The sequence below is a fragment of the Chondrus crispus genome, genomic scaffold (genome assembly GCF_000350225.1).
Source record: "Chondrus crispus Stackhouse genomic scaffold, scaffold_238, whole genome shotgun sequence".
Taxonomy (NCBI): Eukaryota; Rhodophyta; class Florideophyceae; order Gigartinales; family Gigartinaceae; genus Chondrus; species Chondrus crispus.
Window position 1 is genome coordinate 1 of NW_005179114.1, and position 68973 is coordinate 68973.

The 68973-nt window shown below is 49.6% G+C and overlaps 13 protein-coding genes; 7 read left to right on the forward strand and 6 right to left on the reverse strand.

The window, feature by feature from the left end:
• The first annotated feature begins 350 nt into the window (after nucleotides 1–350).
• On the forward strand, nucleotides 351–2585 carry CHC_T00004573001 (hypothetical protein). Its single transcript, XM_005715909.1, has one exon. The coding sequence runs from the start codon at nucleotides 351–353 to the stop codon at nucleotides 2583–2585; it is 2235 nt and encodes a 744-aa protein (XP_005715966.1).
• Nucleotides 2586–4655: 2070 nt separating this feature from the next.
• On the forward strand, nucleotides 4656–5906 carry CHC_T00004574001 (hypothetical protein). XM_005715910.1 is given in 2 exon segments: nucleotides 4656–5615; nucleotides 5616–5906. 1 exon segment carries the CDS (start codon nucleotides 4656–4658, stop codon nucleotides 5613–5615), a length of 960 nt encoding a protein of 319 aa, XP_005715967.1. The 3' UTR covers nucleotides 5616–5906.
• Nucleotides 5907–6039: 133 nt separating this feature from the next.
• Nucleotides 6040–6815, forward strand: CHC_T00004575001 (hypothetical protein). XM_005715911.1 is given in 4 exon segments: nucleotides 6040–6114; nucleotides 6215–6526; nucleotides 6646–6654; nucleotides 6655–6815. The coding sequence occupies 3 exon segments, from the start codon at nucleotides 6040–6042 to the stop codon at nucleotides 6652–6654; spliced, it is 396 nt and encodes a 131-aa protein (XP_005715968.1). The 3' UTR covers nucleotides 6655–6815.
• Nucleotides 6816–8238: 1423 nt separating this feature from the next.
• Nucleotides 8239–8502, reverse strand: CHC_T00004576001 (hypothetical protein). The gene has a single exon (XM_005715912.1). The coding sequence runs from the start codon at nucleotides 8500–8502 to the stop codon at nucleotides 8239–8241; it is 264 nt and encodes an 87-aa protein (XP_005715969.1).
• A 14-nt stretch (nucleotides 8503–8516) lies between these two features.
• On the forward strand, nucleotides 8517–11076 carry CHC_T00004577001 (hypothetical protein). XM_005715913.1 is given in 2 exon segments: nucleotides 8517–11054; nucleotides 11055–11076. The coding sequence occupies 1 exon segment, from the start codon at nucleotides 8517–8519 to the stop codon at nucleotides 11052–11054; it is 2538 nt and encodes an 845-aa protein (XP_005715970.1). The 3' UTR covers nucleotides 11055–11076.
• A 9943-nt stretch (nucleotides 11077–21019) lies between these two features.
• Nucleotides 21020–21388, reverse strand: CHC_T00004578001 (hypothetical protein). The gene has a single exon (XM_005715914.1). It carries the CDS (start codon nucleotides 21386–21388, stop codon nucleotides 21020–21022), a length of 369 nt encoding a protein of 122 aa, XP_005715971.1.
• An 89-nt stretch (nucleotides 21389–21477) lies between these two features.
• Nucleotides 21478–22717, reverse strand: CHC_T00004579001 (hypothetical protein). XM_005715915.1 is given in 2 exon segments: nucleotides 21478–21646; nucleotides 21647–22717. 1 exon segment carries the CDS (start codon nucleotides 22715–22717, stop codon nucleotides 21647–21649), a length of 1071 nt encoding a protein of 356 aa, XP_005715972.1. The 3' UTR covers nucleotides 21478–21646.
• Nucleotides 22718–24867: 2150 nt separating this feature from the next.
• CHC_T00004580001 (hypothetical protein) lies at nucleotides 24868–25828 on the forward strand. XM_005715916.1 is given in 2 exon segments: nucleotides 24868–25467; nucleotides 25468–25828. The coding sequence occupies 1 exon segment, from the start codon at nucleotides 24868–24870 to the stop codon at nucleotides 25465–25467; it is 600 nt and encodes a 199-aa protein (XP_005715973.1). The 3' UTR covers nucleotides 25468–25828.
• An 881-nt stretch (nucleotides 25829–26709) lies between these two features.
• Nucleotides 26710–29198, forward strand: CHC_T00004581001 (hypothetical protein). XM_005715917.1 is given in 2 exon segments: nucleotides 26710–29070; nucleotides 29071–29198. 1 exon segment carries the CDS (start codon nucleotides 26710–26712, stop codon nucleotides 29068–29070), a length of 2361 nt encoding a protein of 786 aa, XP_005715974.1. The 3' UTR covers nucleotides 29071–29198.
• A 313-nt stretch (nucleotides 29199–29511) lies between these two features.
• Nucleotides 29512–30820, forward strand: CHC_T00008858001 (probable 4-nitrophenyl phosphatase). XM_005715918.1 is given in 3 exon segments: nucleotides 29512–29742; nucleotides 29743–30786; nucleotides 30787–30820. The coding sequence occupies 1 exon segment, from the start codon at nucleotides 29743–29745 to the stop codon at nucleotides 30784–30786; it is 1044 nt and encodes a 347-aa protein (XP_005715975.1). The 5' UTR covers nucleotides 29512–29742; the 3' UTR covers nucleotides 30787–30820.
• Nucleotide 30821: 1 nt separating this feature from the next.
• On the reverse strand, nucleotides 30822–33297 carry CHC_T00004582001 (hypothetical protein). The gene is made up of 3 exons (XM_005715919.1): nucleotides 33253–33297; nucleotides 30962–33056; nucleotides 30822–30889 (listed from the first exon to the last, which is right to left on the reverse strand). Exons 1-3 carry the CDS (start codon nucleotides 33295–33297, stop codon nucleotides 30822–30824), a joined length of 2208 nt encoding a protein of 735 aa, XP_005715976.1.
• Nucleotides 33298–34321: 1024 nt separating this feature from the next.
• CHC_T00004583001 (hypothetical protein) lies at nucleotides 34322–36463 on the reverse strand. XM_005715920.1 is given in 2 exon segments: nucleotides 34322–34861; nucleotides 34862–36463. The coding sequence occupies 1 exon segment, from the start codon at nucleotides 36461–36463 to the stop codon at nucleotides 34862–34864; it is 1602 nt and encodes a 533-aa protein (XP_005715977.1). The 3' UTR covers nucleotides 34322–34861.
• A 4745-nt stretch (nucleotides 36464–41208) lies between these two features.
• Nucleotides 41209–41442, reverse strand: CHC_T00004584001 (hypothetical protein). Its single transcript, XM_005715921.1, has one exon. It carries the CDS (start codon nucleotides 41440–41442, stop codon nucleotides 41209–41211), a length of 234 nt encoding a protein of 77 aa, XP_005715978.1.
• Between the last annotated feature and the right edge of the window lie 27531 nt (nucleotides 41443–68973).

Here is a 68973-nt window from a genome sequence, read left to right on the forward strand (position 1 = left end):
CCACCGCGAGGAACACACGTCCACCCGCGTCCTTGTCCATCCCTGCCACCTCTTTTTCCACCCCGACCCCCACTCCGCCGAACTTGCCCGCGCCTACCCCGGCCCTGTCGCACCCCGCCCAGACCCACTCGTCCCCGCCTTCCACCCTGCCGCTAACCTCAACCCCCATTCCGCCGCCGCCGGTAAGTGGCCCACCGCTTGCGAATGCCCCCGCGTTTCAAAACTCCCCCGCATTCATCCCCGCGCCCCCGAGCCCGGGACTTACTGTCACCGCCCCGAACGCTCCCGCTGTCGATGACCGACACCCTACCGCCAGCCTGGAGCAAGCAACCATGGAAATAGACCAGTCTATGCTCAACACATCCCAATCAATCTCACGGCAGAACGACATACCCGCAATCAATCCCGCCGCCATCGTGCAGGCTCCAGGCAACGGCACCGCCACTCATGAAAACGCTTCTGTTGACGCCGCCAAACCCACTGCGGGAGGAATCTCACCCGCCTCAGTCCCGCGCCCATCAAATCCAAAAAAGCGTCCGCACCGAAGCATATCCCACGCCGAGAAGCGCCGCCTGTGTGAGCTTCAGGATCAGCACCCGGAGGCGAGGCACAACTGCATTGCCAAGCTGTTCCTTGACGAGTCTGGTCACCGCGTTGAGCGCAGCACGGTCACGCGAGTGCTGCAGCGCAAGGATTTTTGGCTCAAAGCCGGTACCACGGACTCCAACCGAAAGCGCCTCACCTCGCCACGCTTTCCCATCATCGAGGAGGCCATGTACGAGCTCATTCGCAACCGCGCGCTCAGCCAATCGCTCCGGTCAAAGCTTCATGACCGGAACCTCATGCAGATCTCGCGCGAGATTGCAAGCGCAATGTCCGACAAGCACGGCAGTCTGGATAAGAATTCCCCCAACTATTCGCCAAACCTCGCCCAATTTCGCGGCAGCCTTAGCTGGATTCAGTCTTTCAAGAAGCGCCATGCCCTCTTTCCCGAAGACGACGAGTCCACGGACGGGTTCCAACTCCGTCCACCCGCATCTCCACTAATGGTCTACGACATCTGGCAGACAGAACTCAACATGAGCATCACCCAACGTGAACTCGGAGACTATACCAGACTGGAAGATGTGTACATGCTGGAAGCCACCGTGCTTGCCACAACCGCCATGCCTGAACACGTGAAAGAAGCGAGTGTTAATACACCGGCGGTAGCTTCCCAAGACGCAGATGCACCCAGTAATGATGACTTCGGTCTCATGAATGCCTCATACAACGATCGTGATTCTGGTTCTGGCGGCATCGACTCTAGCGTGCCGAATTTCATTGACTTTCCACTTTCCTCACCAGGCTCGTCATGGAACGCCCAGCGTTCGAATAGCAGTAGCGGCCATGAGCCCCACAGCGGCTTTTCGCAATCACAGCCACAAGATTCATTGACCTGCGCCTCCCCCAATGTCGACCGAGGTTCTCGAGACCAAGCATCGACCGCTCGCAATGCGGTTGATGAAGATGACATCGTAGTTGCGTTGTTGTGCTCCAACGCCATCGGGCAGCGTCCAGCCCCATGGCTAGTCGGAAGACGGCCTTTAAAGACAGTTGGGAAACGCGAAGGCGAGGTATGGCATGATTCCACGATCAGGTACTTTCACAACGCCAAGGGATGGCTCACTGCCCGCATCATAAAAAAGTGGCTCGTGGAGTTTGATGCCTCTGTGGACCGACCTGTTGCAGTGTTGACTAGTTTACTCACTCGATGCGACATTGACCTTCTGAAGCTGAAGAAGGTCTCTGTGATGCCGTTGCCTTCCACATCCTGGCACGGAAGGCATCGCAGCGCACCAATGTGGAGAAGCAAATCAAGTCCTCTCTACCACGGCATTGAGGAAACGTTTCGTACAAAGTACCGCTGCATGGTCATGAACAAGGCCATACAGACTGTTTGCCGCGGGACTCACGTGAAGCCCATACCCCTCAAGGCGACTGCTGGGATGATTTGGGAGGCTTGGGGGAATGTTCCTGTACCCGTCATCAGACGGGCTTGGAGGGACCTTTCTTACATGCCGGCGCGGCTGCACAGATCATGCGGCCAGCCCAGAATGAAGCCGGGAACTGTGAATGCACAAATTCATGAGCTGACAAAGTTGCTGCGGACGTACAAGGGTGCGCTAGCACAGACCTTTGGGGGCGTGCGCCACAGCGTTCGCCCTGCCGACATTGAATACGCGATCAACAACCCTGAAAAGTATGTATGGCTAGCAGCGGAATCGTCTGTATTTCATCCGAAGGGCACTGTGGCAGACTTTGTTCGAAGTGTATGTTCAGCACAGAAGAGCAAGGACTATGGCATGGAGGACGTCAGCGTCCCTGGAAAATTCCCCACACCGCCTATTACGTCTTACGAGGAAGCCTTGTTGCTGACGAATAAGCTGGCGGAATTCATGAAGAATGATGAGGAGTTGAACAAAGAACAGAGTCTGTATCTCGTGAGCGCGTTGCAGCTTGAATTCAAGAGGCTCTACGATCATAGACAAGATACGGAGCAGACTAATGCGTGGCCAACAGCTAATGTACGGAGTAGCGTTTAGGGACTATAGATAGACCCCGTGAAAGGGAACATGGCGAGCTGCGCATTTACCTCCAAGTTTAACTTTCTGATACACGCGGCCACTCAGCACTGCGGTTCATAGATTTCGTCAAGTCGCACGTGCAGTTGACAGGGGCGACGCCAAAAGTTGCACCACATCAGTCGTGGAGCAACTGTGTACGAGAAATAAACACGCTTATTTTTTGGCTGGCTGTGGCTTTTGCTTTGCAAGAACTCGCGGCACCTTGAAGAGTCGGCACTAATAGTGTCGTAACCCAGGTCTAATGCCGTATAAATGCGGCGCCGCGAAGGTGAACCCCCTTATGTCCAGGAGGTAACATGTTTATAGATTGCAAATCAAAACGGCCCTAGCGCTTGCGGCCTCGAGCTTAGCAGTATCGAGAGCGGCAGTGTGAAGCTCATCATCCATGAAACCGCAGTGCAATGTCTGCCAAAATTCCCGGATGACATGTGCCTCTCATTTTCTACTCCGCTCCATGGCTCGTACCGTATATCTAAAAACTCTCCAGCACCGATAGAAGCCAAAATATAGATACCATGGAATAGTATGCCGAACGTCTCTGGCGGGCCCATCTGGACAAGTCGGCCGAATAAATGAGCGCTACCCTTGCGGATGTCCTCCTGGACTGTGGTCGACCTGGACTGTGGTCGAATTCTTCATTTAGAAATGATGACGCGATCCGTAGCATTTGCCCAGGATCTCCTAGCGCTATATCACCTGAATGACCGGAAGAATTCCGTTGTGATCTCCTGAAGAACGGACTTCTGACCGCAAATCTTTGTGAGCAACCATCGTCAGGTCCGCAACGAACTCTAAACGTTTTACGCTCGAAAACAGTTTCAAGGGACCAGGCCCATGCCTCTTCAACAGAAGCGTTGCGTTATGCGATTTGAGCGCTTCGGGGTACGACGTCTTCATGTCGTGGCGCTCGTACCTCTCATTCCCCCCCCCCCCCCCCCCCCCCCCCCCCCCCCAATGACTTTGAGGTCTGCCTGCAAGCGGCGATACAGTGCGGGAGGCTGGCATGCGCGGAAGAATTCGCAAATTCTTCTACACCTATGTTGATATCGCGCGTGGTTGGCCGGTCGCTAATGACAGTTGGGCTGGTTTGGATTCACTTAACGCAACTCCAGTGATATGTTCATGGAAGCGCCACGCTTGCAGCGACCCCTGGAGATGTTGCCATACAGCTTGCCAGAGGAGAACAGAGTAGACACCAAGAAGGGCGGAAGCGGGCTGTTCGAATGGTGGGTGCGAGCATATCTAGCCATAAACGCAATCAACGCCGTAAAGATATGAGGCACAGCTTGGGCAGGAGCGAGAATGTGGCGTGCTTGAGTTTGACGTCAATGGGAACGAAGTTTGCAAAGTGGCCTGCAGGACGTTTTTATTTCCGGTCAGAGACCGGAGCCATTCGCTGTTATATAAAATCTCGGCGGGATCCGAACGATGAAGTCTGAGAGAAGCAGCATGCGCCACGCGGACCCATTTGCTTCAGAAGAGACACTGCTATCAATAGCTTCGTCCCGTAGCTGCAGGCAGCAAGAATTGTTCTGTCCGAAACCGGGCAGCAGGCTTCAATACTTGTACAGTAGTGTGCGTTCGTGAAACGTCTGAAGGTGCTTCTGGAATTCACTAGATGGCTCCTTTTTGTTGGATGCTTGTGAAAACATGATTTGGAACCTGCCAATGGGAACGAAGTTTGCAAAGTGGCCTGCAGGACGTTTTTATCCCTTTTTATTTCTGAATAAATCATACACATGGTGCATGCACCCCACCCAACATCGGTGCTACGGTAGGGAGAGCGGACAGCCTCGCCGCCTTTCCTTGTGTTCGGCTCGGCTCTTTGTTCTTCTCCACTATCGTTCAGCTTTTCCGTGTAGTCTCTCAGCTGCCCCGTCTGGATCCTCGGCTCTCACTCCCTCCACCATTACTGCATGCCTTGGCATGCGGGGCCGGGGAATTCTTTCAGATGAGAAACGAGTCCCACCGCAGCAAGTGATACAACTCAACTGTTGTCCAACGACGTAAGAAACGCCGACACTCGCCATGGCGTATCGCCTACCGACTGATCGCCGTGAGGCGGCGATGACAGCGCACAATACATCCTACCTCGACGATTTTCTAGATCAAATCGAGCCACTTCCAGCAAACACGAAGAGCCTATTCCACGAGATGCGCCAACTTGATGACCGCATCGATACAACAGTTGGCGAGGCCGACATGACTTTGAAAGAGGCCATTTCTCGGGCAACGACAAAAGGTGTGGCGCTGGAGAATGTGAAGCGCACCTTCCACGAATTCGTACATCTCCAAACATCGGCCGCCGAGTTTGCAGACAAAAAAGTGCGCATCGCGAAAGAAGCTCGAGATAATGTACTTGAGTCGCTCAATGACATCAACGAGAAGCTCGTGGATTTTGAATCCCAGCTGCGACGGGAAGGGCGATGGCCGGGTATGGAAAAGGGCAGTGAGATCAAGAGGGAGGAGAAGCGATTGAGCAAGGCCGCTTCAAATATGCCTGAGAGACCCCCCAGCAGAGTACCAAGCAGAGCGCCCAGCAGGTCGCCGCCACCGGATCCTGGGAGGGTCAGGGAGAAGTCAAGACGGCGAGAGGTTGTGGTCAGCGCCACAACTCCGCGAGCAGCCGCGCTCGCCGCAAGGGTCAAAGAAGAAGCAGAGAAGGCGGAACAGCTTGAGAAGGAGCGCGCGGATGTCGACGTTAAACCTCCGGCAAAAATGAAAGGCAATGAGAGTATTGATAAGGATGGAGACGTAGTTATGGCGGGACTGCAGCACGCAGGTGAAGAGAACGTGGAAGTGTATTGCACGTGCAGGAAGGTTTCATACGGGGATATGGTTGCGTGCGACGGGAAGAATTGTCTGATTGAGTGGTTTCATTATGAGTGTGTTGGGATTACGGTTGAGCCGAAAGGCACTTGGTATTGCCCGGATTGCGTCGCTTCTATGAAGAAGAAGGGTCCGGGCGGGAGACGAAAAGCTTCGTAAGACGGATAAAGTAAAGGCTCACTTCTTTATTTGTATAGCTGTAATGGAAAAGCTCATCACTGCGTTTAGTTGTGCACTTTCGGGATGGTATGGGCAGTCTGCGTGGCACAGTTGTATTAGACGCTGCGCTTCGAAATGCCGGACAAGTGTCTATGGCACACCATAGCATCACTATTGACATGCGCTTGGAAACGGCTTTGCACTCTGTAGCCACGTTGTGAAGGCGTTTAGTGATAAAAAGCGGATGCAATCTTGGACATGTATCCACACGGGTGTTTTTGTCCCTTTCAACATCACAAGTGCGGGCGAGTATGGTCTTGACTTCTGGGAGCTGCAGGTCATTTGCTGGATCAGCAGGTCCTGGACACGTGCTGCACATACCAGTGCAGTGGCAGTGCGTGCCTACTACTTGTAGGCACATAGAATGCGGTTTGCATGCCCTTTCGTTATTGGCTCTAAAGAGGCGAGGGTTTCACTTGAATCTGAGATTTTTCCGTACGTGATCACGTTGGGGTTTTTGTAGGCAACAGTCTATTTCTTTATAACTCAGGGTTGGCGTGCCCAGCGTGCAGCAGTATCTTTAGTTCATCCGGCTACAGCAGCGATTCTTAACTATCATCTTACACACCACCACCACCCGCTGCCAACAGCTCCACTACTTTGAGAAAGGCGAACCAATGGCTTTCCTACCCGTCCCCCAGCTACTGCCTGGATTGACGCGCCAGACTCGATCCCGAGCCATGATGTGCGCGACATCGCCAGATAAGGAAGCTTCAAAGGACGAGTCCTCAGAGGTACAACCCACCAAAAGTGACAATACCTCTGCGCCAGCGGCAGCTGGCAAAGACTATTCACCAGAAGAAATCGCGAAGATGAAAAGGATCCGAATGTTGAGGTTCACTAATCGAAGAGTAGGTATTGCACCGCATGTGGGGTTCCTTTATCAGCGTTGAAAAGAGCCTCGTTAGACTAGAACAGTCACTAACCTTCTTTGCGCAATGTTTGCGAATCAAATCGGCGAGTGATGCAGTACTCCTAGGGCGTCTAAGATCCCGGAGCAGGTTTCGACGCGTTTGTGCTCATTCCATATTGCAGACCAAGAACTGCGGAGTAGATGCAAATGACCCGTCAAAGCTGAAACCCGCTATAGAAACGAGTAAACGTTCTCCACAGTGCTTACATGTCGATTTGCTGTGCTTATATGTTAACCACCTCCTTCGTGGAACGTACCGATGTTTTAGACTGATCATGAATCCCTACGAGCGCATCCCTAGTTTGTCCATGCCGAAATTTCGTCTTTCGATTTACACATTTACGTTGCCAACCCCGTGTTGACCTGTCGCAGAAAATTGTACTGGGGAAAACGGTCATCTTCCAACTTGAAAGGGGTTTTCATCTGTAGTTTGTTTGCAGAGAAAAAATCAACTGAAACCTGTGCAGGTTCCACAACAAGCCCCGAGAATATAGCTTTACGCACAAGGCGCACCTGCCAGATGGTTTTGCGCGCTCGGGTCTTACCAAAAGGGCAAAGGCAACTGAACTGTACAAGGCTATATCAGATCACATTAGCCTCAGCTATGAAGTGCAGGAAGTGCAATAAATAGCGCATGGATCGCACCATCAGGCTGAAGCTCTTATTAATATCAGGAAAGCAGAAGCCGAACATAGCCTCCCCTTAATGTGGGTCGGAGTTTCCAATGACGATGCACTAGACTGTGCGGTCTTTTGCGCATGGTTATAATTGTGCGGTAACGAGATGGGCGGTGTTGATATTCGGAGACCCGAGGTTAAAGTTGATAGGACCTCCGCACTGTTTTGCAGTTCGCTAGCTTTAAGAGACGCAGAAGGCGGCCTAGAAGAGATCCTATGGCGGATATTTGAAGTCATCTGTTGAGTCGCAATAGTCGTCGCGAGGAAGAAGATACCAAGAAGCACAGTGTACCCTAGAAGATGATGGTTAGACGAAATGCGTCCAACTGCAGACCTCCCAGAAGAGCTAAATGGTGGATTGACCGGCAATGTTTGAAGTTGATGACAAGAACTTCCCCAGAGGCGTGGCTGAATAGTACTCTTCGTCGGTACTAGATGTTTCGCTTCCCGTGTGTGGTGTGTTGGAGACAAATAGCCTCAGATGGGGGTTATTGTCCGACTGTCTATTATGGAGTTACGTTTGTTGGGTCAGAATGGAAACTGTAACCCCAGCACCAGTACTGAATTGCGTTTACGATTGCCCACATCTCAATGGGCGCGACCGTCCTTCGGGTTGGTTTTCAGGAAGGCCTAGCGAAGGTGCAGTTTTATGCATAGATGAAAACTTCTTTCTTTGACATCCTTAAACCAAATATATATATTAAAATGTCAATGCGCAATTCATAACCCATTGACTCCGTGGGCTTTCAATGAGTTCAATGAATCCGTTGCATCGATGGTACGCAAGATGTCAATACTACTGTACAGTACAGTGTATTACAATTACCTTCGAGTACAGTAATGGTGTCCCAACTTGGCCTTTGAAATTAAATTAGCACTTTAATTTATGTATATTTGCGACAACAAGGGCTGGACCCATATGGTATGAGGCAAAAAGAAGGTCCCTTGGCTTGACGCCAGCTGTCGGGTTGCGCTACAGTACCCTTGTACCGTACTTATTGTGCGTTATGGGAGACTTATCATATTCCGCATTGAGACTACTTATCCCCTCGCACAAAGGGCAGCTCCCTGAGGCAGGCTCAGACTGCGCAAGTCTCCATACACGGCATGCCTCGTTTGAACTTGCTTGCGCTGAGCCGCATCGCCCCACCAAGGCAGAGCGACTGTCTTCCAGAAGATCGTGACCTGCACCTTGATACTCTCCAGAAGCACACGCCTCTTTAGTTTGGAGTTGCATCAAAGTTTTCGGGTATGGCTACTTCTGCCCCTGAAAGGCGACGGCGACCGCGAAGCGGAAGCTTAAGATTGTCCGCAGAGGAATACGAATCTATCCCAGAGTCGGAGGAACCGTTAAGCAGTGGAATAAGGCTACCGAGGGCAAATCCGCAACCTGATGGTTCATCTTTCGCATTGAAGAATGCCCCACCTCCATTGCCTCCGAAACCGTCGTTTGCCCGAGGATCCGCCATCCATAACCCAGCTGCCCCCCCTCCTTTACCACCAAAACCAGAAAACGTTCGTGGAGAGAAAATTGTCGACCTCCCACAGCGAACTCGCCCAGCGACTAATTTCTCACTGCACAGACATAGTGGTACTGATTTCGATGAGATCTCCCAGGGTGCAGCTCTTTTGCCCCCATCGAGGCCTGTACCGGCTGTGCCGAGCTCCGATAGGAAGCCAAGTTATGGTGAAGAAGGTTCATGGCTGCCGAGTAACATGGATGAACGTAGCCAGTTTGACCCCCCGTTTCCACCAGAGCCCACCATTGTGTCAGAGGGAGATTTAATGAGGAGCTCAGGAGGACCTGTGGACACCAGCACACAATCTTTCATAGAGCACATTCCCAATTTGACCTTGCCCCTTCCTCTTCCACCGTACAGTGCTCAACGTTATAGAACATCCTCAATGTTCCCTCCGATACCGAGGTCTGACCAACACGAAGGTAACTTGACGGAGGGGTTTCTTTCGTTGTCCATTAGCAGTGCAGAAGACTCGCAAGTTGGCGCAGTGGTTCTCAGCCAACAGCGCCTGAAAGGCATTGCTCCATTACCAATTCAGAATAGGGCGCCTGTAAAATGGCGGTTTTATCCAAGAAATGAATCTGGAGGGGAGGCTTGGAGTGTGCTGCATGAGTACTTAACGAACACAGCGTTAAAAGCACATGGAAGGAACCGTGCGCTGCAATTACTAACCGGATACGTTGTAAGTGCTTGTCTGGAGGGGTTTGAAGCTGGTTATGGACTTCTTTCGCAAATCGTGAGGCGAATGCGAGGAGCGGAAAGAAGTGAACGAGATGGTTCGATTTTTACGATTTTGATTAACATCGCAGCGCACACAAGCTTTGTTCACAAAAGTTCGTGGGCGTCAGTGGAAGGGGTTGCTCAAAAAGTATTTTCTGAAGTTGTCGAACATATGCATGGTCGGCAAGACGATTATGTCATGTGGGATAGGGCGTTACGCTGCTTCTTGGTGTTGCTGAGAGCGAGTAACCGCAGACCGAGCGAACGAATTTCGTCCCGCTGTCTTTCTGCGCTTGCGCTTCACGTTGGTGACCTCACTCACACAGACGTGGACCACGTCCTTGTCAATGAAGGAATCTACCAGAGACTCTACAGTCTTCCTGATGATAGTTTGGGCACAAGCGTTGACTACGGGTGCATGGAGGAAATCGGGGGACTGGACACGGTGCTAACAATTTATACGGATACTGCGTCCTCATCAGTTCGCCAGGGCCTTTTCCGAGTCATTTATGACGTTGCTGTCAGAATCTGTCTGGAAAATACATCTCAAGCAGATGTTGACATTCTACGGGATCACATCGTCACTTTTCGGGCATTACTTGAGGTTTGCGAGATGAGCGAATGCTTTGTCCACACCTTTCGGGTTGGGCCCTGGCCTGATTTTGTCATGGACACGATAAGATTGTTGCTCTTTGACCCGCTCGGATGGAAATCTATGGACTCTCTGACAGGTCGCATCAATGAAGACTCTTCCGCAAATGATAGGACCGTTTTGCGGGAGAAGGCAGAAAGTAGCTCTATTAGTGGAACCCGTCTCAGTGGCACAATCGGAAGAGCCTACCAGTCTTCTGTTTCCAGATATGTCGTTTCCATTCGAACAATGGTAAGACTGTTAGACAAGCCTTTTTGTCTGAAAGTCATCCAACAGCTTGAGAAAATGGCAATTGAGCACGCCGCCCGCCTATCGAAACGAGAAACGACTCATTTCGCAAGGGAGTGGAGAATTCTATGCGAAATCGAGTCGCAGCTCCAAAGGTTTATATTTTCCAGAGAAGAAGAATCAGAATGGTCTCTGACTGAAACCCTGACCAAATTCTACGTAGCGACAGTGGACATGACCTCAGGAAGATGTAACCTCGGAAGCGTCTTGAGACTGTCTGAGATGATAATCGATTTTTTCGCGGTTAAAGTACCATTCTCGAAGCGTACAAGTGTGCTCGCAAATGTAGCAGTGGACTCCGGACCAAAAATGTTTTTGAAAGGCCAATTTCTAGTTTCGAAGGAGCTATTGGAGAAGGCAAATCCGTCAATATTTACCTTGTTGCTACTTGCAACGAAGACGAAGCGACCTTCGCAAAGATTATCTGAATGTCGCCAATGCTTAATCGAGTTCCTTGGGTCGAACCAAAAAAGAGTGGAACTGCTTCAACCGTTTGTTCAAGAGGAAGATGCTGCGGTCGCATACCGGGCAGGAGAGCTCGTTAGCAAATTTCCACATTTTAGTGAGATGACCCCGGATGATGCGGCAAAGTCCATCGGGCAAAACTAACTGGTAAACTATTGTTAACTATCGTACGCTACTATTGTGTGTTTGTGATGCGCAAATCCATCAATTTTGATTGACTAGGGGTTGTTTGTGTATACACAAACCGCCGATTTGTTCGTCGTTCGGCTCCCGATGTAATTGTTTGTGCACAGACACAAACGCACAAATGCACCTACACGTGTACCTCTGCCATCAACTGTTGACAGTTGATGGCAGAGGTTGACAGTTGATGGCAGAGGCACACGTGTATGGGAGAGCTCGCACGGATGACATCATCCGTGCGAGCTCTCCCATCCCCAGCCTGTTTATCCGCTGGTCTCGTCTTCTTCTCCCTTCTGCAGTAAGACGGTGACGGAACATGATGTTTCGTTGCCGCTTCGCCCGTTGCAGCAACAAAAGAAGCAGCAGATATCATCTGAGGGGTGAATGGGATGGAAGTGCGAAGGTGGAATGCCGATCTGGGCGCTGGGCTTTTCCGTACTGCTGAGGGTGCATACGCATTGCGAATGCATCATACATATTTTATGTCATTTTCATTTCCGTGCCAGATCACAAAATACGACGCACATACTAAGGGAATTTGTGTGTACAAAATTTATGTGCGTTTGTGTTTTTCGGAGTCGCCCACTGTTTATCGGACAGATAGTCCCCATATACCAACTGTTCTATTGCTCACAAATGTGAGCAAAAGAGAGAAAATAAAATATAGCGAAATAAGTATTGCTCACGTTTTTAGCAATACACCCCTTTTCACGGCCATCTTTGACCGTCGTTCTTAACTGACCTGATTGGCTGAAGCTCAATTTCTATACTTCAGTCTCTTCCCTGACTCGAAACCTGCTTCCTATGACTTCAAAATCCAAACTCGACAATTGGAAGCCCATTTTAGACCGTTCGAACGTTGAGGGTTCCATCGTACTAAATAAAGTCCCTACAGCAGCGCTTCTACCAGCGGTTCTCGATACATAAAACGTCCCAGTACCGTCTGTACCTGATACAGATCATCTGTGCCGTCCGTGCATACCCATGACTTCTCCACCGCTACCTTCCACTCGCCTACCTCCCCACCAACGTGGAACCGAACATCCACCACCGCCTGCCACCCGCCTACCCCCCGAATTCGCACACACAAATCTAAGAACGCCTGCTGATCTCCCCCCAACCCCCCAAAGTGCATCCCCTAACCCGCCACCGCCGGCTAATATCTCCACAGCGACTGCTCCTGCCAACAATCCCACAGGGCAGACATCTGTAACGAACACAAGAGAAGATGGGGTGCGGCGAGGACGAGGGAGAGGTCGTCCTTGCAGTCGAGGTAGAAATGGTCGTGATCGGAGGCGCAGTCGCACAAGGACAACGGCCGGTCGTGGAAGGGGAAGGGTCGCACAGGGAAGCTCCTCTTCTGTGCAGCTGTAGGAGGGCAGACGGGCCAGACGACGTGTAGTCTTAGCAGACCCTTCAGAAGGGTGGCGTCTGCAGCCAAGAACAACTCTGGCTGTACAAATGGAGAGAGATTTTTATTAAAGGAGCAGTTTGAGAGAGCGCAAGGCGCTTTTGTTACTCAGCTATTGGAAGAGCAAATGTGGAGCTCCAGGTACGAATTCTCAAGCCATCGCGGGCGGGCTTTATGATACTGCTTGTGGATAATCTGTTAAACATGTGCATGCAGTGGTCCAATGAGCACATTTATTTGCATAATGAGCAAGAAGAGCTTTTCAAGTTACATGAAATGTACCAGTATGTATCTGTTTTTCTTCTGTCGCAGTGCACAGGGCTAAACCTCTCTACCACAGTCAGCATGTTATCATCTATAGGTTGTCGTACACCGGATTTAAATCGTATGCGTGCAATAGGATCCCGGTTGCTTGCTTACCCTTCTACCAATAGAGGTGACATGAGCAGCTCTGCGTGGGGAGGACAAAGAGATCAGACTACTTTCCTAAGCGCTTTTGAACAGGGAGAATTTGAGATTTCTGCACGGATATTCTTCTGCCCTTCGTTTACTTTGGCTACACTGGACGATGATTTATACGGTACAAGAGCCGTGGACAATCAAGTTAAAACTTTGAGTGCAAGAAAAGCCGACCGCGAAGGTCATACAGCGGACGTCATGGCTGATGCATTGTTTAGGATAACATTGGGTATTCGATTTCGTCGTAGAGGGGATGGGCAGCATGAAAACGTGCAAAAACTTCTTACACACATTCTTGACGGAAGAACCGGTCAAAGCTTGTGTGGGTTTACGATAACCGCAGACCGCAGGTACGGAAGTATAAAACTCATTGAGGAGTTAAACAAGCAAGGTGTTTCAGCCTTGTTTGTTATGCCAGAGCACCTATTCAGGTGTCATCCTTTTGTCGGATTTCATACGTAAGAAGTGGTAGAGCTGATGAGTGTGAAGAGGGACAATTAGAAGACTCAGACATGGCTGGAGAGAGAGATAGCAGTGCTTTTGAAGGCGTTATCCTGGACAGACCTGAGGCATTTGTTATAAATAATGATGCCTCTTGCGGTCCCGATGTCCTATCAGCTGTGAAGACGTTACGGGCTGAGGACGGCGAGACGCGGTCGGGGCGTCAAGTTGTTGCCATTGCCGTGAGGGAACGCCCAACAAAAAAGTTTTGCAAAGTAATCCGCTTCCTGTACAGTGTACCTCGAGGTACACTGTACAAGAAGCGGATTACTTTGCAAAACTTTTTTGAGGATCCTCACATAAGTAGCACTGTGGACACATGGATAGCCGTCCCAAAGTCCGAGATTACTTCAAATTTGCTATTCAATAACAGGAGTGAGGATGGGGAGGTGGTAGCTTCTGCAATATCATCGGATGAGAAAAAGGCCTTTATGGAGAGTTTCCTATTGCAACACTGAAATGTGAAGACAATAGGTCAGCGGTGTGCAGATTGGTTTTTGCTGCGCCAATTTAGAGTCACCGGCACTAGCGCTGGGCAGCTGCTTCTTTTGGACTCTTCTACTACTGAAATGCTCGGTATAAATGCAGCTGAGGATATTGAAGCAGTACTTGAAGATGACAGCATGAACCCAGCAGAAATACTAAACAAGATGATTGCCTCGTGGTTTAGCAGTGCAAGGTCCAGCGAGGCAATGAAGAGAGGAACGGCTAACGAAGGTTGTGTGCTGTCCGCATTACGAGGAAAAGGTTTTTTTAAGGCAGTATTCGAATGTGGCATGCTATCCATTAAGGACTTGGATTGGTTGGCATGCAGTCCTGACGGAATTTCACTAATAGATCCACTTGCTATTGCTTTTGACGCTGAGGAGGCAGCCAGTGGTGCTGAAACTCAAGAAAATCTATGTATGGCCTCTGTCGAAATCAAAACCAGCGTGGCGCATGACGCGGTTGACAGGGCTCTGGCAATTCAGACCATAGACGTGCAAAAATTGAGATTGGGAGATCCAAGTTTACTTAAGTACATACCTAAGAATCACATCGGTCAGGTATTACAGCAAATGATAGTGTTGAATGTTGCCTACTGTGTTAATATTTCTGCATCAGAGCACGCTGTGCTATACATAGCAGTTATACACGTTAGTGCCACACAGCGCAATCAATTACGAATTACCCTGCAAGACATCTGTGGTACAACCGTATGGACGCTAAACCGTAAACGGAAAAGGACAGGTTGTACCTAAAAATGAGGGAGCCTGGGGGACCGCTACATTGGAGTGTCAGGTAGAATAGTCCGGAACGGTAGGAAGCACTGGACAAGGGAGGTACACCGCACTGGACACGCGCAGTGGTACTGGGGTGTAGAGCAGTACGACCGGTGGCGAGCTGGAAACCTAAGGGACTTACTTAACCGTATGGTAAAAGGACTAGGGTAGGAAGTAAGGGGAGGCGTGCTTGCCTCGGTTTACCTCCAGCCCGGTGCCCTCTTATCTTATACCCCCTAGTAGGGCGGTGGTACCGGACGGACTACAGTAGCTGTACATACTGTATCCAGCTTACTGTAGCTTACGGCAACTAAAAATGACTACTGTACTAACCCACCGATCGGTTGCGCACCACGTGTACACCTGCACTAGCTGGTGCCACTAACTACACGTGGACTCCCACGTGGCCACATCTACACGTGCTCGCCACGTATGTACCGTATCGGTTAACATCTTACTACTGTACTCGGCTGAGCCCCTGGTACCCGCCTAGTACAGTAGCGTCACTTGGCAATTGTACCACAACATCGCCGGATCAGTTGTTTCTTGGGCTTACCATGAGGATCAGAGAATGCCTTCATTTGCTGATTCAGCTGCCAAGAAACAAATCATACTCAGACTGAAGTTTTGGAATCTTATCAACAATTGTGTTAAGTGCAACCACCCGTTCCCACCTCTTAAGCTATTTAAGCATGGAGCTCAAAGCTTCTACTCTAAGACCAAGGGTGGTGTTGATGACAGTGCTCAGTTTAGGGCTGTACTACTTTCTTCAACCTCTTCATTCAAGTGGGAACGGAAGATAGTACTGCGAACTATAAAAACAGTGGCTATAAATGCATTTCACGGATGGTGAATGTCTGAGAAAGGAAATCGGCTGGAAAGCAAGCAGAAATTTGATACACTAGACCACTATCACGAAGCACTGAATTCTGTGGAGTTTCTTGCTGATTTTGTGTACGTTGCTTCTAGAGATTTGCTGGTTCATGCTGAAAATTTGGCCAAAGAAGATGCAAGTAATAAGGAAACTGAAGCAGAAGAAGCATCACTTCAGGCACGTCAAATTAAAGCTTTGGTTAACAAGGCCTCCGTTAGGCGTAAGAAACGTATTCTATTTTTTAATGGACCAAACTATGTTCGCCTTAGAACCCAGGTCCGGGATCACTTCATTTTAACATGTTCTACACCGAATGATTGTACTTTATGTGGCAATGACTCAGGCCCACTGGCTACCTGGAGGGGACACAGAACAAGAAAGAAGTGCTCAAAATGTAGCGTTCATTTGTGTGTTACTGTGCATGCCGGGTTACGAAAAAGTTCCTGGGATGTCAGGCATTCCACAAAAGTTCTGGCTAAGCGGCACACTCCAGCTCCTTTGCGAAATGCTGCACAAGTGGATTTAGACACATCACAAAACGTTCCACTGGCCATGGAACAACATGATGACGAACCGGAAGCTTTGACATCAAACTCGGGAAGTGCCACAAGAGCCCGACGACTCGGAATACCAACCAGAAGCCGCGATAATCTGACACACAATCCTCGTCCACTGCGGCGATCACGCCGTTCGCACACGTAGGCATAATAAGCAGGTCTTATTGACATAATATTATACTGACAGGGCGAGAAGATAACTGCATTTCTATTGCTCACATTTGTGAGCAATAGGCATATTTTGGGTCTTTTTGCATGAGTCAAATAGTCCATTTTGAGGTGGTTCCGTTGCAGTACCACTGGGATAATTTGCTTAAAACTTTGGGGACACATAGGTTCTTGTCTTGTCAAGCTCCAGACGGATTATGGAGAAGGGAAAATAAATATTGGGGCTAGCAGAGCAATTTAAACATTTTTGACACATATGTGAGCAATAGAATTTAACAGTAGGGATATATGGACAAAAGTTGTTTATTCTTTCTAGACAACGCAACGTGCAATTTCACTTTTGTTTTTTGCAACCAGAGGGCAATCACCACTGGTAAAAATCTTGCTCGTCGATTGTAGCTAGCGCAAATCAACTTGTTGAAGTACGTAGAGGTGTTCAAATGAAAAGGTCAGGTTACAGTAAGTACTTTTCTTTAAGCCAATTTTATATCAGTGACATAGAAACATTGCGTAAGAGTCCTTCCTATTCTGTTAGAACTTTAGAAAAAATTTAAAACGAGTGAACCACCCAAGAAAATAGAAACCGAGGACATCAAAGTTGAAAAGAAATAAATTTCGCATATGTTTATGTTATGATAACGCTTGATAGGATATACTGTATATAGTATAGTATATAGTATATACTAGGGTCTTTTAATTAAGCGATATTTGGGTGTTTGGGTCTTATAAAATCTATAACATGTACAGTTCGATGGTACTGTCTAACTTCGACCTACCGGCTACAGGTCTTATAGTATCCATACAGCAGTGGTATAACCGCTTGAGACGGGACGCCGCAGTTATAAATTATGCTTGTAGCACATGACAGATGCGCAAGTCGACCCCGCCCTTTCTGAGTAACCCATCTTGCCATTTCGTGATGGCGGTTTCCCCGCCAATATTTTCTTGGTACTTAACACCGCTCGTTTTTACAGATCCTCAAGATGCTAAACGAGTCCCCTGCATCCTTCAAAGCCCCCCACCCACCTCCAAACCCCCCGTTGTGAAACTTGTTCTCACCATCCTCACGTTTTAAACGCAATGGCCCCATCTGCAGCTCGTGTTTCTACCCCTCGGCTCAAACTTTCCGTACCAGAGAAAACCAAGCTCTTTCAAATAATTCTCGCAAAACAGGTTTACGAAAAGGGCGGTGCTTCTCTATCCGATTCCAGTGGGACGGTTCGCGAAGATATGAAAGCCTGGATTGAAAAGGATCTAACGGCACATTATCAAACCCGGGCTGATCGCGAGCGTAGGTCTATGAAGTTCAGCCTTCTCTCTGATGATCGAATCAAAGACACCTTCCAAAAAAACGTTCAGAAACACGTGGAGAAAATCAAGTTTGCCGATGTGACTACGCCGGAAGACGGAAATGGGCTTCGTCTTCTTAATGAAGAAGACGCTGCGCTGCAGTTAGAATGGCTCGGGATGGACATAGAGTGGGGTGCTACGTTGGGCGAAGAGATGATCGAATGCAACAAAGCCGCTATCAATCTGGACAGGGCAACTCAGGCCATGTATATGTCCAGTCAGCAAACAGCGGCGGAAGCGCATAACTCTGTCCGGGAAAGGCGAGCTAAGCGAAAGGAAAAATCGGATGGGGGCCGTGCTTTGTATGCCCAGCGCATGAAGGTCAGAAAAATAAAAATTAAGAAGAAGGAAGCTCTCACAGAGGCCCGCGACCGATTACAGGATGAGGTTTCCATTAACATGTCGCAGTCCTCTCGTGGCATGGTGGGTGCAGTACAGTCACTGGTTTTGCTTTTTGCTGCGAGCATTGGACAGCCCGCTCCCGTTTTTGAATCACTTCCGGTTGTAAATTTAGCACTCCCTACGCCAGATGAAATTGAAGTGGTCCTATCCGATGAGGATGATAACGTTGACGGAAATGACCCCACTGCTGATGGGGGAGACGCTGACCACGATGATGGGTCAGTTGATATGGTGGAGGCTCAGGATCAGGTTGACCAATCCCCCGCGAGTATGGTGTAAAATTTTCAAAAATTATATTCTCTTAATTGGAAACAACCAATCGCTTTTATGAACACTTCGGGAATGGTGGTGCTCTAAACCACCAAGCCCATGGCCATGAAGTTCAGAAAATGTTCTTCATCAAACAAAAACGCGTAGACATTGCCCGCATTTTAATGGTAGACCTTCTTTTAACCAGCTATATACCTCCCAGCAAACCGTTTTCGTACGCCTCTACCCTTTCTGAGCGCCTGTCAAGAGGAACAAGGGTTCCCTCCAAACGCCAATTCCAGTTCAAAATCATTGCGCATGACTGATAGCAGATGGGGTTAAGTTCATAGAACACTGGCCACTGCCCTAAAAAAATTCTCCACTTATTCGAAATGGCCCCCACACCCCACTCGTTTGAGATACGTTGATGACGAATGTCCCTGTTCATGATGGATCGATATAGAAAATTGTTGTTTTCTCCGCCACGACTTGGAGTGACGAGAGGGCCTTCACCGATGAACCCCGTGTCACCCATGATCGTCTCGTCTTAACCAAAATAGTCACTCCTGTTACGAATTGGCGTGCTGTTGCCGAATAAAGAGCGATCATGCTCGGACTCCTTCTCACTGAAATCTAAATGAATATAAATTCCGAGGGGATCGACCCAAATTAGAGTACTGTAACAATGCGTGCGATGATGCCCATCATACGCAATGTCCTGTATCTGATTGTCCGCGGGTCGATTGCGTCTCTGCTTAGTGCCATCAACCAGAGCGAAACATTTATCGAAGCCATACAGCATTATCCCGAGCACTTTCTGCTCTTCGGAATCCGGCCACTCCACTCGTGCTTCAGGTACTTTCTTCAAACTTTTAAAGATTGCCATAGATACATGCTGTATGTATAGAGCCACTGTCCCATGTGAGATTCCAAACAAAGATCCCAATGTTCGCGTGCCAAGCGATCCTTCATTCCCTGCCCGAAGAAAGCGAAACCAGAAAAACAACGTCTCGTCTGGTTTCATCATACGCTTTCGTGGAACCCGCAATGCGTTTTCTTCCTCAGTTAGCTCCATTCTGGCGTTCATTGGAGCTTTTATTTCGGACGCAGCAACGCAAAGGATACGCTCAAATTCATGTATTTGTACCCCGGTGGCCTTTTGGAAATCCACAGCATTCTGACGTGTGTACATGTAGAAAGAGGAGGCATAAAAGGCGTGAGTGAGGCGCCGTCTGATGTAGGCTTTTTTGATGCCTGACTTCGCATTGCCCCGCCCTGGACCAGTGGCCGTCTGTGCGAGGGTTAGAACATCGTCTTGGTCGAAACGGTTCTTTTTGTGCCGCATAGATATGCGATGCTGTGCGAAAGCTGTCGCATGAAACACGTTGACGCAGGCAATTATGGCCTGCACAATGAGGTAGGGCAGATTCGCTGCTGGTGGAGGAGGAGGCGGCATGGTTGGTATGGAGGATGGGAGGGAGAGAGGCAAGCCGGGAGTTAAGACAGGATGCGGTTTGGCTGTGCTTTCGATGGGAACAGATGCACGTAGATGTTAAAGATGGCTCCGGGCTGGGGGAAGGATTTCACGTTTATTTTCTACTTAAAGACCTCGCTTCCCGCGAAATCGTAAGGTATAAGCGGAGACGGGGCGTTGCTTATAGAAACTGTACAGTCCTAGCAGGGGGGGTGGTATGGTACACCATAACCCACAGCATAGTCTGTTAATTAAACAACCCTACTATACTATATACAGTATATACTATATACTATATACTCCAAGCCCCCCGTCTATTGCTCTCAGGTACAAAGTTGTACGCTCATCAGTTTGTAGTACAAACTTTGTACTACCCTTCTCACAGGCTCAGGGCCATTCCATTCATCGTGATTGGCAATCACGCAATCCCGCAATCACGTCAATAAATGGTGGCTGCTCCCTTGTGGTTGGTTGTTTATATTACGTTTCCTAAAAATTGGTCATGCTCATTAAAGAAATAAACAATCGACTTAAAATTAATCTTGTGCTCCAACTTGCAGAAAGACGTTAAATTAATGTCGTGATCGCGTGATTGCGTGATTGCATGATTGCCAATCACGATGAATGGAATGGCCCTCAATCTGTGACAAGGCTCAAATTGTGACACCAAAATTATAATGCCGCGCCGCATAGTTTCGCGCATATGATTTTGCTAAACTATTTCGCAACGAATTAAATATATTCGTTTGATGAAACATACAGTGGTACCTTCTATATATCGCACCCCAGTGTGACAACGCTTCAAAGTGCGATATATCCGATAGTGCGATGTAGCAAATACTCTCGAAAAAGATACTGATTAGTTATGTTGAGGCAATGAGGTGGAACTGGGCAGAACTCCTCAGCCGCCGTCGCCATAAGCCAAAGTTGGAGGTACCCTTGGGTACTGTGCGGGTCGCTTGTACAGTACGGCCTCTACTAGGGGCTCCTAGAGCGACACGTGTGTAATGTCATACACGTGGCTGATTTCGTGTCAAGCCCGAAACAGTGCGATATATCCGGTAATGCGCTATTCAAAAGTGCGATATAGAGCTACCCCCCCCTGTATTCACATGCTCTTACAAACGGTCAGTTTTCTGCTCATGCTTTTGCAGAGGTTTCCGTCGCTCCCAATAATGATTATGTGTTGCGCAACATTCTGAGAAAGAATATATGCCTGTCAAAGAACCCCACACCTAAGAAATCTAATAGAAAATTCCTCGCAACAGGAAACGCAGCGACGGTTGGCAATTTGCAGTCCGTTCGTGTTCGTTTGGAGGGGCGGAATCCTCCAAAAGCGCCCGTACCCAACGTTTATCACATTCAGGAGTTTAATGTAGAGAATGATACTGCAAACAAAAAAAATATTGACTCTCAGAAACGTCTGAAAGCGCAGTCTGCGGTGTCGCCTCTCGAAGACATAGTTTGCGACGACTTGCCAATTTCGCAATGGCCAAGAGCCCGAAAACAGCGGATGCAGGTTGAGGAAGGCGAGTTGTTGAGGACCCGCAAGCACACGGCAGCGTCGGCTTTGTTGGTTCTCTCCCATTACAGATGAAGCGTGCAAGACATGAAATTTCTCGTCATCCCACTTTGACCCTGGCACACTTTGGAGACCAATTCTCCCGTCCAAATAAAGGCAATTTTCTTCGAATACGCACTGCATTCGCATATTTATCATAACTTCTTATGCGTCCCACATTGAGCCAGTGAGAAGGGTACTGTACAAACTGATGAGAGTAAATTGTCTTCAAGGATTGCGCCTAGTCAGAATATTCCAATACATTCGTTCATAAGATATTGCGCACTATACAAGGTCAATCTTGCGTCTTGTGTACCAAACTAGGTCAGCGATATCCACCTCAGGACGAGAAATGTTAGGCATGGAATGCCCTTCGTTTGAGGTCCATGCCACCGGACGCGGAACTACCGTGTACGGTCTTTCCGCGCTTCGTCGTTCAATGCGATTTGGAAACCCATACCGTCCCTCGACATGACCAGAGCCAATAAGCGCAACCATTCTCGTGCCTGGGCGGTCTTTGAGCGACATCGCGACAGATTGGCTCATCCATTCTTCCCAAAGCACTTGAGCCTCGTAGTATCGATCAAGAAGAGCCTGATCTGGGTTTGCACCGATGTGGGAGCTATCAACGCCTATTAGTTGCATGAAATGACGGTAATGTTCCTTGTTTCCAACATCCATGTTATCAGGTAAGAACTGCTTCAAGCCTTCTGGTAGGCCTTCCAAGCCGTAATTGCTCACCTGCTTCACAAATTGAACTGGGAGGTTGAGCCCTACCATCGGAATCTGATTGTCTCTGCAATACTCAAAAATTGGCGTGTACAGCTTCGGGTCGAAGCCCCAAGTCTCTGCCCATCTTGTTTTCTGCAGGAGCTCACCCGTTGATATTTTCCCCTCTATAAAGGCGTCTAGATACATGTTGTGCATTCTATAGAATTGCTCGAACCCAACCGTGAGCGGCATGGCATCCGGAAGGCGAGCGGCACCATCGATGACTGCAAGCTGGGCCGCATGCGTACAGACGTTGTCGTGAATTTCGCCTGCTACGATGCAGCGATTGAAAGATAGTCCAACGTCTCGTCTTAGAAGCGCTGCCAGGGCCGAAGCGGGAACGAAAGACCCACTGCGCGAATCATACAATCGATCCCACGGGCTTCGCGGGCGAGTCTCTGCTGCCAAGGCCCGCTCGGAGGCGGTTGCTAGAGAGGCTAGTGGGGCGACTGCAAAGGCCTGAAGCAGTTCCCGTCGCGTCGGAGATACTGGTCCGTCGGCAGCACACACAGTGTTGTTTCGTCGGTGAAAGGGTCTCCGCTTTCTCAACGGCCGAAGAGCTGGAGAGACAAATCCGACTGCCATGGTTTCTTCAATTGCTCACAGTTCAGCAGATGCTAGCCCTGCCGGTACGATGTGGGGCAAACGAATATTGGTGTTGGGTCGAAAGCGGTGGGGCGGTTGAGCGATGGTGGCGGGTTTTGTAGAAAGAGTGACTTGCATTGCGAAGGATTTGTACCAATGCCCGTTCCCCGGCGTTTTCAGCCAGTGATTTGGTGTACCTTTTTGCAAATATCCAATCAGCCCTTTCCACATGTGACAAATGGATCCATATTGCTCCTAAACCGACGCCATTTGTGCCACCTTCAATGAAAATAACGTTTTAGGCCCCTGGAAGCTTTGATGTTACCCTTGGGTACTGTGCGTGAAGACTCCCTCGTACCAAAATATCTCCGACTTTTCCGCCACCCTCACACGTGGCGTGCCCTACTTCCCTACGAGGTTGAAACGGCGTTTTGCTGCCTCTTTTCGTGCGGGGACAAGAAGGGAGGCGGGTGACTGGAGCACGACAACGGCCGGCTTCGATGCATCCGAGTGAAAAACACTGAGTCAACGTTGGCGACCGAAACCCAGTCAATGCATTCCGTGATGCGAAAATACTGAAAAGGCCACGTGGTTTTCAACGTGAGTTCGCAGTTGTCTCAATCCATCGGCACTACATTTGGAACCGCCAACTCCCGTCTCTCCCAGCGTCTTAGCTACGCCATATGGCCCAGAATTTGCATCTGCGGCCCTCGCCCGTGTGCCTCATCACGGCTCGGCCCTATCATGCCCCACCCAAGTGTGAGTCCTTGACGCCCGTCCTGTGATTTAGCATCGGCCCCCTTGAAAGCTAGATACATAAACACACAATGTCGCAATCGTTGAGAGGACAAACAGTTCCACCCCTTTGTGATCCAGGTTGGGTCCTACTCGCGCCCGGGGCAGGCGCGCCTTGAGTTTCTGTTCATAACCAAGTCAAAAGCCCCACGCGAGCACCTGCTACCGGAAGCTATTCTAGGGAGACTGCAGTTGATGCCACATGTGGCCGTCACACTACCGTGTTCGTACTAAAGAGCCAAAACAGATTCTGCCCTGCTCGGTATCTGCAGATTGCGCGACTGTGTAGACATCGAAGACCATGACTCCTGTGCATACGGTTTGTAGTCCCTTGACATGACGTGCCGCATCCTTGCACATTCGTAATGATTGTCGTCACAGTAGCTAATATTAATATAATAACAATAATAATAACCAGTCAATCTTATTATGGAGGAACCTTTCTCGAATGACGCACGCAGTCGCATTCTTGAGTGTCCAATTCGTGCTTTTGCCTGTGTCGCAGTCCTGGCCGTTCCCTAAACTTCACTCTGCCCCCCCTTCCGTTCCTCCGCCCAGAAAACCTTCGTTCCTTTACTTCGCTTTAAGGATTCATTCGGAAGAAAAAAGCTGTATCAAGTTGTTTAGAGCGCTGTTTAGAGCGCATATAAGTTTTGGGACATACCGATTAAGTCTGTGACGTGGATATCGTTTATTTTGATTATTTAGACGAAGTTTTTGTGAAGTCTCAATTCGCGTTACTGCATGCTTCTATTCAGTGCAAGAATATGCGCTAGTTTTTGGTCCGCATTTTTGTAGCAGTGCTCAAAGTGTTCCAGAGCCCGGGTTGCACTGTACAGTGCTGTAGTCGAGCACAGCCCAACACTGGGCCGGTCTTAACAGAGCACGTTCTTGCCTGATTATCCATCATCGTTCCTGTGCATGTATCTGCCTGCGACAAAGCTTACTGCATGGTTACGTCTGCGACGTACTCCGGTTGACATATGCGTTCCCGGTTTCTGATGTAAAGAGTTCGCCGTAACTGAAAACCATTATTCGTCGCATTCCTTTACTCACCCTGCACTATGATGGATCCATGTAGCGCTCGCATCGCTTTTCAGTCTTCGCTCTCGGCGATTCCTTCAAGATCTCTTGGTCAACAATCCACCTCATCAACTTCTACAAGAAGTCTCAAGGTCACCCTCTTTTCTGCTCGTCGAGCTCTTAAAGGAGCTCCGGTCAATTCGGCGTTTAGAAGACGAGAAGCAACGAATGTGCGTCCGGTTTGTTGCGCCACAATCTCCGGGCATGTCAAATCCGCAGAGGAATTCGATGCGCGTATAGCGGGGTCTTCCCTTGCATTATGCTTCGTGGGAATGTCAAACTGCGGCAAATCGCATTGGTCATTACAACTGGGACGAAACCGCGATTTTCACATTGTCTCTGTGGATGAAGAGATCGAGCGCGCAATCAAGCCGGAACTGACAGCATTAGGCCACTCTGGGATTGAGGGTCTGGCGGAATGGATGGGATTCCCTTCGGATAACCGCTTCGAAGCCAACCAAGCCCGCTACCTTGGATACGAAGAAAGCATTACGTCTGCGGCAAGTCCTGTGACTGGGAGGAACACGGTCCTTGACACGACGGGGAGCGTCATCTATTTGAGCGAAGCAACCTTGGACCGCATTCGAAACGATTACCTTATCGTACACCTTGAGGCTAGTGATGACATGCTGGAAGTCATGACCAACAGCTACTTCGAAACGCCAAAGCCAGTGGTATGGGGTGACGCTTACAGACCGGTTGGGGGTGAAACCCCAAACGAGTCGCTGCGGAGGTGCTATCCGAATTTGCTTAGAGAGAGACGGAAGAAGTACGCTTCTATCAGTGATGTGACTATTCCTGCTTCAGTTTCTTTGTCGCGCGACCTGGGGCTGGACAAATTTCTAGAGCTAGTCAAGAGTAAAATCGCTTGACGGAATCTGGACGTTGCACTGCACATCAATTCTGCTCCTTTGTGAAGACATAAAAACCGTCCATCAAGGAGCGATGTGGATGCTGATCGCCCTTCTCATATCTTGGCGTTTCGGGTAAAGTTTTGCAAAGAGACTTTCACGCCCCATCCAACTGTAAGCACTCTTCATCTACATGAAAATCGTTTCCGCACATGTGCGACCGTGGGTCGGTGAAAGACTTGTTTCGGTTGGGAAAATCGTTTTGAACATGATGGACAAAAGGAAGTCTAACGTTGAGTGCCCGGACGAAAGTATAGTTCAGGACGGACGTCTTAAATTTGAAGCTAGAACTCAGAAAGTAAACTGAAAGAGGGAAAAGAAAGGCGTAGGAATGGAGGCGAAAAGGCTAGCCTGCGAAGGACTGAGTCGATGAATCTACTTCATTCTTGTGCCACTCGGCCGCGACATGTACAGCTCCACATCGGCATTTTGTCGTATCATACAGCAGAATCCCTAAAACTTCAAGATCAACAAATGTGGCTGCCGACATGTAGGCCTGATGCTACCCTTTCAAACTAGCTGGGGTGTCAACAGGTATTATCACCTGTTGATGTCAACAGGTGATAATAACTGGGGTGTCAACACCCCAGTTAGTTTGTTGATGTCAACAACCGACTGCAGTACGACCACCTGTTGACAACCCTTGCTCACCATAATTCGTATTGGAACGTTATTACTAAAAATTAATCACATAAATTAATCTTGTGAGGTTTTTTAATCAAGTAGATGGCGCCGGCGTAACGTCAGCGCAGTGTAGCAATGAGGGCAACTGCGCTTGCCTTGAGAATATTCCGACGACACAAAGTGTCCCATTTCACGCCGGCGGCTCCTCACCGGGCTTGTTCCGGAGCACTCGGTAACGCTTGTAATAAAGACGCTTGCATGCTTCTCTAATTCCTTGACATATTACGAATTCATATGCCATGACAGGCAGGCGCGGCCTTTCTTTGAAGGAGCGAAAAGCTGTATCAGCTTTGACAGATGCATTGCGCACGGGAAGGTTTGTTTTATCTGCGCAGCATTTTCAAGTGTCGTTGCCCCGTCTCTTCATCCAATAATGACCACCTGACCATATTGTATCGTCCTCATGTTGACAGCTTGCGCCGCACAGACTTGCACGGGGCTACAGAGTTGCTATCAAGGACACTCCCAGATGCTTCCCGCCTCAATCAACATGCACTTCGTTTCCTTGCCAAGAACGCAATGAAACAAGCTTGCAAGGCAGTACCGCCGTCACCTGAGGAGGGCTTGAATGGTAGTGACGATTTACGGGAAGGGGGACCTAGGCCAGCCGAACTTGGACAGACCCCCAAGTCAGGTTTCCAAGCTGCCAATTCAAACGACTTGCTTCCGTCTGTTCGTCCGAGAACCCCGCAGAATCCTGCTTCAGCCGTGCGGAAGCGTCGTCGCTTGGCGAGAATGGCAAGCGGAGACGGTATAGACGCCCCAGCCCAATCGTTTCTGGTACCTAGGCCAGCTGAGCGTCTGGATGACGTCGGCGGGATCTCAAGTATTCTTGAGAATATCTGCGAGCTGATAGAGTGGCCCCTGATTCATAGCAATGTATATGAACATTTGGGTGTCGACCCACCGAGAGGGATTCTTCTTCATGGACCGCCAGGATGTGGGAAGACACTGTTGGCACACGCCATTGCTGGTGACTTTGGAGTGTCCTTTCTTAAGGTTTCAGGCCCGGAAATTGTCTCCGGCATGTCTGGAGAGAGTGAGCGCAAGCTGCGCAATATCTTTTCCGAGGCTGTTCGTCTTTCTCCAAGCATCATTTTTGTTGACGAAGTCGACGCCATTGCGTCGCGAAGGGAAGGAGCAAGTAAGGAAATGGAGAGGAGAATCGTCTCACAGCTGCTCACATGTATAGACAACCTGGCCACGCGCTCAGCAATGCGCAAACCTGCGGGGCCTGAAAACAGAGAACCTGATTCCCGCAGCACTGACGGTAACGACCGGGATCAACGCCTTGATGCGACAGAACATACAGAAGATGTGTCTGCAGACGACGCCATTGATTCATCTTCTGAGAAGTGTCCACCAGTGATTGTTATTGCTGCTACAAACCGACCTGAATCTCTTGAGCCTGCGCTTCGAAGGGCTGGGCGTTTTGATAGAGAAATCGAACTTGGGGCACCAGATGAGGAAGCACGGGTAGCGATTTTGTCCAAACTATGCCGGCACTTGAAGCTTGGCGCCGATTTCGACGCTGCACTTTTAGCAAAGAAAAGTGCAGGATACGTTGGTGCGGATTTGCATCTCTTAGCGAAGGAGGCAGGCCTAGCATGCATCAGGCGAATTGCGCAGAAGCGTCGCTTGGGACACGAACATCGAGATGTATCAATAGGCGAAGACAAAAAAGGGATGCTGGAAACTGCTTTTAGCAACGGGAATCTCGTTGATGAAGAAGAAGAGATGCTCCTCCAGCAAAGGAACGAGACTGTGGATGAACAAATGAACGACGTCTCTTCTCGAACTAGTGAGGAACCTTGCACCAGAAATGCAGCCGCTGCGGCGGCAATTCTGGAAAGAGTACAGCGTCAGGAGCAGGAGCTTTTTGGGAAGCGCAAATTCACCTCGAGTGATCTTGAAGGGTGCGCAATAGAAATGTGTGATTTCGCGAAGGCTCTGAACACAATTCAACCCTCAGCTCTGCGTGAAGGGTTTGCCACTCGACCAGATGTATCTTGGGACAACGTGGGCTCTCTCGAAGCGGTTAGGGAAGAAATGATGATGGCCGTTGTTGAGCCAATCCGACGACCTGAAATGTTCACAAGTCTGGGTCTGAACGCACCTTCTGGAGTACTTCTGTACGGACCTCCAGGTTGTGGAAAAACGCTCTTGGCACGTGCAGTGGCGGCAGAGAGCGGAGCGAACTTCATCTCTGTCAAGGGGCCCGAGTTGCTGAGCAAATACGTGGGGGACAGTGAACTTGCAGTACGCAAGGTGTTTGCTAGAGCTCGATCAAGTTCCCCTTGCGTTATATTTTTCGATGAGTTGGACGCACTCGCACCGCGGCGCGGTGGTAAAGGAGGGGAGTCAGGGGCATCTGAACGGGTTGTTAACATGCTACTTACGGAGATGGACGGCTTCTCAGAACGGAAGCAAGTGTTTCTGGTTGCGGCTACAAATCGCCCGGACATTATCGACCCGGCTATGCTGCGGCCTGGACGTCTAGACAAGCTAGTATACGTGCCCTTGCCAGACCAGAGGGGACGGGCAAGTATACTGAAAACTTTAATAAGAAATGTGAAGATAGCGGAGGACGTAGACACGGAGGCAGTTTCTGCCAGCCCGAAATGTGAAGGGTTCTCCGGCGCTGATTTGCAGTCCGTAATTCGAACGGCAGGGGAACGAGCATTGCGGGAACGTTTGAAAGATGAAGAGATTGATGGGATAGGAACGGGACTGTTCATAAGAAGGAAACATTTCGACCAAGCCCTAGAGCTTGTGCTTCCTTCAGTTTCACCGAGGGATGCTAAGTTGTACCGAAATATGGAAAACTGGCTCCGGAAAACGAGAGGGCATCTATCGAAAGAAGGGGACCAACAACCATGAATTGCAAAGTTCAGGAGATGTTATTATCGTGTAGGTCGAGAAAGAAGCACTGCATTGCGCATTTCAGCGATTCATGGTCGAAGGACGGCGTAAACCTCTTGCCTACGTGAAGAGCAGCTCTAACAAAAGAGGTCTATTTCGTACAAAGCAGTTCATCTATGGCATGCAGTCTCAACATAACAGGTCATGCGAAGAGCTCCAAGAGGAGATCAAGGGAGCGCATTGCATCTCCGACTATGAATTCTGATCATTGCTGTGACAATTTTTTGATGGTATTTCTGCAAGTAATATTGGAAATCAGAGGGGGAAGAGGCGCTCGGTGGCAGAGCTGCCGCCAATAAAATCAACTGAACGCTCCAAATTTGCAGCTGTCCAGTACGGAACCGGCATTGAAGTAGTTGGCATTTTTCAATTGGGCATGAGGGCAACTCATTGGGAGCAATGTGGACCAGAAACGAGCAACGCCTGCTATCCACTCAATGCATTGCTTTTCCGTTCGAAGAAAAATCCCGCTGCATTCTAACTTCTTTCATTTTTCTCCATTGGTTAAAGACCCCGTGGCCCATCGACGTCCGCCGGCTCAAGTTTTCGCTCTCAGGCTTTCAAGTCTCAGGCTTTCAAGCTGCCATTCCAGACTGCAAGTTCCAAACAGCACACCCCGTCCTACTCACCATGGCCTTCGTCCCTCTCATCACCCCTTCCCGCTCCTTCGTCCCCGCCCGCATCCCGCAGCTCTCCCCGCGTCTGCCACAGGCTGTTCCCGTTGTTTCCCGGGGGCGCATGTCTCCTTCACTTCCCAAGATGACGGCAGTGGCGCAGCCGTCTACCGCCGCATCCAAACTCACAGATGCCGCTGAACTCATTAGCCGAACAAACGTCTTTATTTTTGATTGCGATGGTGTTATCTGGCGTGGAGACTCCCTCATAGACGGCATCCCGCAAACTATTGAGTATCTGAGGTCCATTGGCAAGCGCGTCTTCTTCGTTACGAACAACTCCACCAAGAGCCGAGCTGGATACTTGAAGAAGTTTACCAAGCTCGGTCTTGATGCTCAAGCAGAGGAGATTTTCTCCTCCAGCTTTGCCGCAGCGGCGTACTTGGAGCAAACCAACTTCAAAGAAACAGGCAAAAAAGTGTATATTATCGGAGAGATTGGCATTCCGCAGGAGCTCGATCTCATTGACGTGCCTTACATTGGCGGTCCAGATGACTCGGCAAAGCAGCCCAACATGGATCCCGGTGGGCGATTGGAGCATGATCCTGATGTTGGTGCTGTTATTGTAGGGTTTGACCGCTTCATCAACTACTATAAGATTCAATATGCTCAGCTCTGCATCAACGAGAACCCAGGCTGCAAATTCATCGCCACAAATCTCGATGCTGTCACGCATCTCACTGATGCTCAGGAGTGGGCTGGCAATGGTGCCATGGTCGGCGCAATTAGGGGCTGTACTGGCCAGGAACCCATCCTCGTCGGGAAGCCTTCTCCGCTCATGATTGACTACATTGTTAGCAAATACGATATCGAAAGGTCTGAAATATGCATGGTCGGGGATAGGCTTGACACCGATATCCTGTTTGGAAAGGATAATGGCCTTTCCAGTGTGCTGGCCCTCTCAGGTGTTACCACGGAAGCCAGGCTAAAGGATCCGACCAACGACATCCAACCTGATAGCTACGTAGACAGCATTGCCGATTTTCTCCCTAGGCAATAAATTTACGGTAAGCTATACTGTATTTAAACCAGTACTTACGATATTGAACAGTGCAGACGGTTGTTCTTGCTGTGAGTAGCGCCAAAGAAAATCTTCCCCACAGCTGCCCGGTATCACCGTACCACTAGTTGATAGAAAAGCAATCAATTATCACTTCCTTAAAGTCAAGGCCCACTTTCCGATGTTGATACTGGTGCATATTTCACTGGTTGAGGCCTCCTTCGCATATAAACCCAGACCGCAATCCCTCCAACAACAGCAAGGAACAAGAGTGTCCCCATGATGGACCCAGCTGTTTGTAAAAATCCTGAATGATGCTTCACGGAGGGAGCAAGACAATGCTTAAGGAATCCAAATTCCACGTTCTTGTACTTGAGAGTGGGAAGCGTCACCAAAACTAGAGACTCTCCGACTTTCTTGCAGGCAAAACGAAGTTTCAAAGACTTTGTTTGGCGTCTCGGTACGACACCCCCACTTGCGGAGAGATATGAACTCGAGCCTGTAAAGGGAACATCCACATGAGTAGAGACGACGTCCGGATTTGACATTGTCGTGGCGATAGTCTGTATGTGAATATCGGAAATGTCATCACTATTTGTGATATAAAACCGCACAGAACTCATGCTGCCTTCAATTTCCTCGACCTTCCCGTACGATTCTTCAACAGACGTAGTCTCCGTGACGTTGTATTTTGCGCTGAGTTCTCCGTCTTGCATGACCTCAAAAGAGTTTGAGCCTGACGTTCCAATCAGAAGAGCCTCGGAAGTAGTTCCTCCACACGTCTTTCTCCACGAAGCAGTAACGTTATCCCACGGCGGAATCCCCAGTGTGAATGTAATCTTTGCCTTGGCACTTGTCTCAATACATTCATAGTGCGCGGAAAATCTTGTCGGGCCATCGCTGTTCAACGTCCCCGCCTTGATCGTATCGCGCAACGAAACACTTATCAGGGAGGAATCTGATTCAATGTAGGGGTCTAGAAAATCTAATTGCCACGCTGGAGGTGTCAATTCAGCAGACAAAGCGGTGCTTAGCTGAAGCGGACCCACCTCTAAAGTGTTCTGCTCTTCAGTGCCGTATGTACCGTCCGCATTGAACAATGTAACCTTGTCATCGCTTCCCAAAAATCCAAGGTCCAGATGCATGTTTTTCCCGTGTCCGCAAACTTTGATCCATGTAAAATCCACACTATGCTCTTTCGTGACCTGGATGTGGAGGGAAACGAAAGACTTTTCCACTCCGCCAGGCTTGCACATATACTTCACCGTGAAACTGCCAATACCGCTAGACGGTTCGTTACGCTCATCCTGTACTACAGGACTCACGCCCATCTCTGTATCAACCGCAATGACTGGTTTGGATATCGTATAATCACTTTCGTCGAGCTCATATGTATACTGAAATGAGATGCGATCCGCGTACGGGCCGTCATTGTACCAGGCTCCGTCATCAACATCTCCAGGAAGATTAGAAACATCCGATGACATGGGGTTACTCTCAAAAGCGCCAATGAGGCTACCATTTTGGAAGATGGGAACCATTTTGAAGCCTGCATCGTCGTCATCAATCTCAACCATTTGGTTAAGAGTGAACGCGTGAAAGGCCTCGGTTAAATTGCCTGCAGGAATCGTATGGCCAGCATCAACATCAGCGTCTGACTCCGTGCTCTCACCATCCTTTGTGGTCGGCTGATCCTCTTTTGAGTCTTCCGTGGTTCCGTCACCAGTCTCTGTGTCCGTGGAAGCATCTTCGCCGCCTCTGGTATCAGCTGTGTCAGCTTCTTCGCTACCACTCGTTGAAGAACCCTCTACCAGCGGTCCCGAGTCTGTGGTTGCATTTTCCTCCGAGGCCCCCGAAGAGTCCGAGTCAGCCGAAGCCGAGTCTGCAGCGTTCGAATCCGCACCATCTACTGGATTCTCACTGCCACCCTCGGCCTGTTCGCTATCGTCCGTGGCATCGTCGTCCTTCTCGTCGCCGGTGGTGTCCTTAGATTCCGGAGCGGGCTCTGGATCGCCAAGAGGCATGCCGAGCGGAGCGGGGTCCTCGTCGCCCTGTCTTTCCACCCTGCTTATGAGGGAGGCACCCTCGAAGCCGGGAACAACCGAGTCAGATCTGCTTTGAGAAAGCTCATGCAATGGAACAAAAGCAGGATGAGCAACTGCGATCAAAAGGGTGACGAGGACGAAGAAAGAAAGAGGCGTCATACTGGAAGGGAGAGGGGTGCGCTGAGATAGGCGAGCGACAGGCGGGGGGGGAGCTCGCAGCCAGGCCTGATCTCGGGATCGTCAAGGAGACCCCACGAGAGAGCAACGTGCGCACAAGGCGGGGCCAAGAATTACGTAGTCTGACCGGATAGTAGGGTTGACAAACGGCTAAGCCGATGTATGGTAAAAAAAGTCGATGTTGGCAGTCGTGCAATTCGTGGCTTGATCCATTTCGTTGTCTACCTCAAAAGCTGCGCAATACAGACCTCCTACATGTTCTGCCCGCCTTTCGAAACAGCCACACCATGTTGAAAACTATTGAATTCAAATTATTTTGGCTTCGATTTACCTTCCCATGCAGCAGCAGCTGCTGACACTCAACTGGTCCTCTCTACTCCATCCCTCGCGAGACCCAACGGTCCACATTACATCATGCATACTGTAGTGTTATTTTCCATTTGCAAAACAATGAGGCTACGTTGAAGATCCACAGTACCCTTACCCAAGGGTACTTTACAAGCATAGTGTGAAAGGCATATTCTGACAGGGTATCGATAGTGCTTTCAGCCTGAACTGAGCAACTCGACCTCGAAAGCCCTGGCAACAAAACAAACACATGTGTGAAAAGAATTAAGCTTTGTCATCACGCCTGCAGAATGGATTGGCTTTGCTTTGCCCTAACCATTTCGCAGTCCCGTAATGGAACAGAATCTACGAACGCCTGTTCAAATGCACGTGTTTGTCCGAGATTTAACGACAGCGATGGCGCAAAACACTGGAAAGAAACACAGAAAAAATATTAAAAGATAGGTCTACTAGTAATTTACTTGTGGGTCTAAAACTGAACCATTTCAACCCCGTTTGCCACACCGGATGCATACTGGTTTAAACTGAGACGACTCAATCCGATTTTGCCAATGCTCAATTAGTCCTGTCTCCTCGCGCTGTATTTAGACTTTTGTGCTGGCCTCTCTCCTTTATCAGGTAAAAGTAGTGCCTACCTGCGCATACATACATGCGTGCGTTCTGCTTCCGAAAGCCCCAAAACGCGCTACGTCTCTTTGCGCAATGGCTGATGCTAAAGGCGAAACCCTGCAGTTTAATAGGCCGCGTCCGCCACAGACAGTAGGAATAACTTTTAAATATATGTATCGAAGTGCTACCCGCAGCCGTGCCAGAAGCACCTTCGAGAATGAGAAGCTGCTTTCACAAGGTGCGTTAGTACAGTCGCTGGACATCCGTTCAATCGCACGCAGCAAGAGAGGAAGCTTATGAATTGGATATACTCCGAAATGCATATGAATGGCATGTACATCGAAAATATGTATATGAATAGGTTATACGCTGCATAAGCAGCCGTCTTGCTTGCATAAATATATTTCGCGACTTCAGAGTCATTTGTACAAGTCGCGGGTGGGTTTCCCGCACTTCAAAACTACAACCGTGCAAATGTATCTCCTTGCGTCCTTGGCCCGTCAGTTAGCGTTAGTATTTCGTTCCTTCCAAAACCCCATGGGTCTTTTCCTTGCATTCTCCACCCCTGACGCAAGGTGAAACTCGAAACAATGTAATTGTTTCGAGTTTCACCTTCGTCCTTACTCACCATGTATATGAACAGATGCATAAGCAGCCGTCTTGCTTGCATAAATATTTCGCGACTTCAGAGTCACTATGTACAAGTCGTGCGTGGGTTTCCCGCACTTCAAAACTGCAAACGTGCAAATGAATCTCCTTGTGTCCTTGGCCCGTCAGTTAGCGTTAGTATTTCGTTCCTTCCAAACCCCCCATGGGTATTTTCCCTGCATTATCTCCAGCATTGACGCAAAGTGAAACTCGAAACAATTAAATTGTTTCGAGTTTCACCTCCGTCGTTATTCACTATTCAGCTTGAATACGTATACATCCAAAAGAGTGTATGTGACAAACAAGCCATAAACTCCGAAGAGAATGTAGCCAAGGAGAGGTCGCAGCTTCCACCGCAGAACTACTAGAACGACCAATAGTAGAACGATGATAGCGAAGAGAATCAAAATTGGGACCACAACTGTGGTGATTGGATCAGTGGGGATCGTAATAGTCTTTTTGGCGAGCCCGCCGATAAACCAAGGAAAACCGAGACCGAGAAGGATGTCGAAAACGTTGCTGCCAATGGCGTTGCTCACTGCCATGTCTCCAGATCCGCCGCGAGCAACTGAAATCGAAGCTAGGGCATCAGGTACACTCGTTCCCGCCGCTAGCACGGTTAGGCCCATCGCTGAGGCAGGAATGCCAATGAGACAACCAGAAAAACGCGCTGCCTCAACCATGACATAACTGATAACACTAATCCAAATAATTGACAGAATAAATGTTGCCCACCAGTATTTTGCCTTTTTCTCCACTGAGCAGTCCACGATTGTGATGGAGAACAGTAGCCTCCAGAAGAAAGTCAGTGGGAAGAAAATCCAACCCACAACGCTGCTTGGCAAATCGACACCAAGAATAGCGCGGGAGGAGCTCTTTTCCTCAGTGGCTGTGTCTTCGAGATCCTGCGAAGAAGAATGAGAAGCCATCCGGATTGTGGCAATGACACCGAACTGTGCTGCGCGGAATTTGCTACGAGGAGTGAGGTCACTGTATCTCGTTTTCGTGGGTGTAGGGTCTGGGACAACAGACGGCGTCCAGACTTGTTCCGAATCTCCGGGCGAATTATCGCCTTTCTCAAGGTCTGGTTCCTGTGCACTTTTCCCAAATTTGAGGTTCTTTGCCCATTTCATGTACGGCTTGTTACCAAACGCCATAAACAAGACATACAAAACGTAACCAAAGACGAGAATCAAACCTTCATACCACTTAATCTCACCCCTTGACGAACCGAGAACAAAAGTTAAAAGCAAGACAATACTCATCATATAAAACGCAGAGTCGCGAGCAAGCGGCCGCCAGTCAAGGCTTAGCACTGAACCAGCGAGAGCCGCGCTGAGGCCAATAATGACGAGAACATTGAAAACGGCACTTCCAACAATAGTGCCGATACCAACTTCGTCTTCAGTAACGAAGACACTGAGCATGGAAGCAAAGAATTCCGGTGTACTAGACCCCGCTGCCATAAAAGTAGCCCCTGCGACATCCTCGCTAAGGTCAAGACGTTCGCAAATCCGCTCGAGAGCAGCCACAAAGTAGTCATCCGTGACGATAGCAAGGCCTACGAATGCTACGATGATTCCAGGGATGAGGAAAAATAAGGCATATTCACTGCCAAAGACGCCTTTGTCAGGGTCGCACAAATCGCCGTACGAATTACTGTTGCGTGCGGCGACAATACCAAGTAGCGAGTTTTCAGTTGAAAGGGAGTCATTCGGGGAATCCGTACCTGAAAACCAGACGGCGCAAAAACCAAGACCGATAAGAAAGCAAAGGGATGCATAAGGGACGGAGTCCTGCCTCCGAGGCTTGCCAAATGTGCCCCTTCTTCTCAGTATTGCGGAACGCATGATAAGATGCGATGAAAGAGTAGAGCACGGAAATGCGCAGAAATACGGTCGGATGTTGCAGCTGACGTTTATAAACGTCAGCTAAAACACTCGCCAAGGCTTTATACTATTCCGAACTCGGCGAGTTCGGAATCTTCAATCGGGGGCCTGTTCACAACGTAACGGCTGCTGACGGGAGATGTATCATACCCCCATGACTTGGAATTTTGACACGCACGCTAAATTTAAGCACACCACTCAAAAAAAAACGGCTTTATTACACGCTAGACGGATTTATAACTGACATAAATCACAATGTTACTCAAAAGGGCTGGCTTATTAAGCCAACAATTTTACACGAACCCACTGTAGTTACAATTACAATGGCTGACAGTCCCGGTAGCAGCCACGCAGGCTCCAGTTCAAAAGGCCCAGCGTGTCACTGAAAGTCGCGAGGCCGCGGCCGGGGTACGAGAGGTCAAACTCTCGGGAGGGACGTCTGGCCGGAGTGGGAGTGGGCGTCTGGAAATGGAGGCGAAAAGGGGAATGAGGCGGAGCGAGCAGACGCGGAAAAGGGAAAGACGAAAGTAGCCTTTTCACTTTTACTGATGTCCCTCTTGACCGGGCGTCTGGCTACAGGACGGCGGGACGGCGCTAAATACAGAGCGGGGAGTGGGCGGCGTCGGCGGGCTTGCAATCGTCCGCCGGCGCAAGTGTGACACGTGTGCCGTCGTGTGTACAGTAGTGCACGAATATTGACACAGCAGGTTCTACACGTCGAGGGAGACTTGAAATACTGTTGCCCTGCAACAAGCGCGGTTTCCGCCAACATGCATCCCCCCTGTGAAGTTGTCAAGTTTTCCGTTACCCCCGTCCCTCCCTTTATCTTTCTATCCCCCTTCTGCCCCAAAGGGGCAGTACCCTCCGACGTCCCTACGGGTGCAGGTGTACACGTATACACATGTACACGTACGCGTAATGACACCCCCCCCTCGCGTTCTGTTGCCGATTGTTCTTAGTGGAAAAAAATGAATCAACTTACTCCTATCTTTGCAGCGCTGGGTGACCCGACGCGTTTCGCGCACAGTGGTAGCAAATAACTTACTTCATCGAGTGAACTGTTTGCACCGTAGCACGTAGCGCTCACATGCGCTGCTTATAACATATCAACAAGTCTGTAAGATGAGCCATAGACACCGACGCCTGACACGACGCATCAACCATTTTGTGCGTCGACAGCTAAAATCTCTAAAACATTTTCAGATGTTTTATGTGCGTCGACACGACCCCGAATCCTGTGCGTCTCAGCAGCGTAGAAGAAAATAGCTACCAAGGGTAGCGCACCAACCACATCTCAGTTCTTGTTGAGTTTGTTACCGTGTTCGATGTTTCTAGTGTCTACTGTAGACGACCGGCAATTTGCCTCATGTGAGGTCACCCTTGACCTCATATGAGGTCAAATGCTCTACAGTAAATTTTAAACAAAATTTAAGATTTTCGCAAGTATACAACAAAAGGAGCACAATTTTTACGAAGTAGAACTTTGAACGACTATAAAGACAACTATAAACGACTAGTTAGTAACTGACAAGCCATCTCAGTGGTCTGCAAGGATCGCTGAGTCTTAGAGGCCGGGGTTCAACTCCTCGCTGAGCACTTTAGTGGTCGAAAAATCCCTTCGGGGATCTCGATGGTTCTTGTTCGTGACCTGCAGCCCAGGACGCTTTATAGCGCCCACTCGAACATGAGATTGAATACGGTGACATCTCATAAAGGGGCATTCCGACACGGCTGCAGGTCTTCCAAGCAAGTCTTTAGACGCAGGATAGAACCATAGGGGGCACAAGGAGTTTTTTATCTCTTTTTGCTCTATTTTATTCAAATGCTGACCCATTTAGTCAGTTTTAATGGCCGAGAACGCTTTAAGCACTAGTAGTACTTACCTTTGTAAGTAAGATCGTGACGTTCGTCGACATGTTTCTTAAAACAGTCACGCCCAGTCTGGTGATGACAAAGGTATACTTCTTTGTCAAATATACCTTGCAGGCTGAGCAAATAAACTTTGACTTTTTTGTACCTTTGCAAATATTGCATCTGGATTGATAAAGAGCACAGGTATCCTCGCCGGATGCGCTTTTCCGCTTGTGAGTGGTTGGAGTTAGGTGAGTACCAATTCCACTACCAAACCTAACATCTTCATCTTCAACAGCACTGTCTGATTCTCGCTGACGTCACGATATACGATCATACTTGTTATCAATCAACTGGTCAGCAAGCTCACAATAAAACTGATTTGGAGACATCTTAGAACCATCTCCTTTTGCACCTGCATACAGTTTCCATGCATCCACAATGCAAATGGCCAATAAAGAAGTGTTGACACGCATAGACCACTCCTTGACTTCGAACTTCTTTTCCAAGCCGAGATCATCCTGACGAGATCTGTTGTGGCGGTCAATCTGAGAGCAAGTTTCATAATACTGCTCGCAGACTGAGGGCATACTGATAGACAATTCCTCTTTTCTTGTCACGCCATGACGTGTACGCCATCTCTCGCGGTAGATTGGAGTTCCTTCGTTGGATGTTCCGACAGAACTAATAAAGTATCTGCGGTCTCGGTCCACCCACATCACTGCCATGAGATGAGGCCCGGCCACTGGCTTCGAAACTAGTGTGACGTGCTCTCCCTTTTCAGCAATCTCCAGATGAGATAGATATTTCATCGGATATTTCTTGGTAGATGTCTTCACCACACCTGTGAATCTAAGACCTTTCTCATAAAGTGATTCAGCCGTGTGGACAGAAGCAAAGTACGAATCCGCGCAGACAACACGATTGGTGTGAAACCATGGCTGTAACAACCTCAAAGTCACTGCCGTTCCGTGTAAGTGGTCACTTTCAAAATCTTTTAAAGAAGTCTCCTCAGCTGAGACGACGTTCTCAATTCTTATTATGATTCCACTTTTTCCACATGCAGCAGTCTTCAACTCACAGCCATTCTCGGGTTTTCGGTCCATGGCCACATAATGAGGAAGACCGGTTTCAATCCAATCTCCTCCAAGTCCATACCAGCGTGACATACTCTCATCAACGCAGATGTTCTGTGATGGAATCACATGTGATGCTCTGTGATCATTGATTGCGACCATGAAGTCCCTGATCATACCCCATCTGTCATGTGAATCAGCTGGAAAGCTGAACGTGACATTCTGACGAAGCTCTTCGAATCTTCTGCGGGAGATGATGTTTCCGAATTGAGGTTGCGGGAGATATTTGCTGGTTTCCTGTGAGCTCCAAAGAGACCTTCTGGTGCTGATTCAATCCGAGTCATAAGGATTAGCACCCCGAAAAACTTCAAAATTTCACCTCTTGTAGTCAAGCGAAGTCCCCTTGATTCCATTGCATCGTTGGTGTAGGAAACCATTAATGCCAAGTGCTCCTGTGGGAACATCCACATGAAGTAGTCCATGGGATGCATTTGAGATGGACTGTGACCACGGGATATAATCTCATCAATCGGTCCAATCACCTTCCATCTTCTCGGCGGTATCATATCATTAAAATGCATCGTGACTTCCTCACGCTTCCAGGCCCGGCCGTGGACATTCATGAGGCCATCTTGGGAATCCATTTCGTCACTCTCGGAGATTCTCGTACTCGGGCTGAATGCTCCTTCCAGTGGCGTCACGCGGTCCTCTGTAGGCTCCGGTTGCGCATAATGTTCAGTTTCTTGATAGATATGATCTTCAGGACCGTCATCGATCAGGTCCATCACTTCACCAGCCTTGATGTTAGCTATGCGAAGCGTGACTTCCTTGACGCCATCTGATAATTCCCATTTAGCCCTGACTGAAGTGACACTGCGACCCTTCACTTTGTCAGTTTTCATGCTAATGACAGTTCCCGTGACCAACTTGATCTTCCAGGAGGCTCCATACATGCGCCGACATTTACTCTGAGCTGTGAGCAGTCTTGCACGAGTGTGGACGCGGTTACCTGCAATAATTCGAGGATCATTGACGCTCACCATTTTGAAGAAATTTTGGGAAGAGGAAGACGAAAGTGTTGATTAGGGAAGACTGAGATACGGAATTGAATGTTTTCTGGTTTGCCAACGTTTAGTACTCTAGTCGTAAGCTTTTCACTACAGTAGCGATAAATTTCTACAATTATTCGAATTGCAAAAGCCCGCCTAAAAACTGGCCTCATATGAGGCCATTTGTCACCTAGACACTAGTGTCTATCCGACCAAGCGTTATCATAACATAAAGTCAGCGAATTTTATTTCTTTTCAACTTTGATGTCTACGGTTTCTATTTTTCTTTAGTAGGTTGACACGTTTTAAAATTTTCTGAAGTTGGAACCCGAATAGAAAGCCCTCATGCTCTGTCAAGGCCATCTTTCTATGCTACGGTACCACAGTCCATACCGCTCAATAGTGCAGTACCGTGACACGCGGTGGAATACTGCACTATTGGTGTATTGAACTATTCAAGGGAGGATCTCGCAAATCACTTCATAAAGTGGTTTTACCTGAACGCTTTGCTTTTCTGAGATGCATACACGTGTCGATAGTCATGAAAAGCGGTTTTGATCTGCACTATTGCCTGTTTGCACTACTCACAACTGCACCATTGGTACTCTCTGTAACATAAAATTAGCTTAGAGAATAATGCCTACTGTATGCCAACGTTTTCTTTTTGTGGTTCCATACAGAGACAAGTAGGTCACCCACCTACGATAAGACGTAGCCAATAGGGCACAACTCACTTGCACAATAAAGTCACCGCCGGCCGCCCGACCCCCAGGGGATCGGGGGCATCGGTGTTCCTGGAATCACAGGTTATGGGCCTCATTCGCAACCACTGAACACGATCCGTCAACCACCATCCCCCATCCACGGCAGACGTTAACAGCCGATCACCAAGTGCAAACAGACGAGCCGGACTGCAATACCCTCCGACCCGATCACCCCAACAGCAGAAACGAAACCCCAACATGAGTAACAGCACGCACACACCGGGCAACCTGCCCCAACTAACCCCATCAGTTTTTCCTATTGGTACGACGCGCTAGAAATACACGCACGAACAATAGACGCACACCCACAACTCACCAACACGATCCTATCAACAACAGACCCAACAATCCAAACAACGCAACAAAAGAAAGAAGACCAACTCAGAAAGGCGATCATGCAAAGCCTCAGCCCAGAAGTAGTCAAACTCCTGCCCCCTCACGTACTAAGATACAACCCGCATACTATATGCACGATCATCAAACAAACGGTCGACACGTGCTCAATCGAAAACCATGAGCTGCTGGACGCCGAAGCCAGAAACCTCAAGTACACAACGGGACAAGAAATCGCAGACTACATCACGAAACACCGTGAAATACGACACAGAATGCAAGTGTCCGGCTACCCCAACATCGAGGCAGAACGAACAACGGTCAGATACATGGTCCAAGGGCTCGCCCAGCACCCCGAAATGCACGCACTAGCAATATTGATGACCTGCAACCCACCCACCACAATCAGGGAATTTACCAACCACCTCCAACAGGTCCAGCTGATCCAAGATCAAGCTCCCAAAATGCAGTACCCATCCATGGAACGCCCAACTGCCACACGTGACAAACCCACGCAGAGCAACAGAACCACACGCACCACCAGACCGAGAGCCAAACCGCGCCACTACGAAAAACCGAAAGGACACACCGGAGTATGGTGTCACCAGCACGGTAGTATCACGCACAGCACCGAAAACTGCTTTGCGCGAAGAAATCAGAACATACAGCGAACCGCACGAGCGAACCAAGCGACAGCGAGCACTGACAACGAGCCCAACGAAAGAGAAGTAGACGAGCTGCGAGAACGTCTCCACTTCCTGGAAGGCGTGATCGAAGAACAACAAAAGTCACACGACGACGACGGTAAGACCACATTTATATTAGACTCCGGAGCTCAGCCCACGCATACCGCCACACCCCACGCGAACATGCACCTGAGCACGGGAACACTAACCCAAACCGCAAACGGACAACGCGAAAAAATCACGCACACGGACACAATCAACATACAGACGAAGAATAACAACCTACGACTACCCGCCGTACACACGCCAAAAATCAAAGAAAACCTCCTGTCAGTACATGACCTCACCGCACATGGGGACGTCACATTCACGCGAACGCATGCGCACCTCCACCACCGCACACAACTACCGCCCAGTCTGCTCACAGCAACGTACAAGCAAGGCCAATACCGGACACAAACCACGACCAAGCCAACGGCAAAAGGAGCACGTACTTACACACACAGAAAAACCTCGATAAACAAACCGACAACACACACCAGACCCACCACTGTCCCAAGCCAACAGCAACGCACGAAAACGACCAGAAACGACAACCCTTTCTCAGCAAAAACCAAACGAACCCCCAACCTCCGAACGGCCATCGGACCCAAACAAACAAAGGCGAAACAGAGCGAGACACAACAACGCCTCCACAAATGGCACCTCAAGCTCGGACACGCCCACCCCAAAACACTGGCAATCATGTCCAAAAACGGACTACTCCCAGCCCTCCCACGCGGGATCACGGACACCAGTGCCCGAATCACCTGCAGCGGGTGCATACACGGGAAGACGACAACCAGACCACACCGCCGAACAACCCACACGGCAGGAAAAGGGGAAAGCCTGTCATCGGACGTATGCGGACTAATTAAACCAACGTCCACACACAACGCCAACTACTTCCTCACCCTGATCGACACAACCACCCGATATATATGGGTGTACTGCCTGAACAATCGTGCGCAGGTGCCAAACACAATAATCAATGCGATAGAACACACCGCAGCACAAAACGACCAATACCCACGTCTCCTGGTCACAGACAATGCAAAAGATTATCTCGCAAAAGCAGTACAGGAACAACTGCAGATGAGGGGCATAAAATTCAGACCAACAACACCCTACACACCGCAGGAGAACGCGCTGGCGGAACGAATTAACCGCACACTTATGGAGAAAGTACGAGCCACACTTTCACACAGCCGACTGCCACACGTGCACTGGCAAGATGCACTACAAGACGCCGTCTTCAAGTACAATCTCACCTACCACCACGGGTTGAAAGGAATACCCTACACTGCATGGCACGACACCCCACCGCAGATCCAAAAAATCTTCACCTTCGGACCAGTCGGATACACGCTGATCCTGAAACCAAACGCACCCAAACTGCAGAACAAAGCAACGCCGGTACGCTACATGTTCGGAATCGACGACACGCACATCTGCGTCCAAAACATTGTCACAAGAAGATACTCCAAAATGCGAGCATCACACTTCCGGCCATACCACCGGCACAGCGACCCCTGCAACACAGTCAACGAGGCCTTTCACGTCAAACGCACCACACGCCGCAAAACACAAGCGAAACAAGCACCCACCAAGAAACCACGCACACGGAAACGTCAAGCCAAACCGGTGCCAACAAAAATTGACGAAACAACGCGGCCACCCAAGACCCTCAAGCAGGCGATAAAATACCCGGACGCGCAAAAATGGAGCACAACGCCGAGCTCGACCAACTCGACGCCATGCACGCCATAGACTGGACATCCCAAACGGCAAGCCCCAAACGGAAAGAAATAATCACCACCACCATGACATATCGATACAAACATGGACAGGACAAAAAATCCGTGACGCGCAAGGCCAGGTGCTCGATCCGCGGCGATAGGATGACCCCCCACGTGCACTATGACCAGGATAAAACAGCCACTTACATGGCAGACCGCACAACAATCAGAACACTGTTCGCACTTGCAGCATCCATGAACATGGCAATTGAACATTTCGACATTACAGGCGCGTATCTACATGAAAAATACCAACACAAAAAAAAAGTATACGTCTGGCAACCCCAACGCTTCGATGGCACATACAAGCATCAAGCAACACACGGAGAACTGAGAGGCAATTTGTATGGCACCCCGGCAGCTGCAAACATTTACAGCACCAACCTACACAGCCATCTCAAAAAATATGGTTATGAACAAATGAGATCCGACACATCTCTGTTCATCAAAAGGCAAGGCAAACACATCATACTGATCGGCATCAGTATGGATGACTTCCTGCCCATAGCATCGGACCCAGCCCTCATCGATGACCTGTACCGCACACTCAAGCGGAAAGACAAGGTCAAACGCATGGGGAAACCAAAAAAGTACCTCAACTGGACAATCCGATACACAAAAGAGGGAATCCATATTTCTCAACCCACACACATCGACAGTGTGGTATCCCTCCTCTCCCAAGGGCAGTGCAACAAAAAGAGCACACCGTATCTGGATGGCATCACCATGGACCCACCAACAGACAGCGAAGCAAGGCGCGAAGACATTGAGGACATCTTTTCAAAAGCGGTCGGGGAAATACGCTACATAGCCGACAGTACGCGCCCCGACATTGCCTTCGCAGCCACCGCACTCGCCCGAGCCCTCAAGAAACCAACAAAACGACACTGGAATCTTGCACAACGGCTCACCCAATACCTGCACACCACTGGCAATGAGGGCATCATGATGTCCTCCAACAACAGCAAGCAAGTGCAGGTCAAGGCTTACTCGGACGCCGATTATGCCAACGACCAGAGCACCCGCAAATCAATAACGAGCATGCTCACAATGGTCAACAACGCACCCGTGCAGTGGCTGGCACGGCAGCAACCGGTAGTCTCGAAGAGCACCTGTGAGGCGGAGTACATAGCCGCAGCGAAGGCCACCACCCTCACAATATGGCTCCAAAACCTCATCAGGGAAACGCCACTACCGACCACAAGACCAACCCTGCACGTCGACAACACCGCCGCCGTGCAGATGGCAAAAAGCATGGGAGCGACACGACGACGCAAGTGCATCGACGAGCGCTACCATTACCTGCACGACACTGTGCAAAAAGGCGAAATGAAGATCGAACGCATACCCACTACGGAACAGTACGCAGACATCTTTACGAAGCCGCTCAAGGCGACCCTGTACACAAGGCACAAAAACCACATACAGATCCGCCCGAAAGCAACAAGTGCAAGCCAGCCCTCGCGTCGGGGGGAGTGTGGTTCCATACAGAACCCACAAACGACGCTCGGCCAGCCTGCACAAAAACACGCAACCAAATGGTTCCATATAGAGACAAGTAAGTCACCCACCTACGATAAGACGTAGCCAATAGGGCACAACTCACTTGCACAATAAAGTCACCGCCGGCCGCCCGACCCCCAGGGGATCGGGGGCATCGGTGTTCCTGGAATCACACTTTTGAAAACCTTTACGTGCACCAATGAGTTGGTTTTCGTTGGAACCGATAAGCAAGCGATTTACCTGTAGTGAGGGCCTTCTGGCTGCAAAAAAGGGAAATCGCGCATTGCATTGCCTATAAAAAACAAAATAACTGTTGTCTTCATATGAGGACTGATGGTCCGATAGACACTACACCGAATAGGGTAATTAGTGTTGGTGCTGAAATAGTGAAGCATCTGAATTAGTGCAGGCTACAGTATTCTGACTGCGTCAAATTCCACCCAAAAAACAAATAGTGTTCGCTTCACTATAAAGGAACAGACTGCAATTGATGTAACCTTTATTTTTCATTAAAATCTAAGAGAAAATGTAGCAAGGCTCTTAAACTGTAGAACGTATACTATGCTGCACCCACAACCAATCCCTCCACTGGGGTGCCTTCGAAGTGCTCAGTATGACGCTTGATTATTTCCTGTAAATGAGGAAACAGTTGCTCGACCCTCCATTGGGCATTCAGGTCCAGTTAAAGACCACAACAAATCATGGTCTTGCGAGCGTACCCAACGCCATTCTCGTCGCGCATTTGGTTAACGTCACGCACTACCCTCGCTGCCAACTGTAGGAAGTACCTTTTTCCTGGATTGGGCAACTGCCAGCGCCTTTCCCTTGCAACCACGCAGGGCTGTGCAATAACTCTGCCTTCTTGGCATCCCATAGAGAGACCCACCTGTCCTTGAGCTTCTGTATCACAAAACTGTCACACGGCTGACAAAGATCCGTAGAATTTGCAGGTAAAAATCTCAGAGAGCACTTCAAAGCCTCCAAAGCTAAATTCTGCTCTACCGTTTCCCCATGTCCCGCACAATTATCTAAAAAAATAGTCCTTGTCCTGCCAAACGGATCTGGCGATATCGCCCTGGGTTCTTGTAGCCACTGTAAGAACACATCCCTATCCATCCATCCTTTGGGCTGTGTCCTGTAACAAGCCCCCGGTACATCATCAACAATGCCTCGGATAGGATAACTGCGATTAGCATTCTGAAATATCAAAAAGGCTGGCATGATTTGAGCATTTCGTCCACCGGTAAGTCTCACTAGCATAGTCATGCCCTGTCCCCCAGACGTAACATCTGCATACTTCACTTCTTGAGCTCCACAAAGGCCGAATGTTTTACCGTCGTCGAGGTTGATAATAAAGTGCGTCTCATCGATATTGTCCACCAAATCCTCATCGAGCAGACCACTCTCAAATTCACGCTTCACACACCCCAGATGAAAAGCGACCTGCTTCTCGATAAACACTTGCGTTGCCGGGCTGATCATAAGCTTGCCACATTGTCTCCTCGACACAATATTATGACGTTCCATGAATCGCTGCACCCACCCTGAATTAACAAGCGTAGAAAGTTGCACGCCCCCTCCGTTGACATTCGGCAGCTTGCCTTCCGACTGAAGGACACGGATCAGATCTCGGGCCACCACGCCTATCAACCGAGACGAAAACTTCATTCCCACATTCGACAGTCTCTCAAACTCAACCCGCAGAGCATCTTGGAGAGCAATATTCCACGACTCCATTTTTCGCCCACGTCCTTTCCTGACCTTGCACAAGACTTTTCTTCTACCCGCATTAATTAATGCGCTCTCCACAGAACCACCCCGCTGTCTCCTTGTTGCTCGATGAGACAGATACGCATATTCCTCCTCATGCAGTATGACTTCCTTGTCTTTCCACCAGCGCATGGCGTTGATGATGTTGGCTTTCTCCGACGCTGAGAAAAGCGCCGGGAAGTGTCGTACTGTACGTGCCATCAATGCTTTGATTGGCGTACCATCGGTGAGCTGTTGGTCGATCCACTTGACGACATTCTTCCTGTCTCTCTTCGTTACCACCTGTTGCAATGCGCGTTTGCGGTTGGACGGTGGTGCGGACTCTTGTGCTTGCGTGGGCGCCAAGGGAGAAGGGACAGTATCTGTGGGGGTAGCATCCGATGGGCGGAGGTCTGGTGTCGGAGCAACGTTCTGGGCGTTTGATACAGCTTGCTGCAAGAAAGCGACAATTGGGGAAGAACTCGGGATCGGCATATTGCAGGATGTTGTCTCGGGTTCTCGATGGGACAGACACAAAGAGTGGTAATGCTATAGTGATTCTTATACGTTTTGGAGGCAAGGTTGCTAACTTTTATCACCTCAGCTTACGAATAAAGAACAGCTATTAAGCCGTTCAGTTGCTACAGTGAACACGTAGATGAGGTAACGGCTTCATGATGGTCAGCTCACTATGTTTTTGTTCGTGAAAGAGGGTGCTAAGGACCTTGTTTGACGTACACAGCTTCCGGAAGAACGTTCGTGTGACGATTCAGGCTGCCAGTACAATATAGTCGTTGAGACGATAAAAGTCTCAACTATGCCTGTGAGGACTGATTCTTACCCACAATGCCCTGCTTGCTGTGAATTTCAAATTGTGCAAAACGTAACAGCGTTTAAAAGCCCGTATTTTCGAACTTTCGAAAATATGAAGACAATGACATGTCATTTATGCTTCACTATTTAGCACGTTTTGAAATAGTGTAGACTTCATTATTTTCGTACAACTTGTAAATAGTGTAGTATTTCAAATGGTGTAGGCTGCATCAATAATGATGTGTTCCTCGAAAAACCCCGTACGGAAATACTGTAGACTAGACTAATTACCCTATTCGGTGTAGCTAGGCTTCGAAAGCCTAATGTGGAGTTTCCTCAGATATGGTACCAGTCACCATAGGCATACGACTGGCGCGCAAGAAGGAAGTATGGAAGCATTAGGGTAACTACGTACAGTAACTCAAATATCGCAGTTGCGTGAAGGCACTTAGAGTTTGGGGAATATCGGTATAAAAGTAAACTAAGAGCATCTCCACCGCGCAGGCAAATTGTGGCCATTTCTAAAATATGGCGACTCAGGCTTGAGTTTGGTCTCCACCGCGCAAATCTGCACACAAATCTGTTTCACAAATCGTATGATAAGTAGGATTTGTGTCTTGACGGCACACATATTTTTTGATTTTGTGGCGCGTCACGTCACAAATCCCATTTTTTGGCAACACTCTTCTGCTTGAACGGGCTGATTTTTTGTTACTTTTAGACACCGAAACAGCAGGAACGCGGGAAGCCACGGGTACACCTGACCCGCCCAAAACGTCTGAGCATGCCAAATGCGCAGTGGACGGTCTATGCTCGCACTGCACATGCCCGCATCCACCCGCACGCAGACATTGTGCACGCGTTAACACTCATTTATTATGGGAGTCCGCGGGCGTGGATGGGGGCTAACTGAACTCGACCATCTAGCAAAGGCGTGGGTCGACGCGGCCGGGTACGCTTCGGGCAGCGAGGACAAGTCTGGGTGGAAGAGGTCAGCGTCGACGAACGGGACCTCGGCTTTGTGTTCTGCTGGTCGGGGTGGGGGGCGGCCCGGAAGTCGGGGCGCGGGAAGTCTGGGCGCGGATCGGGGGCGGGTGCGACGCAGTGCGCGGTGGAGACCGCGACGCGATTTGCGCAACGGCGATTTGTGGTACTTTCGCAAACGGAATGCGCAAAACGAATGCCCATGTGGGAGCCTGACAAGTGTCCAAATATAGAAACAATTTGCCTATGCGGTGGAGATGCTCTAAGTGTGCAAATAATACAGCAACGCAGATTATAGCCTAAGTTGTTCATCATATCTGCAATCGCGAGTCAACTTTCCAAAACGAGAAAGTCCGCCTTTTTGTGAGATATGCCTGGCAGTTTCAGTGTACTCAAACTAAACACTATAAAATGGAACAACTGCGCAGTTGATATAGAAAAACCACTTCTTGCAGCTGCTCCTCATTTCTCCCACTCCTTTTACTATTCAAAAATGAATCCCTCCCGCGCTGTTCAGGCTCTTTCGAACATCACCAACCGACACGTCAATGAAATCGTCGATCAAATTGATGACGAACGACTCCAATTGTCCGATTTATGACACGTTTTATAATGACGGAGGTTCTCAATCTATTAAGGCAATGTGAAATTTTGATTCCTCTCAATTTTTCAAACTGTGGGTTATGATTGAAGAGTACGTGTCAAAGAATTGGTATGTTGGCAGAGGTACAATATCACAGTACAAGGCCCAGGATGTTCTCTTTATGACCTTTACTGTACTCAAGCATGGTACGCAATGGAACTTACAGCTCGTCTATTTTTTGTTAAATGTTCTACTTTCGAACGTTTAATAACTGGATTTCTACGTATGATATCGGAATACATGTATGATATACGTGTAGAACGCGTCGAGGAAAAATGGACAAAGGCCAATTGTCCTCTGGAGGACCGGGTGTTTTCGAATTTTGAATACGCGAGATATCTGTGGGATAACTCCTCTCCGCCCTGGGTTGGGTGAGAGGCGGAGGCTATAGCGAGGGAGCACGCGGCATGGACGCGACGCGCTACTTGAACCGATCGGACGAGCTCGTGAAAAGGGAGTGGCTCACTGGCCGGTTATGCGCAGTCGCCGCGTGGTGCGTGAACGGGAGCGACTGGTAACGGGTTAGAAGCCAGCGCGCGCGATAGACAACCGAAACAGACGTATATAGGCGCGAAAGGGACGGGGGCGAGCTTGCCCCAGTTTACTAGTGCGGACGGGTGTCAGGTCTTAACCCCTCAGAGGGACGCCTCGGACACCTGTCCCAGTATACAGTACCTGCCGCCTAGTGCGTACCAGGTACTGTACGCCATTAAAAAACTAGCGTCTCAATTCCTAATTACCGCGCGGACGCTGGAGCTACACGTGTGTACTACTGTACACACGCGCTGCTTACAGACTACCGCACGGATGCTACGTGTGCTAGCGTACACGCGTAATACTAGCAGACTACCGCTTGGCCGACACGTGCACTACTGTACACGTACGCCAGATTACGACCGCTCGGCACGCGCGCGCTCCCTACACGTGGGCACACCCGCCCACATGTCCACCGTGCACGGCCGCACTGTTAATAATCTCCCCGCGCGCGCGTCCGTCGTTATACTACAATATCCTGTCGACCTCACTTTTCAGCAGAGCAATCGGCCAAGTGGAAATATATCAGAGGGGAAGCGATACTTCTCCGGTAAGCATAAGGTGTATGCGTACAAAGTGGAAGTTTCGTTACTGCCGACTGGTCTTGCTATTGGGTGCACGGAGCACTGTCCGGGCTCCGAGTCGTATCTAGAGATATTTCGTCATAATAGACCCTTTCATGAGGAGGCATCTAGAAAGGGGGTATGTGATTTGCGGTTCACGGATAAGGGACGATTGAGCGAATTTATGGATGACTACTGGGCCATACTGGCGGACAAGGGATATCAAGGTCCAGCCGAAGATCTACGTTTGGTGCACTCGGTGCGAACTCCGGCACGTTCAACGCTGTCAGTGGACGACGTGGACTACAATCGCCAAGTATCTTCTGATCGTGTCATAGTAGAAAACTGCTTTGGGAGAATGTGCGGTTTATGGACTGTACTTTCTCTTTACGCTCAACAGTAAAGAGGCAGCTACACTTTCACTCCTCAACGACCCCCGACCTGCTAGAAGAGCGCGCGCCACCCCGTTCTAGGGCAACATTTTATTGACCGATCCGGACGTCACCTTAAGCAAGGCCACTTCCGGTGGTCATTGGCGTTGTAGCCACCTCTACCGGGCGAGCCCCCCATACATCGAGACTTAAACCCCCGTCGGGACTCATATCACTACAAGCGGCTACGGTAGCCGTTATACGTCTGTTTGTCATCGGAGTCGGTTTTAGGTCCGCTCTAGGCTCGAAGGAAGGGCGGGCATCTCGCGACTCACGAAAACGAAAAGAAAGAGCTAAATTGCCAATGCTTGGAGTTCTGTCATAGACCGCTGCGAGCCATACGTAAGCCATAAAGTAGGGGTTTCGCGAAGCGAGATGTCCATTAAGTCGACAAGTCGAGCATATAGATCTAGAACGTCAAAAAGCATGCGACCTCTCGGAGGGGCAATATGGCGTGTCCATCTCGGTCGAAATTATCTCGGGTGAAAACGGTGTGGTGAGATGGCAGCATTGCAGAAAGGTCTTTGTCAATGCTTGCCTTGTTTTGGGATCCGTGGTAGTGCAATAATGGGCTCTACATGGAGGTGGAACGAAAGGAAAATAATCAGATATGACAAGTAGTCCGGGTTGGGGGACACACGTGTGAGTAATTGCACAGTTTTAATTTTTAATTATTTTATTTTATTTAGTTAATTAGTTGGCATTAATTTCGCTGACATTAGATTAGATCTAGAATCTAGCGCCGCGAGCTACTCTAGTGGCTCCGGCTGGGCAATATATACCTTAGCCCGCTGATCACTAAGTCAGTAAAGGTAACCCGAGCTGCCGGAGTTAGATCTCGCCTTCGTCCAAGACCGCTTCCGTTCACGCGACGCGCTTCACTTCTACGCTGCTAACGACATCCTCTATTGCTCGGGTTCCCCTTTCCTTATTCTTTTGCCCTTTTCTATCTCAAATTCCTATCCTTTTCTTTCCCCACCTTTATTTTCCCTTAATTGTATTGGTTCCATTGGAGTCGGTCGCGACCGATCCGGTGTTGGTGTGATTGCCATCGGGCTGCACGTAGGTTGTAGCGCTGCTACAGTGTCCTGTTCCGTCGAAAGGCTGTTGCAACGACGCCTCCCTCAAAGGTCTTATCATACAAGACAGTGTTGGTACCACCAACCGCGATTGCGATCGCATTGGTGTCAGTGTTTTGCCATCCGGCAACATGTTGGTCGTAGCGCTGCTACATAGTTACGTTCCCGTCGGGTAGTGCTAATAGAGCCTCTGTCGAAGACCTTGAATTATACGCAAGGTGCTGAAGGCGCTCGTCTAGCATTGGCCTTACAACCCAGCTAGCCGCGGTTACATTCTCGTACACAAGCCCAACCCGCACTTGTCGAGCACTCAAGTCTTCACAAGCCTCTACCACCATTATCCTCCCAGGCCGGGCATCTTTCCTTAACCCCCCGTTGGAGTGGAGCTACCGTGGGCCGCAAGCTCACACAAGGAGAAAGGGAGTCTCGAACGCTCCGTAGCGCGTGCCATCGGCATTGGTTGTTTCTGTTGCTGTTTTTCTTCTTTTTGTTCCGTCAGACTGTGTTCGCGGCCTGCCAGGCACATTGCACTACATCCGTCACTGCACTACATCCGTGACTTGGATTAACATCTAAAAGGTACTGCCCCATCTCCTTGAACACTGACGCAGTGTCATTACGAGGTTGGAAGCGCTTCACTCGCTTGATCTGACGGTCGTACGCAATTTGTCGAGCGTTACTTGATGAGCCCGCCATAAGAGAAACTCAAATCCCTATTGTCGGTTTCTTGGCCTGATGCGGAGATGTAGAAAATGGAGATACGAGCGTCTGGGGATTCAGGGTGGACCAGCGAGGAGGAGGTGCTGGAAGAGAAGATAGGTAGGTGGTGGGAAGAACGAACAAAATATGCAGACAACTACGTAGACGACATTGGATCACAAACAATTGGGATTCCGTTTTACTGTAGGTTTTGCTATTTCTTCTTCTGCCTCGGGCGACCGACTTAACCACTGCCGCAACTATTCCGTAAGTAGATGTAGAAGTCAGCAAACATAGCGTGCGAGCTCGAGAGCGAGCTCGCGACGTTGTGAATCTCCAGTGTAATTTATGCCCCCCCAGGCACACCCGAAATATTACGCATGAAAAAGTGACAACTCTTCTCTCTCGGGCAGCTCTGAATTACGGAGAATGTGTACTGTAGTACCGCACGCAAATGTCCACAGCCGGGGGTTCTGTTGAGACAGGCCTAGAGGTCCCCTCTAGGGAGAGACCCTAGAGGGGCCTGTCTACAATACTGTACTACTGAGCGAGCGCCGGGCATGCCGGGCATGGCGACGGAGGAATGACAATTCTATCTGTCATCGACGAAATTGCCCGACGCATCACATATCGCTGTCATCGTTTCCACGCAAATGTCAAGACCTGCGAGCAGCAGCGCATGAGCCACGCTTTCTGGTCGACCGGAACGACCGCTACCCTGGCGCGTCTGCCGTCACATGTCGTGGACGTCTCACATCGACTCTCGAGTTTTAAACTCGCAGTTTGTACATATAAGCATCCGCCTCCAATACTGTACTACTGTACCACGTAATAAACAGAGCAGGCAAAGAGAGAGTTGTGAGGGCGAGGAGCGTGCACGCAAGCTGAGTAAACGCATGTTGCGAAAGGACAGACAGAACGGTTTGGGGCATCTGATGTTTTTATTGTTGTCAAGGGAAGCAATGACCGTCAACTAAGACTGCTCCAGACATATCCTTATGTAGGCATTTCACTATATCTCACTGTATCTCCTGTTGCGCCCTTCCCATTGGGCACTAACGATTGCCACATTGCTACGGCATCACTGTATCAGGACTGCCCCTCCTATCGAAAGGATATGGTGACGAAGGGCAATACGATATTACCCTACAGTATTCCCAATTCCAGTACAATACTTCACAATACATAAATAAAGGAGAATTTTTGTTACGTACCACTTTCTTCACCTCACTCCCGAACGACTTTCCGGTAGAGGTACGCAGTGTCTGGGGCTTTGCAAGTCGTAGCGTAGTGCCCACCTTGACCACAAGCAGAGCAACGCGACTTTCGTTGAAGCGCTGCGACCCCCTGTTTCCGCCGTTTCTTCGGCCGACCTGCCTGACTCGGAACTCTCCACGCGCTCATCTGTCTGGCAATAAGCAGAATATGCAAATCCACGTTAATGTTTACTTGAAAGGCAAGAGGCAAGGGCAGCAGCAACATACTGGCGTTCAAGTCTTGCATGATGAAAAACAGTCGATGCCCACTTTTGTGTCCAGATGATTCCAGTGTGCAGCCTCTGGGACGTTTGCATGCCGCTCGCGTAGATTATCAAACACTAGCACACGGCTAGGGGCTTGCGCTTTCGTTTCCCCTTTATTGCATCGCAGGAGTGAGTGAGATTGATTTTTCCCACTCTCCACAAGCCGTTGTTGGCCCTGCCGTCTGGTTTAGCGTTGACAATGTATGAGCACTCCTGGGAGGGGCACTGTATACGCAGGCGCCCAGAGCCTGAGTTTTTTACCTTGTGAGATCGGCCCACGGTGGCGCACAGGGCTGAGGATGCCATCAAGATGCTGTGCTTGATGCTGTGCTTGTCAAGGAACGTGCTCCCTTTGATCAAACTCATTCCGACGACGCGCTCTTCACCTCTTCATCACTCTAGCGCTCCTAAGAAAAGGGGCTCATGAAAGTGGTACGTAACAAAATTCCAAAATATGAGTGGTACGTAACCAAAAAAGTTGTAGCATGCGCAGTAACATGTCATCAACCGTGAAGACCCCCTTCTTTCAGAAAGTGTCTTCAGTCAACTGGGTCCACCTTCAACGGGAGTTGACTGCGGAGTATACCATACAGCAAATGTTTAACGGAGCCAAATACAGAAAAAAGAACTGCGCCTCGCTCGCCATCTGTGAATGAGTTCTTGCAATTGCCTGCATCATTTAGCTCTGGGCGCACAATGTTGACTCCATAGCCAATGTAGTCTTACTAGCCAGCAAAAGGAAAAAACTCTAACATCTGTGAGGGCAATCGCCTTCGCAATTCCTTGCATCTAAAGGTGTCAAAAAAGGCTGATGAAATGCATTGAGGATCTGCATCAATGAGGCGACGGTGTTGCAGTTGGAAGTAACAACGTTTATCAGGTCCAAAAGCGAGGAGTATCGCTGGAAAAACGAGGCTCCTACCATTGGAAACGAAACTAGATCCTCCTTAGCACAGACACATGCCTGCTCTTCCTTCATACAGACACATGCCTGCCGTCGCAATTGTTAGAGTAGAAGCCTTGAGTGGTGTGTTCAACCCAGCGAGCCCCTTGCAAAGGTTTGGTTTTCTATCACCAGGAAAGTAACTCCGTTAGCTTTGTTGACAACTATGACATGGCAAAACTCATTCCTTGTGTCACTGCTATCTTTTGCAACGGCAACAGGGGCTTCATAGGTGCCACATGCATAACCTTAACCAACCAACCGCGCGAGGAAAAAACGTGGCACGGTTGGAGCCCTTTTCAGTACATTCCATGCAAGTGCAGTTTTTTGAGTCCCCTATCAACGGCAAGGGACTGCGAACGTCTCTGTCATTTACCGTCGCCCTATCGTCGCAACCACTTGCTGCAATAAATTCCAGAAGACCGAAATCAATAAGACTGTGTGACATTTTTCACACAACGCTGGCTGCAACCAGACATGATGCTCTCGTTTCGTAATAACGGATTAGGAAGACTACATACATTGCTTGTAGGTGAGGGAATACTCTGAGTGTAGGAGAGCTGTATTCTTTTTGTACGATTTACCAATATTTCAGTATCATGCATTGCCGTCGCAATGCACGGCTCTGTTGCCGATAAAACTGTCCAGTACATGTTTCTCGCCGAAATTGCTCTACAGCGGCGACATCGTCGCCCAGTCGATGAACGAAATTATGCATCTTTCGTAACTGGCCTATGTAAATGCTTGCGATCAGGAGTAGACGTGTCACCTCACAAATTTGTTGCGCATGGAATTTTTCTACAACAAGACTCATTTTGTTTGCACAGTAGATGGAATTCCCTTCAATCCACGCTTTTCAAGCGTAAATGTCGTGTACAGTATCTGTAATGCGCCCAAAAATGGCGCCTTCAGATATTGGAGTTTAACAGAAGGAGGCTCTGGATTTTTTTTGTTTCAGCCATTGGAAAGAGGAACGTTTTTAAGAGATAAAGCCATGGTCATGGAGAAATTCCAGGCCTGTTCATGGACAAAATGTACAGAATTCTTGCCAGGCAAGAAATGCGAACGTATAGAAACATTTGTGAAAAGAGTGGACAGGGAAACTTTGCATGTCTACTCAACTGACCGCACACCCCTACAACGCATCTGCTTCGATAGGATACAATGTGTGATATCTTTCACGATTGAGAAGCGACAGATTTTCTCCATGACATACAATGCAACTTCAAGGCGAGGAGCATGATTTCTCGAAAGAAGAAGTTGATGATCCACATGGTCGGGGCGAGTGGATCATTAATGAAAAGTCATGCAAATGTTCATCGTTATATAAAAAAACATGAAAAGCACGAATTTTCATACTGTAACTAAGAGTTATGCTGGGGCGATATTTCCATTCGAAGAAGTAGAAATATCAACGTAAAAGGGTCGATATTGGCCGTGGTGGGCATGGAACATTTGGTAGTAGAGGCAGACTTCAGTGTGTGCAGAAAAGAAGCATTATCTTAGTCTTCATCGGATAGCGGCTGGTGCATCGCGGCACTGCATGTTTGAGTGGAAGAAGATATTCAAGATTGTGTTTTTGAGATGAATGAGGTCTCAGAGGACGCTCGCCAAAGGTTTTGACGAGAACTGCCAATGGGCTAGGTATGTTAGAAGTGCTCGAGAATCACCTGATGTCGAGATTGCCCTTGGTGTACAGTACGTCCAAGATAGACGACTTTATGAAAGAGAAATCAAACATCAAGTCTCTTCACATACGGCTTGAGGGATATGGTGTGTGCAAATGCAGAACAAGGCGTCGTCAAGGCGATAATGTGGCTGCTCTAGGATTTGCTTCTTCGCTGTTCCCGTAGTGCTGGGCAAACTCTTGTATTCTCTCAGGACTATGGCGACTGTATGATATTGGATGTTGTGTTGTGTTCTCAAATCCCACGAACGGCATTAGTGACTATATGCCTGCAGAAATGAGAAATGATTACCCTTGGTAGCATTTAAGGCTTCAAGTAGGAACGACTGTACTGTGAAAGTTTCTATCATAATGTCTGTCATATGGCGATATACCTCACCACGTGAATGGGTCACGGGGTGAGGAAAGAACTTGCCGTGTTTAGGGTTACAGTAAATTAGTATATAACGGACAATCCCATGCGACTAGCGCGTGGGTCTGCCCGGAGAGAGATTTGAACAGACGTGTCTACGCAGAATCCTTCACGAACAGCGCTCCGATTGCCCGGAGGTTCGGTTGGGTTTGAAGAGCCGGTCGTAGGTTCTTCTAGACATTAATAAACTGTTTAAACTATTTCCTTCAAACTTTTCCTGGGACAATTTTACATTGATCAATCGCGTTTTTTCCCTTACGTTTTTTTTCTCGACAATTCTATTGGCCAAGCGAAGATCCGCCACCATTTCTTTCGAGCACCGCACGTATCTCCAGACCTCCAGCGTGTGTTCCTCCCTGCTCGCGCGCCGCTCACCTCGCCGCTCGCTGGTTGCTTTTGGCTGCCGCTCGCCCGCCGCTGCCTTTGTCGCCGCTCGCTCCCCAGTGCCCTCGCCGCTGCTCGCTCGTTGCTACGTTTGTCGCGGCTCGCTCGGTGCTGCCTTTGTCGCTGCTCGCTCAACGCTTCCTCACCCGCCGTTCCCGCCGTTGTCTAGCCTGCGCTGCCGCTGCGCCCCGCCGCTGCCCTGCTGACCGGGCTGCGCCGCCGCTGCGCCCCCGCCGCTGCGCCGCGCCCGCCACCCCGGCTATTCGCTGGTCTACGCCGTCGCTGCTTCGTCACCACGCCGCCGCCCGCCGCTTCTCGCCGTAGCCCTGCCGCTGCGCCGCCGCCACCCGCCGCTGTCTGGCCTGCGCCGCCGCTGCGCCCCGCCGTCCACTTCTGTACGGGCCGCGCCGCCGCTGCTACTGCCCGCCGCGCCGACCGCTCTCGCTTCTGTCTGGTCCACGCCGCCGCTGCCCCTCCGCCGCGCCGCGCCCGGCGCTCCGGCTGCTGCCTGGCCTACGCCGCCGCTACTCTCAAGCCACCGAGCCGCCGCGCACGCCTCTCGCCCCTGCCGGCCATACGCCGTTGCTGCGCCGCTATTCCGCCGCCGCCACAGCCACTCCCAACCCGCCGCGCCGCTGAGCAAGGCTCTTTCTGCTGTCGGTTCTACGTGGCCGCTGCGACAAACTGGCCTCGCCGCCACTCGCTCGCCGCCACCCGCCGCCGCTGCTGCTTCCCAGCTCCTGCGCCGCTGCAAACGGGTCTTGCTTCTGCCTGGCTTGCGCCTCCGTTGCGCCCCCGAGGCACGCCGCTGCTACCCCGCCGTCGTGCGGCCGCCGCTACTACCGCAGCCAACGACTGCTGTGGCCGTGCTACACACCAACCGTGGTCGTGTTGGACTACTAGGTTCCCGGCCGATTCACAGGGTTTGGGTACTGAGACTGCTACGAAAGGGACTGTAGGACTATTGTCGAGGTTTGTGGAGGTTAGGGAATCGGTTCTGTTTTAACTTTGCTCGAGAGCGGTTGACCCGGAATAAATACCCGGTGACGCGACGCTGGCAACTCGAACTGGAAGGTGAACCTCTCCGGCAGGGAACCCCACCGGTCCTTTTTAGGGCGGATAACGGTGTCGACCCTCTGTGGTCTGGTGTTTCCGGGCGTGGAAATCCTCTGGGGTGTTGTGCACTGAGTAGGTAAAAGACAGAACTGACGAACTAACCGTCGAGCTTGCTTCCCGCAAGAGACCAGACAGCCTTAAAGCCTGTGTACTGGCTGCTGTGGAAGTCTCGTAGGGATCTGAAAGCGCCTACTCCGTGAACGCAGGAGCAGGTAGATAGCTGAAGACGTTCCCTGACCCGTACAGTCTACGGGCGCCAGAGGTCGGACCTCTTCTACCCGCTAGAGCAGCGGGCGCCGAGGGTCGGACCCTAACAAGGTCAACCGTGTTCAGCTCAAGTTACTGCCCAATCAGCTCTTGTTCGTCAAGAATACACTACCCAAATCTTCCCCAGTCGCCTCCTGCTCCCCGAGATGCCGCCTTCCCCCTCCAACGATGGAGCAGGGAGATCCGAAAGCGGCCAACCTTCAACTCCCGCTCCTGCCGAACCCCAGCATACCTTTATGAAGGGTATTTCAAGTGAGACATTGGGTGCTCTTACTAGTCCTCAGAAGGGGTTCATATCCTCAATTCGATTTCTTGAAGGGAACCCAGAACTCACAGGTTTTCAATTGAAACGGGCCATCGCCGATATGTTCCCACCCGCCTCACTTTTCCGACAGGAGATTTGCGACATCCCTGCAGTTCTAATAGAACTTCGGAACTTCCTTGATAGTCGAGGTGGAAATTTGCAACAGCACTCGTCTCACAGAGTCGTCATGACTTTGGCGCACGGCCTTTACGAAGAGGCTGAAGACACACAAGCAGCGATTGAGATGGCGCGTGAAATCGTCGCTGCTGGTCGCCGACCTCGATCAACTGCTTCACGCTCAAACAGGAGAGAAGAAACGCAGCCAGCTTCTCAGGTGACAACACCGACCTCCACAAACAACACCTCAGCAGAAAAAGTTGCACATAATGTAGCTATGAGGCTTAAGGACAGGGACAAAAAGTTTTCTGGAGACTTAGGTGACTCTTGGATGGAGTACGTCGACGACTATATGCAGCTTTGTCGTGACTACTCCCTATCCCCTTCCCAGAAACTGCAGTATCTTCATAACCTGCTACAGGGTGACGCAAAAAGATACTACCTGGATAAGGTAGATGGATATGCCACCACTTTCCAACAGGCCATTCAAATGCTAGAAAGCGAATACAACTCTGCAGTACGACAGAGTAGGGTCAAGAACTACTTAGGCTCCCTTCGTGTAACTTCTTTTGCCTCCCAGGGTACCGAAATGTCTGATGCCCTTGCGAAAGTGTACAAATCTATCATAAAGCTTTCAAGGCAGGCCCCGAGATCTCACCAGGGGGACGCACACAAGGTGGAATTCCTGCGGAACGCTGTCGTCGGGACTCCTTGGTCAAACGAACCATTGAGTAGAGTCGCAACACACCAACTGACATTCCAGCAGCTTTATGCAGAGCTAGAAGCAGCTCTTCAGTTGCACAAAGAATCTAAGCTGGCCATGCTACGAGACCGTGCTCAACTAGGGCGAAGAACACTCCCTGAAGATGATTCTGCAAGGATCATGTACGCCGGGCAAGGCCGTTACTATCACGGTACGGCTCCTTCTCATCTCGGTAAGGCTCGGAAGTCATACAAACCATCTTCAATCCCCAGAGGGACAGAAGCAAAGCCTGCCCGGACGGGACAGTTCGACCCCCTCTCAGTTTCTGGATGCTTCAATTGTGGCGGCAATCATCTTGTAAAGGACTGTACTCTGCCGTTGAATACATCTCGAGCAGCCGCACGGAAGATGGATTACTACTCGAAGAAGGCAAACACAAAAACCATCGCGGTGCATCACGTTCTAGCAGATCTATGCCAACAACTGGACTGCACACGAACTGATGATCCTGACGAAGAAATCGAGCGTAACGAGGTAAGCATATTCGAGAGTATCCTTGGACAAGAAAGTCCAGTACCGGAAGTCGAGTCCGAGGATGAGGGGACCCCCTCATACCCGGACGAACACACAACTCATGTCTACGTCACTAGAAAGACTTGCAGCATACCATCGCTGGACCTCTTCCAGGGCGTCTGCATTGATTCTGCCGCTCAGAAGTCGGTGATAGGAGCTGCGCAAGCAAAAGCGTACTGCAGCTTATTCGACATCCCTTTCCAACCCTCTGACCGCAAGACAAGGAACGTGTTCAGCTTCGGGACTCATAAACATCCTGGTCTTGGGATTTTGGACATTCGAGTACCAGTCAGCCCAACCCATTTCCTCCCCCTCTCTGTGGATGTGGTTGATACCAACGTACCATTCCTTCTCGGCCTCGATTACATGGAACGGTATAGAATGGTAATTGACACAGATAAGTGTGTTCTCTCATCAAGACTCCAGGGGTGGACTGTCCCACTAAAGAAGAAACTGGGGCACTTGTACTACGAGTGGGGTCCACAAATTCTCTTTACCGAAACCGAATTGATGAAAGTACACAAGCACTTTCACCACCCAGATTCTGAAAGGCTCTACGCGGTCATGAAATGGTCGGACCCCGGGAAAACCTCCCCTCAGGTTCTGAACGACCTGAAGCGCATCACTGCAGCGTGTGACCTTTGTCAAAGACTGTCACATGCCCCACATCGATTCCGGGTCGCACTCCCAGACGGAGAAGTGGTTTTTAATAAGACCGTATGCCTGGACCTCATGTACCTCGACAATGCCGCAGTCCTGCACGTGGTAGACAAAGACACAAAGTTTTCTGCGGCCTCATTCCTTCCCAAGGAAACTGCTGATGACACTTGGAACACTTTCATGCGCATATGGGTCTGTATATATATTGGGTTCCCAGACATAATGGCAACCGATCAGGGACCCCAATTTACGTCCAATAGATGGCTCAACCTAGTCAATCTAGCCGGGATCACACACCACCCTTCCGGTGTACAGAGCCACAACGCATTGGGCGTTGGTGAGCGGTATCACTCCTTTTTGAGAGGTATCTACCGCAAGACACGGCAGCAATTCCCGCAACTCGAGAATGACCACATTCTTGCACTCTCCGTCAAGGCCATGAACGATACAGCTGGGTATCACGGCCTGGTCCCCACTCTCCTCGTTTTCGGGGCCATGCCGCGGATTCCAGTGACCCCTACCGACCTTCCGGCTCAGGTGGATCGAATGAAGGCTATGGCATTGGCTAGGAAAGAAATGACCAAAGTCATCGCAAAAGAAAGAGTCACCAGGGCTTTGCGCATGAATGTCCCGGCTGCTGCTCTTACGGATATACCAATCGGCTCCCGCGTCCTGGTGTTCAGGGAGAAGCCTGAGAACAAGTGGGTTGGTCCGTACACGGTCGTGGGGGTAAAGGATAAGAGTGTTTTTATTGATCTGAACGGCACTAACAAGCAAGTGTCTATCGACAAAGTGAAAGTGTACAACACTCCCGCATCCTTCGTACCCATTCTATCCACTCGTGAACCAAGGAATGAAGCTGTGCCGGGGCCCACAGAGTTGCACATGGAACCTACAACAGTACCTCAAGGCGACGTGCTGAACGATTTAGAATCAATACTGAGCAGGATCCGTGCGAACCCTGGAACTCCTTCATGGAAACCGGGACCTTTGAGAGGTCCCTTCCCTTCTTTGGAACTCGCTGCACCGATTGACACAACAACCAACTCCCACATTCTTATGACCCAAATCATCGAACAAGGGGATGTAAGAGCAAAATCTGGTGAATTCGCCAAAGCCATGAGAACAGAAGTTCTCGGTCTTGAGAAAAGGAACACATGGAAGATTGTACCCAAGGAATCTCTTCCTTCTAACCCAAATATTTTGGGAGGACGTTTTGTGCTGGCTCTTAAGAATGCAGGCACGGATAATGAGCTTTCTAAAGCCCGTTACGTAGCACAGGGTCACCGGGACAAAGACAAATCGTACATGGTCCACAACATTACGAACTTGCGACAAAGTTCTACGAGAATAATAATCTCTGTGGCGGCGATCAAAGCATTTCGCATCTTCTCACACGATGTAACGCAGGCATACCTGCAAAGTGAGGAGAAACTCACCCGTAAGGTATTTCTACTCCCCAAAAGGAAGGACATGGAGCACTTTGGAATCACCGAGGAAGAAATTCTAGAACTTCTCAGGCCAATCTACGGTATGACGGACGCGGGCGACTACTGGGGGGTCACCGTCGACCATCACGCCAAAGATGATCTTGGCCTAGTGCCTCTGCTAGGGGATCCGTCTTTGTACATCAAACGTAACAACGAGGATGTGGACGGACTCTTGGGTATGTGTGTCGATGACGGATGCTTAGCAGGAAATGAGGTAATGCAGGAACTTACGAAGTTAACTCTCCACAAATTTGAATCGAGGCCACGAGAATGGGACAAATTTGACTTCTTCGGAACAAATATCTCAACAGAGCGAAGCAGCCATTTTACAATATCACAGAAGGCCTATATTGGAAGACTAAAGCCACTGCCGCTGGATGCATCATTTGAACGCTTCAGATCCTACCGCGCCACACTGGCTTGGGTTGGTTACACGAGACCTGACGCATTATGTGCTATCAACAAAGCTGCACAGGTTACACCTAGTACTTTCGGAGTGGAAAAGATCAAGGCCTTCAACAGTACGATCAAACGTCTCCAAAAGATGCCGGAGAGATGCCTTAAATATGCCCCACTGAACAAGTCCACGCTACATCTGAGAGTATACACAGACGCTTCCTTCGCCGGAAATGACGATTTGTCCTCACAGCTTGGGTTCATCATTCTCCTTTGCGATAAAACAAACCGGTCACATGTTCTGGATTACTCAAGCAGAAAGTCTAAGCGAGTAGTCAGATCCATTCTTGGTGGAGAGGTGTACGCTTTCGCCGACGGATTCGACAGAGCGTACATATTACGACATGACCTTCAAATGATATTCAAGAAGAGAATCCCACTTCATATGTTCACGGATTCGCTACAAATGTTCGACGTCATCACCAAGGGTTCTTCAACGACAGAGAAAAGGCTGATGATTGACATAGCATCCTCGAGACAATGCTATAACCGAGAAGAAATATCTCATGTCGGGCTTGTCTCCTCCGAAAACAACGTAGCCGATGGTTTGACAAAAGAACATCCCAACGAAGCCTTGGAAAAGCTCCTAGATACGGGTTACGACCACAATACTGTCCGAAAATGGATTGTCAGGACTCCGGCAAGTTCTACTTCTGGAAAAATGGCAGTGTGAAAGTTTCTATCATAATGTCTGTCATATGGCGATATACCTCACCACGTGAATGGGTCACGGGGTGAGGAAAGAACTTGCCGTGTTTAGGGTTACAGTAAATTAGTATATAACGGACAATCCCATGCGACTAGCGCGTGGGTCTGCCCGGAGGCAGATTTGAACAGACGTGTCTACGCAGAATCCTTCACGAACAGCGCTCCGATTGCCCGGAGGTTCGGTTGGGTTTGAAGAGCCGGTCGTAGGTTCTTCTAGACATTAATAAACTGTTTAAACTATTTCCTTCAAACTTTTCCTGGGACAATTCCCACAGTACGGCAGCGACTAAAACTGGAAAGGTGGTGGGTGTATGGGGGTGCACTTTATTGTTTGAAGGCCCTTCCTTTTGTGGTTGCAGGTACAGTAGTTCTGAAACTTTTTACACACTTGTGGTGAACGCTGGCCAGCACACCCTCCTCCTTCCTCTGCTGTCTGGTAAGTCTGACTCCGTTCCTGCAATGAGTTGGCCGATGCAGGTGAGCACGTGCACTTCCATGAGGCTTTTCCCCTCAAAGGCATTAGTCTGCAGAAGCTGTCGACGTAAAACACCAATAGGAAGCACACTCGAGAGACGCAATCTTAGCAACAAGGAGACAACAAGGACGAAGACTGAAATTATATTCCAGCCCTGCTGAGATTTGTAGATGAGTTGCATTGCTGCCCGACTGCGCACCATTGGAAATCAAGCAACTACAAAGAAACAGGTACAGAGAGGACTCGCGCAATAATGCCGAATTGAGTACAGTAATTCCACGAGTAATGCAGGGGTTTCTTGGTGGACACGGGTTATCATACTTTGCATTGCTGTTAGACAGCTGTCCAAGACAGGGATCAAGTCGACGCAGCCGACGATGCCCAACAATAAACGGATCAATATTTCCGACATACAGTATCGAGGATGCAGTTGGTCATTTGCACCGTGCAAAACGTGCGTCGCTGACTGCACACGCTACCCTTAAGGGTAAGCGGTGTCGTTCCAAGAGGCGCCAGACGCTTGTAAATGTATTTTGTGTGACCCCATGCATTAGTGCAAGATGCGAGTATTGCATGTTGTTGGAAGCTTGCATGGGGGTGCAATACGCGATGATGTTGACTGTACAGTAATGCGAATGGTAGACTTTGAGCTTACTAGAGCCCGGCCAGACTTCGTACGGCTCACTACCTGCGTTTCCGGGTACCCTTGTCATGGTCGAGCGGACGGATGCCTGGGATGTCCTTATTCTGCAGCGTCAGAACTACGGAGACCAACACCGTCTCGCTCACACATGTAGCACATCACTCCGTACAGTGTCACCGCACTTCTGCACTCTGAACAAGAAGTGCTGATCACACTATTTAAATGGGAACGAAACCGGGCTGAGCGCCCGGTTGCATGTATGATACTGTAGAGCTTCTATCATACATGCACGTGCCAGCGATCAGGTCGGTCTGGCGTCGCGATTTGCTCTCCTACGAGCTGTCAGAGTATATCGCGCGGATTACGTAGTGTTGAGAGAAGAGGACATCGCTGCAACAATGCAAAGCTTGCCTCATCCCTCCATACATCCTCCTGTCTCACGACACATCACCATCCTAGGCTTGGGACTACCGGTACGGAGCCTCTCCAGTGCCCTGTGCCCCACACGCCCCATTGGTGCTTGTCCATCGCACATGCCCCCATTTGGTCGTCAATCGTCGATCCACTGCAACTTACGAACTTCGCACTTCTTTAAGTACGCAGAGACCCCTGCCCTCCACCTCACGTCAAACTACACTTGCTTATTCCCATTCCACCATGGGGTCTCTACCGGCTGTCCTTCTTCTGCATCTTTTTCTCTGGCTGCACCTCTTCGCCTCTGCCCACGCCATCTCATTCCCCTTTCAATACTTCCGCAGCAGCAAATTTCTCGAAAGCACGAATGCAGCCGGTCCCTATGCGATCCCCGCATCTCGTCACGCTGCCCTCCTGCGTGCCTTGCGAAACAGAAAAGAAACAACTCTTCATCAGGACACAGCAAAATCATACCTCCGCCTGTCATCAAGGCTTTCTTCGCACCTCCGCAACACGGAGAGGCTTTCTGGAATGCCCCTGAAAACATTTCTCCTCGCAAGCCGCAAGCATGCCGTGATTAATGTCGGCCAGCCGATACAACCTCGCAGAATATCCGACCGACGCGTGCCAACTTCACAAGTCTTGCAACTGGTTTCCTCCATCCCGGCCTCGCGACTCTCCTCTCGGGCTTCCATGGAGTCTCCCACGCCCCAGGGACTGACCTTCGATACCTGTCAAGTAGACTCAACCTGCATCTTTCCGAGAACTTGCGTTGACGTCGAGAGTAACCAGTGCTCAGGTCCTCTCGAAACTTGCTTCTGTATCCCATCGACGGGCCTACTCTTCTGCACAACAACAGCCGATTGCCCCGAGGGCGAGCTGTGCGCCTTGGTTGCCACTGATATCGAACCTGTCTGCCTTTCCTCCCTCGTCGTTGAAGAATTAGACTTTGTTGTTTTCGATGAGGACACGCCCAATCCCTCGGCGCCGTCTGAACTGACTGATCCACCCTCTCCCTCTGGTGGCTTTACTGGCGATCCATGTGAATCTGACTTCGATTGCCAAGGGGATAGACAGTGTCGTGGGGCAACCCGTTCGCGCTGCGATGGAGGAAGCGATTGCTTTTGCGGTGTATTTCAATTGCAGTTTTGCACATCCAGTGAAGAGTGCGTGCCAGGAGAAGTTTGCGCCTCGATATCAGGAGATGACGAGTCTTACTGCCTTTCCGCTGAACTTGTCGAGAGTTCCGATGAATTCTTCGAAGTAATGGGGGAAAGCTCGCTTGTTCCTGAAGGGTCTCCCGGCGCGGTTTCTGTGGCGCCCTTACCGCCGACCGGCGGTGGTCTGACAGCTGATTCCTGCTTCGATTCTTCTGACTGCCAGGGAGACCGACTCTGTGAAGGCGATAACTGCTCGTTGGACAATACATGTATATGCTTTCCTCCCGTGCTGCAAGAATGTTCATCAAGCATTGAGTGCGTTTCGGGGGAAGTATGCGCGTTTACAGAGGGCCTGGATAGTCCTCTCTGCCTTTCAGAAGAATTTGTGAGAACGTCTCTAGGGTTTATGGAGGTCGGCGTTGACGATGTCACTGATGTGCCAAATAACCCTGGTGTAGGCTTAACGGGAGAAGCGTGCGTGTCGGATCTGGGATGCTCCGGCGCCCGTTCCTGCTTGACGCAGGAGGGTGAGGTCTGCTCATTTGATTGCATTTGCGTCCCGGCCCAGGTGATCGTGTGTGGGAGGAGCGCCGATTGCGAAACTGGAGAGGTTTGTGCTGTCACGTCTGTCGAGTCGGAAGGCGGCATTTGTTTATCTAAGAAGGTAGTGGACGACGTGCCGGAATTACGTGAATTGGTTAGGACTCTTGCGATTAACCCTCGCAGTCACTGAACCAGTACTGCTGCAGCTCAATACAGTTTACACGAGTTTCTTACGGATTCATATCCACGGCCATACCTTCCCTGATTTTAGCGCATTCTGCCTTCCACAGAACATTGGCTTGGAAATGAATTGATACCCGAATTCCCTTTCCTGTAGGTCCGATGAATCCGTCAGCCCGGTCTCAATTCACAAACGTATTCCGGAGAAGCGGATGGCGGCAGCTCCGGAATAGTACGACCGCACGATAAACAATTGCGAGCTCTGTATTTTGTTTTGTTCCAATATATTCAGCACACGACGTGTCCATGAAAAGACTGTACACATTTCCCGTCGAACTATAATTGGTGGAGAGATGCTTCTTGCAACGAAGGCAACTAGGATAGGGCGGCTATTGGGGAGCGTAGCGGTACGATACATGCAATACAGTAGTTGCTTTACCCCCTGAGCTGTCTGAGAAATTGTGTGTGTCCTTCCTTCAACCTTTGGTCATTTGCTCATACTTACATAGACCTTTGAACCATGCTAAATTGCTCTAAACCGGTTTTCACACTTGCTTCTCTTTCCTTTCTCGCGGATGTATTCCGCGGACCTGCACCGGCTCGTATGTTGACCTGGGCACTGATGTCTCTCTTTACTGAGGGGGCCGTCTACTCCCTGCCTTTATGACCCAAGTTTATGAACTTGGGTCCCTCGATCTATGTTTCCCTCCAAGCGTCTATCGGAAAGTTAGTCCTCATATAAGGACAAAAGTTATTTTACTTTTTCTAGAAAACCAAATACGCGATTTCACTTCTGTTTTTGAAACCAGAAGACCATCACTACAGGCAAAGCATTTGATTGTCGATTTTTGCGAAAGCCAGCTCGTTGATGCATACGAAGGTGTTCAAAGAAAAAGTCGGCTTATAGTACGCATTTTTCTTTAAGCTAGTTTTATAACAGTAACAAAGAAACATTGATCTGAGGGTTTTGTTTTCGGTTATAACGTTAGAAAAACTCTAAACCGAGTCATTCTTCAAAAGAAAAATGGAAACCGTCGCCATCAAAGTTGAAAAGAAATAAAATTCGGGGATGTTTATGCTATGATAACTTTTCGACGGATAGACACTATTGAGTGCGGT

Excerpts from the sequence above, each read along its gene's own strand:
- CHC_T00004573001 (XM_005715909.1), top strand. The coding sequence starts at position 351 with ATGCTCAACACATCCCAATCAATCTCACGGCAGAACGACATACCCGCA.
- CHC_T00004574001 (XM_005715910.1), top strand. The coding sequence starts at position 4,656 with ATGGCGTATCGCCTACCGACTGATCGCCGTGAGGCGGCGATGACAGCG.
- CHC_T00004575001 (XM_005715911.1), top strand. The coding sequence starts at position 6,040 with ATGCGGTTTGCATGCCCTTTCGTTATTGGCTCTAAAGAGGCGAGGGTT. Across the intron at positions 6,115-6,214 it reads AATCTGAGATTTTTCCGTAC|CAGCGATTCTTAACTATCAT; the intron begins GTGATCACGTTG and ends ATCCGGCTACAG.
- CHC_T00004576001 (XM_005715912.1), bottom strand. The coding sequence starts at position 8,502 with ATGCAACTCCAAACTAAAGAGGCGTGTGCTTCTGGAGAGTATCAAGGT.
- CHC_T00004577001 (XM_005715913.1), top strand. The coding sequence starts at position 8,517 with ATGGCTACTTCTGCCCCTGAAAGGCGACGGCGACCGCGAAGCGGAAGC.
- CHC_T00004578001 (XM_005715914.1), bottom strand. The coding sequence starts at position 21,388 with ATGGGAGAGAACCAACAAAGCCGACGCTGCCGTGTGCTTGCGGGTCCT.
- CHC_T00004579001 (XM_005715915.1), bottom strand. The coding sequence starts at position 22,717 with ATGGCAGTCGGATTTGTCTCTCCAGCTCTTCGGCCGTTGAGAAAGCGG.
- CHC_T00004580001 (XM_005715916.1), top strand. The coding sequence starts at position 24,868 with ATGTCAAACTGCGGCAAATCGCATTGGTCATTACAACTGGGACGAAAC.
- CHC_T00004581001 (XM_005715917.1), top strand. The coding sequence starts at position 26,710 with ATGAAACAAGCTTGCAAGGCAGTACCGCCGTCACCTGAGGAGGGCTTG.
- CHC_T00008858001 (XM_005715918.1), top strand. The coding sequence starts at position 29,743 with ATGGCCTTCGTCCCTCTCATCACCCCTTCCCGCTCCTTCGTCCCCGCC.
- CHC_T00004582001 (XM_005715919.1), bottom strand. The coding sequence starts at position 33,297 with ATGGTGTGGCTGTTTCGAAAGGCGGGCAGAACATGTAGGAGGTCT. Across the intron at positions 33,057-33,252 it reads GCAGAACATGTAGGAGGTCT|GCCTGGCTGCGAGCTCCCCC; the intron begins GTATTGCGCAGC and ends TCCCGAGATCAG. Across the intron at positions 30,890-30,961 it reads ACCAGTATCAACATCGGAAA|CTGTGGGGAAGATTTTCTTT; the intron begins GTGGGCCTTGAC and ends GATACCGGGCAG.
- CHC_T00004583001 (XM_005715920.1), bottom strand. The coding sequence starts at position 36,463 with ATGCGTTCCGCAATACTGAGAAGAAGGGGCACATTTGGCAAGCCTCGG.
- CHC_T00004584001 (XM_005715921.1), bottom strand. The coding sequence starts at position 41,442 with ATGTTGGGGTTTCGTTTCTGCTGTTGGGGTGATCGGGTCGGAGGGTAT.